Genomic DNA, 72,089 nt, shown 5'->3' with positions numbered 1-72,089 from the left:
GGAATATTTCTGAAGCCACTTTCGAGGAAGCTCGTGTTAAATCACGTGAGGCCCGGCTTGCCTATGGTTATGACCACACGATGCCGGAGGCCGGTGGAGTTGATGAGGCCGAGGATGGGGCTACCTTCGACGATGAACATTCCTATGGAGAGGGTGACAGTGGAGATGAAGATAATGTTGTGTGAGGATTTTATACTCAATTTTTCCTTCTGTATTTAGTTTTTTCTGTACTTAGTTAGTGGGTGGGGGTCCCCTTTTGGCACTTTGTAAGGCATTATTTCTCTTTTGAATGAAACAGTTGATTTGTCCTTAAGTGTATATTTTTAGCCTTTCCTTCTTTTTCGTTCGAATATCTTGGATCTTTCGCAAGGAGTCCCTGACTTTCGGTAGTTAATTCCACCGAGGTCGAATTTTGACCTGCTAATTCGAACTAGGTCGAATTTGACTTACTGTCACAACCCGAACCTGGGGAGGCGTGGTTGGCACTTGGTGTCATGCTGGCCCGAGCGAACCACTCTGTAACTCGTGATCATTCGACCAAAACTAGAACATACATAGGTCGAGTTAGCTGGACTTATTCCTTTTGTAACTATTGTGGGCCAACATGGCCACAACTCGTAATCCATAACTATAAGTGGGCAACACTGTATCAATAAACTATCGTTCTTTAAACATGAATACATATGTTTTGGCAAGGCCTCTGACATACTATACAAAATGAACCTTTGTTTACAAAGCCTCTAAGAGTATTTGACATAAAATAGGACAGGGTATTGTCCTATCCATAAGTCTATAGAAAACTTCTGACACGGTGACTCATAGACTCGGCTACACTTCGGATGAGGTGGAGTCTTACCGATTCTTCACTAAAGCCAATCTCGTCTACTATGAGGGCTCGTCAAACTGATTACCTATACATGAAGGCATGAATGCAGCATCCCCAACAAAAGGATGTCAGTACGAATAATGTACTGAGTATGTAAGGCAGAACTGAAACATAACAGTAAGTCAACATTAATTAAAAACATAAAGTAAAGGGCTCAACCTGTAAGTATGGATAGCTCTGTAAATCATGAAGTATTTATAATGTCATGCATATGCATATAAATGTCATGTAATGCATAGGTCTGTACGTACATAACATCATCAAGCCTCTGAGGGCGTCCCATCATATCATTTCAGCCACTGTGGGCAACATCATGATCATATACCAGCTGATTAGGTGGTGGTATGTATATAACGCCGTAACCTTTTTCCCATAACCCATATACATATACTTACACATATATGCATATATAACGCCATCTGGTGCCACTGTGAGCAAAATCATCAACGTATACTAATTGATCAGGTGGTGGTGTGTATATAACACCATAACATTTTCCCATATTCCATATATATATATATATATATATATACGCGTATATAACATCGTCTGAGTCATGGGTAAATGCACATGCAAATGAGTACAATTAATGAGAAGTACGTTAATAAAACTTCAAAGAACGTTAAATGGCCAATATACCTCTGATTAATATCATTTTATAGGAATAAATAACATAGACATCCTTAACTACTAAGAGTAGAAACACTTATGAAATAACATTACGTTTACGCATAGTTGCCTGGATCATGTCAAAAAAAGGAATAATTAGCCTTAACATACCTTTGTCGCCAAATTTCTACTTGTATCCATGAACAATCTCCTTAAAATGGAGGAAAGATGATGTTGTAATTACTCCATTCGGGGATGTATAATGAGCGTGCTATTTGTAAAAGCAATTCTATTTGCTCTTTTTGAAGTTCAAAAATCTTTCTTCCTTTTTGATAATTACTGCCAAAAGCAGTTCTTGAAATGGCATCACTTGTCAAAGTTTGTAGATATGGCCACACATCTATCTCTGCTCCTTCTGTCGAGAAAAATTTCTCCCATTTTGCTCAACATCTCACTAGCAGTCAATTGGAATGCAGGTAGCATATGCTTCAATTTTTCAAGATGAAAAGAAGGATTGATAAGTCTTCTATGTTTAGTCCATTTATCTGCTTCATAATTAGTAAATGGATTGCCATGTGGCTTTTGAAAAATATAATTTTTCGTTAGCACCTCTCTTATAAGTTCAGGGTCTACGATAGCAATTGTTGGTCTTGGCCCATACCACGCCAAACAATTGTTACCATATAGGGTGATGTTTTGTAGAAGAAGGGCATGACTCTAGGCCAAATATCATGGGAGAAACCAATAGGCTTAGACAAAGCTTCTTTACACATACATCTCCAAACAAGAATCTATAAGAGTTACCTTTGAAACTTGGTTGTCTGAGGCATTTCTCTAATTCTTTTGGTTTGAACCAAACCTAATTAAAGATTTTTCATGCCCATTTTAACACAAATATAACTACAAATGATAAGACTACAATTTTTAAACTGTAATATGGTATCTCCATTGTAGGTTTTTCCCACCGTTCTTATGCAAGAGTAAGAAGGAGATAGTTCACAATATTAATTAAGGGTATTAAATTGTGTTAGTTTATATGAGTCCACCAAACTATAGAGTACCTAGTCCTCTATGAGATGATGCTTAGAATGTAGTAAAGACTGAAAGTAAAGAAAGCAAGAGATTTTCTACGTGGAAAAATCCCACACAAGGGGATCAAAAAACCATGACCTACTCTTGTAGGCTTTTAACTCTACTAACTTGCAATCTCCCTATTACAAGCCACTTTGTAAAAACCCTATTGCAAAGACTTCAAACTAATTTGTGATGCAACCACCACAAGCCACTCTATAACTGTCCTAGTTACAAAGGCTTTAAACTTATGACTATCCCTAGTCACAACATAAACTCAGAAATTTACGAATTTTAGTCTGTTCCTAAGACAACGCTTCTAAGAAAACAAACTAGGAATTACAATGACGAACAAATAACAAGATACAACTCAACTACGGATGTACATAAACTCATTAAGAAATTGTTCCTTAGTGGAGTTGTCTTCTTGTTCTTGACACATGAGTGACTTCAATACCGGATGAATACTTTTATTTCTTGAGAGAATATCACTGAATGCACAAAAAATGGTCTATCTTGCACTAGGTTATTTTATCAAAAAAGATAGCACAATGGATAGTGATGTCAACTCTAAGTGTATGCTTCTTCCCAATGAGAAGTGACTGTTGTACTATCTGCACAGCCACTTCTGGGTAGTTGTGTTCCAGCTAGATAGTGGACTCTGTACTTCTATCAGGACACACCACTGGACCAGGTCCTAGTTGTGTTCCTCTTCTGTGATAGTTGCTAGATGGTCACTTTCTTCTGCTACGTTCCAGCTGTGTATTTGACTTGTACTTATGTCAGAGAACCCTCAGGGAGCAGGTCCCTATTGTGTTTCTCTTTATGTTGATTGCGTACAGTCACTGACTTGTGCTTGTGTTGAAGAACCCTAAGGAACCAAATCACCAGGTCCCTGTTTTGTTCGTCTCTGTGGTCGTTCATCCATTTGCTAATCTTTTCAGACTTCGACCAGGTCACATGAAATGTATACCCTATGGGCCAGGTTCTCTATCTGGTTCTTCACGACAAGTTTGTTAGATCATCAAAACATAAGAAGAATAAGGCTAAGACATTGAAAACCCATTAATTTCCCCCTTTTTAGTGATGACAAACTTAGGCATGGACAGTATTTGTTTAGAGCAGAAATAACCAGATAAGAAAAGAACTACGTGAAGTCCCCCTTAATCTCAGATCTCCCTCCTTTGTGATTTTTCCTCACCTACATACACAAAGCATATTAGCCCTCACCTCTCACTACACATTTAATATTACCCCTTACATCTCACTACATACTTCTTTTCCCCTTTTGGCATCATTAAAAAGAATAGGTAATTAGCATAGAGAAGAGCACGAGAAGGTAATAAGCATAAAGAAGTCTAACACAGCTAGATCATGCCACATATGTGCACACAATCATGACAGAAAAGAGAAGCCAGAGGAACATAGTATTGTACAGGCAAAGAAAGGGGAGCTGTTTTATTAATATTTACATTGGACTGAGCAGGTCAGGAGCAGTAATGGTTAAGTTCAGCATGCCATCACAAAAACAAGCAAACAAAAGTAAAACAACAACCACAGGATTTTGGAGCAAAAATAGCGGGACACTAAGAGGATCCTAGGGGACACTAAGGGAAGGAGGCTTGGAGGAAGAGACAACAATGGTTTTAAGAACCAGGTCTAGTCGGGCATTTGCAGACAGATGTTCTTCAGTAATTGAGTCCAAAGTCTATCATTTTCCTTTGTCAGTCGTGCAACTTCCTCATCGACAAAATCAGGTCCTTTAGCTGCTTGACAGAGCTATGTTTCCAGTATGGCATTTTGAGCCCTCAGCCTTCTTATTTCCTCAGAAGCTATATTTTGAGTGTTGATCAGCTGAGAAATGGTCGAGATGCTTCCACCAACTCTTCTATACATTCACATTCTTCTAGAGTAGTCTTAGAGAAGGTCTGCTTGCGTGTGCCCACTCTGGGATTCCCCAAGGGGACCTTATAGAATCTGAACACCTGAGTGAGGAGAAATCCATAAGGTAACCCATGATTTCCACCCTTAAAGTTTGCCACCTTCTGCATATGATCTATCATGATTGCTAGCAAATTGATTGGGACAAACTCATCAAGCATTCCATTAGGACCATATCCGATTTTGTAGCAATAGATCACCTCTCAGAGCGGGGTAAGAGTACTTTATTGACCAGTTCAAAGAGAAGCTAGTACTCAGGAAGCAATACCTTCTTATGCACATGTTCCCCCTATTGAATAGCTTGCTCTTTCATAATAGCTCTCCGAAAGTTTACTCCATAGACACCCTTAACTGAGGACATACCTTTACACGGAATTCTGAGAACCTTTCTCAATGTTGAAGCGTCGAGTACAATGTCTACTCCATTTACGAGCACACAGATGTGATCCCCCTCAACAGTTAAAAGAGATGCGTAGAAAGTTTGTACTGCATCTTCGTACACCAGAGGCATGCTCCCTTCAAACAAGTGTTCCCATTATTGAAATTCCACAAACTCCAGAATTTGTCTCATACCTGCCATCTCCGAAATTGCTGGATCAAAAGTACGACCCCACAACACTTTTTGAGTTCTTAATCTCTGCTGCCAAAGACCACCATCACAGGTCATGGACCTTATTGAACCAGGTTCTTTAATAGTTCCCCTTTTTCGTTTGCTAGACCCTTTGGCAGACTTTCCTTTCCAGCTTGTTATCCCTACAGTATTATCCTCAGACATGGCTAGCTCAATTTGACTCAATTTAGACTTGCTGTTGTACTTCACGGATGACCCTTTTTATTCCTCAATAGTTTCATCGGAGGCCTTTTCCATAGACTTTTGAACTTTCATAGATTGTTGTACCAAGGAACCAGGTTCCCTAGAAGCATCTTTGTCTATCTGGTTTACTGACACACTCTTATTAGTGACGAAATCCCTTGGATTCATTTTCCTCTTTTTCCTTGTCTTGACACTCCTCTTACTTTTCTGCAATGAGGATTCAAAACTCTCTTGCTGTTGTGACCTGATAATGGGTGATTTGGAGGAAGACTCTAAGAGCTTGGAGTGAACATGGGGTGCAGGAGTGAGTTTGCATGGAAGAGAATCAGGTTCATCAGAAGGCTTTTCTGAGGATATCTCATGAGCCAAGGACTCGAGGAGTGTTGTGGTTCTTACATATCCTAGGAATGGAATATCTTTCCCCTGGTACTCAGACGAGAGATATGCTCCTTCATTCATCAGACTCTCAGCAACTATATCCATAATGTTATGTGATGCTTCCTTTTCTAGTGACTTTTTGAGGGTCACTAAGTCCAACATAGAGGAGTTTAGATACTGGTCAGGATCATCCTCAGGGGCTTCTGACACTTGAGGAGTAAAACCTCCTGAGTGTTCTTTGATGAGATCATAGGAGTGACTAGACATAGGGTTCTCAAAATGATGGTAGACAGGATTTATCAGAAATGGGAAAACTGTAGGAATAGAGGAGGAGCCAGGAGTGGGTAAGGTGGTAGAAGGCGTGAAATAGTGATGCTCTGGGGATAATTTCAAGGATAATAACGAAGTGGGAGCGGTGTTAATGGTGGGAGAATGAGACGATTGTTCGATCGCCATTAGATGAGTACTTGATAGACGAGGAGAGAGAGAGATGAGGAGCAGATCTTGGCTATACAAAGGAGATGAAGGTTCATGACTTGCCGTGAGAGAGAGAGAGAGAAAGTTTTATTGGAAGAAAGGCTAATGATGAGAGGAGAAAGAAACAGGTTCTGAATAGTCTTGAAAACGGTGGTAGGTTTGTGGGAAAGTGTTACCGTGCAGAGGGGATGAAAGGATTTGAAAGACAAAACACGACACGCAGATGTTGAAAAGTCGGATGATGTGGCAGTTGAGTTAATTTTATTAAACACAAATTATTATTATTTTTGTTTTGAGAGGGCATGTAGAATAAGCTCATTACTACTAACCTGAGGTACATGAACCTGATGCCAGAACAATTTTTGAAAAAGGTTTTAGTAGCTCCTCTTTCACAGTTTATAACTGTACCTTTAGTTTCTATGATCGTCGTGCATGTTTACCTACAACGATATTGATGTGAGTTAGGTTTGGTCAAAAAATACTTTATCTACTTTTACCTGACGGTGTCTTACATAGCCAACAGATGGAGGATCAGGTTCTTCATTAGACTCTTGTGACCCTATCTTCACCTTGATTGATCCAGAATTTTCTCTACTTCGAGGCTTTGATGCAGATATCTAGAGTTTGGTGTTCTGTTCTGCAATACTTTTCACCGATCAATCCCTTCTTTATATTGACCCTCAAAAGATGATCTCACCCTTCAATGTGCTTGATCCTCTTGTTTTTGAAATTCCTCTTCAGTTGTTAATGAGGCCATTTTGTTTTGCTTCCTTGTCTCCCAGAGGATGAGGCATGAATCATGACAAGTGAACCATTCCAAAAAGTGCTTTTCTTTTCTATAGAAAAACATGTATAGTTAACATCATCATACCCAACAGGATTAAAAGCATAGTTTCCTGAGGGGTAACACGGGACCAAGTTCTGAGTTCCTTTAAGGTATCTCAAACTTTTTGTGGGCAGCCTTTAAGTAGGATTCCTACGGACTTACACTTTGAATTCATTCTGGAGTGGAGATACAGAAAGGGCAAAAAAATAATTATACGCTTACCTAACTCTAGAATAAAAGAGAGTGATTGACTTGTCACGCAGATGGGAGCCTTTAGTTTTCTAATTTGAGACAGAAGTTTGATTGAAGAGGGAGATTTGGAGGTTAATTTGATTTCCCCACACTTTGTGTTATGTTGCTTGTGAAGTGCCATGAGCTGCATCTCTACTCCTCCTCAGCTTCAGTGGTGGTAGGTGACGTACTAGGTTCTTTGTGAGACGTGGAGGATGATGTTGTGTTATCTTTTGCCAATCTCCTTTATCTTACTCATTTCATCATCCTCCCTATTTGATGCCTCAGATATTTCCCAAAGACCAGAGTTGGTTCATCATATTTATCATCACCGTTTTTTTCTTGGCAAGAGAAGGTGTCTTGTTGAGTACCCCATGAGTACCTCCTACCATTTTGTTTGCCCTTTGTTGGAGACTTTGAGGCCTTATTTTGTGGATTGTACCCCAGAAGGATTCCTTCGCTCATATTTTTTTTGCATTGAGCTTCCCAAGCTGATCCTGTTGTCGAGAACATGGCATTTTCCTTCATGTGATAGCTCCTAATGGGTTTTGATTCAGGAGGGACCTGATCCGACACCTGTTCTCCAAGTAAAAAGCAGTATTTACTACTTTTACCCAGAATTTCTTGGTAATTCCACAGTCGATGAGCACTGTCCATGCAGTATTTTCCAATTCCGTTCTTTCTTTCAGCAATACCATTATGCTGCGGAGTCCTTGAGTGTTGAGAACTTGTGTGTGATCCCTTCTTACCGCTCCTTTTTGTTTTTGCTTAAATCCTTTTGGCAAGAACCACTAACTCTCTAGAGTCTCCTCCTTTGTTTTGTGAACTCGTGTTCAGGTGACGCTTGAGTTTGGCAGATTACAGACCAGATTCTGTTGAGTTAATTTATTCGAAGGTGAGAAGCTTGCATATAACAATCCTTCATTCCAAGGTTCCAACTTCACTCATCTCATATCACCAGCTTGTGGAGATTCATAATCAATTCGGAGTGGATGTTCTTGTTTCCTTTGTCTACTGAGACCACTTGGCCAGTTATCAGATTGGTGACTATACTTTTCAAGCCATTCACATAGTACACATTCCCACTTGAGTGCCAAAAGAACCTTTCCACTTTTTCATTCACAAAGAATGTACCATTTACTTCCTTCTTAAGGATACATTTCCTTCCTACAGGGCTTTCAGTGAAACGAGATTCATGATGTTTTCAACTGTGAGATTTTAAGCATCCACGGTCCATAGTCCATCGCAGTCTGCTTACTCTCACTGTTCCCTACTCATGCAAATCAAGGGTTAGATTTAGGAACTCAAACTAGTTTGGGTCCCTTATTATGATAGAAAGGATGAATGAGAGCTTTCCTAGTCCATGTAGGCAACATCCGCTTTTTGCGAGTGGTACCTGGTCTTTTGTTAGTAGTCACTTCATCAGTAAACACTTTGTTTTTCTGAGCAGACTGAACCTTGGACTGGCAATTTTCTTTAAAATGCATTGTTCCACAGTGGGTACATAGTTAGTTCTCAAGTACAGTGACATACTTGTTGTGCGGGTTGTAGGGAGTCTACTCTCTTTGGAACCTGATGCCTTGCTTGTTCCCACTGTTGTTGAGATACATAGCAGTGACAGCATTCGAGGACCAGGTCCACTTCTATAACGACCCGACCAGTCATTTTGAGCTTTTGCACTTTGCTCGCCAGTTCTCGGGCTAAGAACAGTTCTCAATTTGTAGCTTGAAATTTAAAAGGTTTGACCAAGTTTTGACTTGTTTGTATATGATCTCGGATTGGAATTTTTATGATTTGGTTAGCTCCGTTAGGTGATTGGGACTTAGGAGCGCGATCGGAATCCATTTTGGAGGTCCTGGAAGGTTTAGGCTTGAATTGGCAAAATTGAGATTTTTGTGTTTTCCGGTTGACATGTGAGATTTTGATATAGGGGTTGGAATGGAAATTTGAAAGGTGCAGTAGCTCCAATGTGTCATTTGTGACGCCTGTGCAAAATTTTAGATCATTCAAACGTGGTTTGGTTGGGTTTTTGATCAAAAGCGTGATTCGGAAGAATTTGGAAACTTAGGCTTGAATCCGATGTGTTTTGGTTGATCTGATGTTGTTGGAAGTGTTTTGAAGATTGGTATAAGTTCGAATAAGGTTATGGGATATGGTTGTGCTTTTTGTTGAGGTCCCGGAGACCTCGGGATGGTATCGGATGGTTATTGGGAACCCAGACTTGGAGTTTTGCAGCAGAAAATTTGCTACCTCTGTTGTTTCCGCACCTACGGATTTGGTGACCACAGGTGCTATGCCGCTGGTGCGTAATGGGAACTGCAAAAGCGGTGCTGGCCACAGAAGCAGAGACTTTGACCGCATCTACGAGGCCGCAGGTGCGATACCTGGGTCGCAAATGCGAAATCTGAAGGAGTAAGTGGAATCCGCAGAAGCGGAAGCGCAGGTGCGTTTATGGGATCGCAAGTGCGGAAGTGCTGGACAGAATATATAAAAATGCCCCTTCGCGATTTTCAATCATTTTTGTTCACCATTTTTGTGCGATTTTGGAGCTCCAAGCTATGATTTCAAGTGTTTTCATAGAGATTTGGAGCATCCGGAAGTTGATTCGTGAGGGCAAAGGCATCGCGGGCTAGAGTTTGGACCGGATCGAGGTAAGTAATGATTGTAAATACTGTCCTGAGGGTTTGAAACCCCGGATTACACATCGTTGTGTTACTTTGAGGTGACGAACACGCTAGATGACGAGCGTGGAGTTGTGCACCGTTGGGGATTGTGACTTGGTACGTCCCGTACGATTGTTAAGTCGCGTATTTGATTTGAAATCTTATGATATTCCATGTTCTAGAGATTTATATTATATTTTGGGTTGTATGCCATGTTTGGGGCCTTGTGCTGACCTGCTGAGACCCTTAGGGGCATTTTCACTAATTTTCCTCACTCTATTTGTTTTAAAAGCATATCCTCAGTCATATTTTACCTGTTTATTGTTTAAATCTGGCTTTATCACTTTATTTCTTAAAAATGTGAAAACTATTTGGGTTGAGTTCCTTGTTTTACTGATGGACCGAGTGATCGTGAGGTTGATGACAGAGATAGATCGAGGGTCTGATTGTGAGGTTGATGACTAAGATAGACTGAGAGTCTGATTGTGAGGTTAATGACTAAGAGAGGTCGAGGGCCTGGTTATGAGGATTATATATCTATGGATCGGGCTGCACGCCGTAGCAATATATTTATAGATATGTATATGGATCGGGCTGCACGCCGCAGCGATATATGGATCGGGTTGCATGCCGCAACGGTTACTATATGGTACCTATTGAGCGTGAGTACTGAGTGTGAGAGCTGATTGGTAAGAGTTGAGTCACGAGTGACTGAGAGGCTTGCCCGAGGGGCTATATATATATATATATACATGTACATGAGTGATGCTTTGCCTGAGGAGCTAGTTTATGAACTTACTGTTTTCACTCCTCTTTAAAGTGAGTTTCCATTAAACATGTTGATTTAATTACTGCTTTCACTCATCTTTAGACCGATACTCTATTTAAAATGTTTAACAAATGTTTTAAATAATTTCATTTAAACTGAAGTTTTTAAGTTATGAAAAGGATTGTGAATTTTCTGTTATGCCGAGGGGCTGTATACGAACTATGTTTCGCCCGAGGGGCCGATTATGTCTTTCATCTCTTTTATTATAAATGGTATTGAACCCCTACTGAAACTGTCGTAAAGCATTTCTCAAATGATTATTACCCAAAAAAACTGGATTTTAAATGAGACGATTGACTAATATTCTGATTTGGAAGCCTGTTATGCTTATTGAGTTTATCATAAATGTGGATTCATCGTTTCCTACTGCTTAGTCTTTATTTACTCTTATTACTTACTAGGTTGGATTACTCACATTACTCCTTGCACCTTGTGTGCAGATTCAGGTATTTCTGAGCTTGGTGGCAGTTTCTTCGGAGTTAGCAAGGTAGTTGCCTGGCGATCACAGCTCTGCTTTCTCCCTCTTTGTTCTTCCTTATGTATAATTGTGACTTTTCCCGACCATGTTGGTCTTGATATAGTTAGACAGTTGTAGTAGATGCTCATGACTAGTGACACCCCGATGTCGGGCTTGTATGTTATTTCCGCACTGTTCATTCAGACTTATATTATGGAACATTTGTTTAATTAAGGCTTAAAAATGACTCTTAATGATTAAAGGGTTAAAATGGGTATTGTGTCGGCTGGCCTTATTTTCACGAGAGGCACCATCATGACCAGGCCTGAGTTTGGGTCGTGACAACTTCAGAGATTTCTCAAGATCATTTCTTACTTTCTCCAATTCAGCTTGAAGTTGTTGATTCCTCTCGAGTTCACTACAGAGACTGGTTTTCACAATAATTAACTCCTTTTTAAGCATGATGTGTGTCTCGCTCGTTACTTCCTTTCCTTTCCCAAGACTTACATTCTTATGTTCTCTATTGAGTCCCTCAATTGTTTCCTCTAGATCAGTGCATATTACTAACAGGTCATCCATTTCTTCTTCAGTAGATGCAATTTTTTCTTCTAATGTGTGTTTTTCATTGTTAAGTCCTTCTATTGTTTCTTTTAGATCAACAACTACTACCATCAGATCGTCTCTATCATTTTCTACACTAGTTATTCTTTCATTCAAGGCTTCCTTTTCCTTTTCAAGATTAGCTATTGTCTCATTTAAGTCCACTACACAGACCACTATATCATCTCTAGATTGCTCTGTCTGTCCTAGTTCTATGGTCAGGATCTCCTTATCATTTATAAGGCTATAATAGGCATCAATTAGGACATTAGATAAAGACCTTAGCTTCTTAGAAGAATAGGATTTCAGATTTCTCTGAACATCCTTGAAGTTTACCGCATCTTCTTCATCTTCTTCATCATCATCATCATCTGACTGAGCCATCAACGCGAACAGTGAATCGTACTTCGTTGCTTCAGTTTCCACTGCCAGCATGGAACTTTTTTTTGCATCTGATTCCCTTTCGGATTCACTCGAGGAGTCTCCCCAAGAAGCAAGAGCCTACTTAACAATATTGTCTACAGCACTTCTTCGATTGAATCTTTTATCTGGAACCAGGTTCCTTTTTCCTGCTTTGTCAGGATTTTGCTTGTATTGCTCCTGTTTTGAGAGTGGGTAGTCTTTGATAAAATGCCCTGACTTTCCACATCTGTGACAGAGATCGTTGTTCCTTGTTTTACTTGAACTGCCCCACTTTGGTATACCACCATTTCTTCGAACCATCTTTTGAAATCTCTTAGTAAGATAGGCAATGTCACTATCTTCATCACTTGAATCACTGCTTTCAGCCTTAAGCACCAGGTTCTTTTCCTTCTTGGGCTCTCTTCTTTCACTGTCTTTCTTTCTTTTCATCTCGTATGTCTTCAGATTACCAATCAACTCATACATGGTCATAGTCTGTAGATCTTTAGCTTCAGTGATGGCATTTACCTTACTTTCCTAAGACCCAGGTAGAACATTGAGGATTTTCCTTACAAGCTTGTTTCGGGGAATGACATCTCCAAGTGAGTGAAGCTCATTTATGATGGAGGTGAATTTGGTATGCATATCTTGTATGGACTCATCATCCTTCATCCTGAAGAGCTCATATTCAGTGGTGAGCATGTCGATCTTGGATTGTTTGACCTGAGTAGTTCCTTCGTGTAAGGTTTGTAAAGCTTCCCATATTTCTTTGGCAGTATCACAAGTTGATACTCTGTTGTACTCATCAGGTCCTATGCCACACATCAAGATTTTCTTGGCATGATAGTTCTTTTCTATAGCTTTTCTGTCAATGTCGTTGTACTCTTTTCTCCCTTTGGGCACCATTGGTCCTGTTTCTTCAAGCTTCTTCATGGGAACATGTGGACCATCACAAATGATGTCCCATAGCTCTGAATCTTCTGCTATCATAAAATCATGCATACGAGTCTTCCACCAGCCATAGTATTGACCATTGAATCTGGGAGGTCTATAGGTTGATTGTCCTTCTTCAAAGTTTGGTGGAACAGCGATTGAGGATCTTTCCTAGGTGTTAGCCTGATAGGAGAAACCTGCTCTGATACCAATTGTTAGTTTATATGAGTCTACCAAACTATAGAGTACCTGGTCTTCTATGAGATGATGCTTAGAATGCAGTAAAGACTGAAAGTAAAGAAAGCAAGAGATTTTCTATGTGGAAAAACCCCACACAAGGGGATCAAAAAATCACGACCTACTCTTGTAGGCTTTTAACTCTACTAACTTGCAATCTCCCTATTACAAGCCACTTTGCAAAAACCCTATTGCAAAGACTTCAAACTAACTTGTGATGCAATCACCACAAGCCACTCGATAATTATCCTAGTTACAAAGGCTTTAAACTTATGACTATCCCTAGTCATAACATAAACTCAGAAGTTTATGAATTTTGGTTTGTTCCTAAGACACCGCTTTTATGAAAGCAAACTAGGAATTACAATGACGAATAAATAACAAGATTACAACTCAACTTTAGATGTACATAAACTCATTAAGAAAATGTTCCTTAATGGAGTTATCTTCTTATTCTTGACACACCAGTGACTTCAATGCCGGATGAATACTTTTGTTTCTTGAGAGAATATCACTGAATGCACAATGAATGGTGTGTCTTGCACCAGGTTGTTTTATCACAAAAGATAGCACAATGGATAGTGATGTCAACTCTTGGTGTACGCTTCTTCCCAATGAGAAGTGACTGTTGTACTGTCTGCACAGCCACTTCTGGGCAGTTGCGTTCCAGCTGGATAGTGGACTCTGTACTTCTGTCAGGACACACCAATGGACTAGGTCCTAGTTGTGTTCCTCTTCTGGGACAGTTGCTAGATGGTCACTTTCTTCTGCTACGTTCTAGCTGTGCATTTGACTTGTACTTCTGTCAGAGAACCCTAAGGGAGCAGGTCCCTGTTGTGTTTCTCTTTATGTTGATTACGTACAGTCACTGACTTGTGCTTGCATCGGAGAACCCTAATGAACCAGATCACCAGGTCCTTGTTGTGTTCCTCCATGTGGTTGTTCATCCATTTGCTGATTTTTCAGACTTCGACCAGGTCACATGAAATGTATACCCTGTGGGCCAGGTTCTCTATCTTGTTCTTCAAGACAAGTTTTTTAGATCATCAAAACATAAAAAGCATAAGGCTAAGACATTGAAAACCCATTAAATTGTAAAACCAATTCTTAATGTGGCACATGTAATAAATGACTAATGAGTCATTTTTAAATTAAAAGGGGGTTGCCACGTGGGGGTGGGGTGTTTAATCTTATCCCTTAATTATTAATTAACTAGGTAATGACCTGTTACCCGATAATTAATCAATTACCTGCATAATTAAGAATTATTTCAAATTACTTGGTATATTATTCACTTTTAATACACTTTATATATACCTTACTATCATGTTCGTGTGGTATCATATAAAAAATACATACACTATTATTTCATTAAAATATTCTTGTAAAGATACATATATTTTCTCAATTTCTAATTTTCTTACTCTCATATAAAGAGTAAAAAAATTTGTCACTTAATTTTTAAAATGGTAAAAGATAACCTTATTTTCTTGTGAGAAACTCTTTACAATAAAGAAAATCTCATAAACTTCCTCATATTATATATGTGTATAATTTAAAGCATATTCGAAAGTAGTAATATTGATAACTATATAAAATCATATTTTTTTCAAACTTTTTACAAAAATATTCCACACAAAATATCATATCAAATGTATATTACGGTATCAAAGTTGTTAAACTTACGGGGTGTTACATCCTTCCCTTATTTAGAACATTCGTCCTCGAATGTAAACTCTTAGAGATTTACAAAATTTTCACTAGGCTCTCCTCTGTAACTTAAACTAAACCCAAAATGATTCTTGAAGTCGCGACTATTCACAACCTTTTGTACTTGAGTATCTCGTATCTTCTTCAGATTTACCTTACTTACTTTACAATCTCGCATCGTATATTTTGTTTCTTTCATAACTTTCCTTTCATATAGGCAGAAATTACCATCTACGCCTTAAAGCTCTATTGTGATAGTACTTTTGGTGCATACAACATTCGGTGGAAGCTTTATACTTCTCACGACTTAGCTCTATGGCACGATCTGGAAACAAAAGAAGGGTAACATTTCCTAAATGCCCTATAGCCTCTCAATTATAAATGTGGCGCACAACACACCCATAAGTGAGACTCTACTAGGCACGGCTTTATAGATTCCCTATGACACGACCCGCTCTGATACCACCTTGTCACGCCCCGAACCTAGGGAGGCGTGGCTGGCATCCGGTGCCGTGCTGGCCCGAGCCACTTTGTAACTCATGATCATTTGACCAAAATTAGAACATACATAGGCCAAGTTAGTTGGACTTATTCCTTTTGTAACTATCGTGGGCCAACATGGCCACAACTCGTAATCCATAACTATAAGTGGGCAACACTGTATCAATAAACTATCGTTCTTAAAACATGAATACATATGGGTCGGTAAGGCCTTTGACATACTGTACAAAATGAACCTTTGTTTACAAAGCCTCTAAGAGTATTTGACATAAAATAGGACAGGGTATTGGCCTATCTATAAGTCTATAGAAAACTTCTGACATAGTGACACATAGACTCGGCTACACTCCGGATGAGGTGGAGTCTTACCGATTCTTCATTGAAGCCAATCTCGTCTACTATGAGGGCTCGTCAAACTGATTACCTATACCTGTAGGCATGAATGCAACATCCCCAACAAAAGGATGTCAGTACGAATAATGTACTGAGTATGTAAGGCAGAACTGAAACATAACAGTAAGTCAACATTAATTAAAAACATAGAGTAAAGGGCTCAACCTGTAAGTATGGATAGCTCTGTAAATTATGAAGTATTTATAATGTCATGCATATGCATATAAATGTCATGTAATGCATAGGTTTGTATGTACATAACATCATCAAGCCTCTGAGGGCGTCCCATCATATCATTTCAGCCATTGTGGGCAACATCATCATCATATACCAGCTGATCAGGTGGTAGTGCGTATATAACTTCGTAACCTTTTTTCCATATCCCATATACATATATTTACATATATACGCGTATATAACGCCATCTGGTGCCACTGTGGGCAAAATCATCAATGTATACTAGTTGATCAGGTGGTGGTGCGTATATAATGCCGTAACCTTTTCCCATATCCTATATACATATATATATATATACGCGTATATAATGTCATCTGAGTCATGGGTAAATGCACATGCAAATGAGTGCAATGCATGAGAAGTACATTAATAAAACTTCTCGGAATGTCAAAATGTCAATATACCTCTAATTAATATCATTTTACAGGAATAAATAACATAGACATCCTTAACTGCTAAGAGTAGAAACACTTATGAAATAACATTACGTTTACGTATCGTTGCCTAGATCATGCCAAAAGAAGGAAGGATTAGCCTTAACATACCTTTGTCGCCAAATTTCTACTTGTATCCATGGACAATCTCCTTAAAAATGGAGGAAATGTTTTAATTACTCCATTCGGGGATGTATAATGAGCGTGCTATTTGTAAAAGTAATTCCACTTGCTCCTTTTGAAGTTCAAAAATCTTTCTTCCTTCTTGATAACTACTGCCAAAAGCAGTTCTTGAAATGACATCACTTGTCAAAGTTTGTAGATATGGACGCACATCTATCTTTGTTCCTTCTGTCGAGAAAAATTTCTCCCATTTTGCTCAACATTTCACGCAGTCAATTGGAATGCAGGTAGCATATGCTTCAATTTGTCAAGGTGAACAGCAGGATTAATAGGTCTTCTATGTTTCGTCCATTTATCTGCTTCATAATTAATAAATGGAGTGCCAGGTGGCTTTTAAAAAATGTAATTTTTCGTTAGCACCTCTCTTATAAGTTTAGGGTCTACGATAACAATTGTTGGTCTTGGCCCATACCACGCCAAACAATTCTTACCATATGGGGTGATGGTTTTGTGGAAGAAGGGCATGACTCTAGGCCAAATTCATGGGAGAAATCAATAGGCTTAGACAAAGTTTCTTTACATATACATCTCCAAACAAGAATCTATAAGAGTTTTCTTTGAAACCTTGTTGTCTAAGGCATTTCTCTAATTCTTTTGGTTTGAACCAAACTCAATTAAAGATTTTTCATGCCTGTTTTAATACAAAGATAACTAGAAATGATGAGACTGCAATTTTTAAACTGTAATATGGTATCTCCATTGTAGGCTTTTTCCACTGTTCTTATGCAAGAGTAAGAAGGAGATAGTTCATAACATTAATTAAGGGTATTAAATTGTAAAACCAATTCTTAGTGTGACACATGTAATAAATGACTAATGAGTCACTTTTGAATTAAAAGGGGGCTTCCACGTGGGGGTGAGGTATTTAATCTTATCCCTTAATTATTAATTAACTAGGTAATAACTCGTTACCCGATAATTAACTAATTACCCGCATAATTAAGAATTATTTCAAATTACTTGATATATTATTCACTTTTAGTACACTTTATATATACATTACTATCATGTTCATGTGGTATCATATAAAAAAAATACATACATTATTATTTCATTAAAATATTCATGTAAAGATACATATATTTTCTCAACTTCTAATTTTCCTACTCTCATATAAAGAGTAAAAAAATTTGTACGCTTAATTTATAAAATGGTAAAAGATAACCTTATTTTCTTGTGAGAAACTCTTTACAATAAAGAAAATCTCATAAACTTCCTCATATTATATATGTGTATAATTTAAAACATATTCGAAAGTAGTAATAGTGATAACTATATAAAATCATATTTTTTTCAAACTTTTTACAAAAATATTCCACTCAAAATATCATATCAAATGTATATTGCAGTATCAAGGTTGTTAAACTTACGGGGTGTTACACTTACTAATTCGAGCGGGGTCGAATATGTCTCGCTAATTCGAGCATGGTCGAATTTAGGCTTTGTTAATTCGAGCGATGTCGAATTCAGGCTTTGTTAATTCGAGCGAGGTCGAATTTAGACTTGTTAATTCGAGCGAGGTCAAATTTTGACTTGTTAATTCGAGCAAGGTCGACTTTAGATTGATTCGAACGAGGTCTAATGTAGAATGATTCGAGCAAAGTCGAATGTAAGTTAATTCGAGCGAGGTTGAATATAGAATGATTCGAACGAGGTCAAATGTAAGTTAATTCGAGCGAGGTCGAATGTAGAATGAATCGAGCGAGGTCTAATGTAAGTTAATTCGAGCGAGGTCGAGTGTAGAATGATTCGAATGAGGTCGAATGTAGAATGATTCGAGCGAGGTCGAATGTAGAATGATTTGAACGAGGTCGAATGTATAATGATTCGAGTGAGGTCGAATATAAGTTAATTCGAGTGAGGTCGAATTTAGATTGATTCGGACGAGGTCGAATGTAGAATGATTCGAGCGAGGTCGAATGTAAGTTAATTCGAGCGAGATCGAATGTACCTTTCCTTTGCATTGGCATGATGTGTAATTTTGGTGGAGTTGTGTAAGAATGTCATAGACCGCTTCATTTATTCATTGGAGAGTATTACATATTTTTGTTCGGTTCGTACATACATTCTAGGAGTCCTAGTTTATCTAGTTCATCGATTGTCCTGGAGAGGTTGTTGGTAGGCCAGGCGATGAATGTCTCGCTCAAACTTCGGGTGTCTCAATATATGTAAAAAATTGAATTTTGGCTAGTTGTGTCATCGCATTGTGACTTTGGTGAGTGTGTGGGTGAGTTTCATGCACTTGTGTTCTGTCTGCATGTTGGAGAGATTCGTATATTTTCCGGCCTGATGACTCGGTCCCACTCTATACCGGCTTTTCCTTTATGGCGTTGAGTACCAACTTGTCGGAGGGTTTCGCTTGACCGTTGCTTGCGGGATGATAGGACGCGGAGTGTTTTCTTGGTGTGCTATTTTGATGGCGTTTGTTCCCTGTTCGTGTGTCGGTGGGGGAGCCCCTATTCCTGTCTTACCCTGACAAGAAATAGAAGGTTAAAGCCAAACAAAATTGCATGTTACCTCGACTGATTAGTTGACGGTGGAAGGGAGCGACCATGTTCCCTTCTTTGGCTATGCTTCGTAGTTGCTATCATTGGTTGGGCTAGTATCCACCGAACTTGGATGGCATCTTATGGGTCCTTGGCTTTGTGTTTTTGCTGTCTCTACTACTTGGGTCTGGAAAGTCTCTTCGATCTGATTGGCAACGAACTGAGAGTGCTAGCTTTAGATCTGATCTCAGCCTCGTTCTTAGCTTCAGCGTCAGTTGAATCTGAGCACCTTGTGGGTTGATGATTTACTTCACTCGTTGTGATCTTCCAATTCAAGTCCCTATCTGATCCAGTCCCGAGTGCGTGAAGGCATGGAAACATAGTCTGCACCATGAGCACACAGGCAAGAGGATGAAGTTACAGCGATCGGGAAGTAGAACTAGAACCGAGTTTAGATCTAGAGGAAACTAAAACTTTGGCTAGAAAATCCCCACAGACGATGTCAAATTGTTTGACTAAAACGTATTAGGCCTTTTTTTAAACCAATTAAATAAGAAGATTTGGGGCAAATCCTAGCCAGAGATAATTTACTCTAAATTTGAGATAGAAAATAGGAATAAACAAGTATAACTGAACATAAAATTTGATTACAGTGGTGATTGAGTTTCATGGGAGAAAAAGATTAGTGTTCTAATAATATCAAATGAAGATAAAGAATACATAAATGAAAAGATTCACCATCCTTGAACAAGACCGACCTCCGTATGTTTGATAAAGTTGAATTACAGATGAATATCGAGATTTTAAACTCTTCTCCTTTTCCGGCGAGGAGCCAGAAAGGATGGAACATCTTCTCCTTCAGAGATGTATATGTATATATGTGTTCCTATCAGCCCCCTTTCTGTTACTCTCTCTCATGATATTTATACAAAACGCTTTCCTTTACTCAGCGGTCCTTAACCGGAGTACCTAAGTTCTTGGAATATCTCGTAGAATATTCCTCTAAAATGTCTAAGTGTTGAACTAGCTGTTCAGGCCGAATTGAGTGTTCGACCTCGATCGTAGCTAAATCACTCGCCGATATATTGCTTCCTATACGTGACTTCGGCTTAGTTGCTTCTTGGTCGTTCTTCCTTAAGTAGAATTTCTTTGATCAGATTTTGACTCATACATTGTTGTTGTTGTTTTAGCATATCAAGAGAGACTATTTCTTTTTTCCTGTTATATCACAATATTGATTACTTATTTTAATTTTTTTTAAATCTATTAAATATATGTATCAATTAATATGAATGACATGGTAAATTATGTACTTATTTATTATTTTTTAAGAGCGTACAAAATTTATAATGGACAAATAAAAGTGAGCCTACGGAGTTTATCTCTTTTCGTTTCAAAATGTGATATAAAAATTGGAAAATTGTACGCAAATTTTAAAATTCGACTAAAAGACAAATATAAGACCGGCACACGGACCCCACAAACCGCACGTAGATAATGCGCAATTGCTTTTGAACATTATCTTCAAGTGTTTGTGTTGGGAATGTTCCAAACTTCCAATCATCCTTTGACCATTACAACATCTCCTAAGGACACGTTTGTCTCCTTAAACGACCTCGTTTTCTTCTTCACCTCCTTGCCTCCTCCTCCACGCCCTGCCGCAGTTCAGAGAAGCCATTGATGAAATCCATTTCTAAGGCCAAATCCTCCCCATGTTGTCGCCTTCAATGTATGTATAAAATCCTCTTTTATTTATTTCATAATTAATACTACTATTTAAAGCATCATTTTTTTTTCAAGAGTGCATCTTTTTTTGCGTTTATAATGTTTAGGCTTTGATCTGCTAATCATATAATTCTATACGGTTTTTCTCATACTTTTTTCCTCTTAATGTTTTCCCCCTTTGCGGATTCCTTTTCTATTTCTGTTTGGGGTTTTTAGTGTACTGCAAAATTTATTTTTTGGGGGAGAATGGATAATTTTTTTGGATTATTCGGATTAGAAAAATTTCAAAATGGGAATTGATGTCCAATTTTCATTCCTTTTTGTTTGATAACAAAGAAATGAGTGTATTTAAACTCTAGCTTGTGTAAATGCTTTAAATATAAATTTTATATTCATATTCCAGCTGCAAAGGGACCACTGTTGATTTTCATCCTCTTTGGGGTTTTGCTAAAGCTCCTTTCTCTTGTCATTTTCCATGTCTGTTTTCTGTGTTGCTGAAACGAATCTTCCATGTGATTGAGCCTTGTATATGTATGTACTTTTTCCTGTGTGTGACTGTGTGTATAATTATTTGTATATTGTATTCTTAAAGAAGCACAAGATTGAGTTGGCATTTCAAATCCATTTGAAGTTTTTGGAACATGAGAAAAAGTCGGTATCTTTTTCAGGTTATTGGATAATGTTGTTTATTGGCCTAAAATTTGGATAGCTTTTTTGGCTCAAGTAAATATTTTTAAAATGGCAAAAAGGGAAGTGTTCATTTGAATGTTTTGGTGTTTTGTGTACATGTCTTTTATTTTATTAAAAACCCAGATTAGTGTTTCCTTTTCTTTAGTTGGATGGTTGCATGTATTTTTTTTTTTTTTTTTTTTTTGTGATGTCCATATTTCCAAGATTTGGAAGCAAGAACAAATTCAGTACAATGGCTTAGCTTTCCAGTGAGTTTGTGCCTAACTTATGCTTTTGCTTTCAGCTAAAGGACTAGGAGATAGGTAGACAAAGAAATCTTCGGTTAGCTATGGATCATATACAGTCAAGGGAAAGTGATTTAGAGATAGATCTAGAGAGTGGGGGAACAACTAGTGAGGAAGATGGCAGCAATAACCGTTATCTGACTGAGGAAGCTTCTAATAAAGAGTTGTATAAAGCGGTGAGTGGGTTTTGTGGAGTTCAATCGTCACATGGATTTGCCAGGAAGCAAGACGGTTCAAATACTTATAAGAAGGTGTTAAGTGCTGATGAGCTTTCCATTAGGTGTACAGAAATTTGGTCGAACAAAGTCTCAGAGGAGATGGAAAATACGAGGGACAATAAAATGGATATTGAGAGGACAAGGAAGCCAAAGCCTCCTAAACCACCTAGACCCCCAAAGGGTCCATCACTAAATGCTGCTGACATTAAGTTCGTCAAGGAAATATCTGAGATTGCTATATGGAAGCGTAGAAGGACTGAAAGAATTAAGGCATTGAAGAAAATTAAAAAGGAGAGCGCATCACCTTCGAAGATGAATATATTAGCAACTGTGATCACTGTTCTGTTCTTCTTGATTATTATATTTCAAGGTACTCTCGTATCCTGGGGCATGCGAAATTTTGATGCATCGGCATTATTGAGAGTATGAACTTCTTCATAAATTTTGTTATCTTGGATATCTTTTGAATGTTCTTCTTTCAATATCCTAGGGCGTCTAAACCAAGTATATGTCTTTTTATTGCTGACCTAGTGTTTATTTGAGTGAGATAATGACTTGCATATAAAGTTGTTAGGTATTTTTACTTTTGAAGGTACTACATTTTGTTGTACGTTCAAATTTCTCTTGCTTTTGCCTCCATTAGATATATCTGAAGATTAGTTTTTCTTTTGCTGTTAAACTGCCTGAAAGAAAATGAAGATCACAGCTCTTTACTGCAATACTTTAGCATACAATTCTTATAGGAACATTGAACTTAAAGACACTGGGTGGTTCAAGGCATGGTCCATTTAATTTGGAATAATCCAATTAAGTTTTGATGACTAAACTGTCGCAGAAGGATGGGGAAAAGAAATGACATGTTAGGATGGAGGATTTGCATATTACTTGAAGAAATAATCAGGTGGTTTATCTTGTATGAAGGTTAACATATTTTAGAGTCAGTGCTATGGCTGTACGAGCTTATTGGTTGTCAATTCTTATTATTTCTTCTGTGTTTAACTCTTCTTGTTCCATGTTACTTATGAGAACTGTCTATATGAAATGATAGTGCGCACCCAGAAAAAAGCATGATAACTTGCTGAAGAAATTGAATAAATAAGCAAGAAAGAGAGAGATCAAGGTTCTTGCTTGCAGCAGTTGCCTATATACAAAACTATATTGTTATTCAAAATGCTCTGGAAATTTCATTAGCTAAATGCACCAAAGTCCAATTTATGTCTGTCGTTAATTATTATGAGCCAAATCCTCGTGCTTTGCAAGTTAAAGATTTCCTTTTCCTCTGGTTGAATCATACAATATCAGAAGCTTACTGAAACTTGTTTTCTTCATTTTCCTTATAATTATTGCATGAAAATCTTAAGCTGGTCGACGTTGGCACGCTTCTAGTGTTTCAACTGAAGCTGCATACATTTGATGGAATTAAGTAGGTTGTTTCTGGTTATCCAGTTAGGCATTAACAAGGTGACTGAATTGTGCTTAATGAAGCATGGCGTAGCACTCAGTCAAATTTTTGAAATGCCATTTTATAATGTCTGTTCAAAGATTTTCCTAATACGTAGCTGAACTTTCTTAGGTATGTGAATGTCACAGTTTGTAGTAATTATAGCTTTCTGGAAATACTATTTGACTGTATATGCACAAATGAGTGTGAAGTAAAATTATTGCCTCATTTGGAGCTAAAACATTGATCATTATATGTTAAAAAACTGAGTAAACTTCATCTGGTTTAGGAAAACTACTATTTGCTCTTTGGTGGAAATACAGCTGTGTTTTATATAACAACGGAAGAAAATACCATAACACGGAAGAACAAAATCCTAAGCACATAAGCTAATTTCTATAAATATAGGGAGAAAACTCAGTGTATTAGAGGAGTTACGATGAACTTAGCTTAGCATTGATAGGGGGAGAATCAAAATACTCTTGCACTCATGGCTTCAAATCATACAATCTTGTCTTTATGTTATTGTTCCACTTTTTGATTGTTCTCAATGAAGTAAATCATGATAATGTTTTCTTAATTTACAGGTGTTCTGGGCTCTCTTGTGTGACAGCACTTAGTATGCCGCCTTTCAAGTTCAGAGTGGTAGGTTTTGCATCCATTTTCTTTTTGACTTATATCTGTTTCACTGGTTTATGATTTGGTATCAGAATATGTTCTCGCTTACCAAGTCACCATTCACCTTAGATACTCCCATCCGCTCAACAATCAGTCAGGTCAGCTTTAGAGAGGAGCAAGTGGGGACTTCCATCTCGTAACTTTTCAAAATCAAATTTTAACTCTTCCCCTTCTATTTTTTGTACAAAAGTGTTGATCGCTGTCACAAATGTCTGAAAAGAAATATGGTTTATTAAGCACTCAAACAACTACCAGATCATGACATGATCTATCTTGCTGGATGAGAATTGCTCGCCTCCTGATAGATATTGGTAATTTACCATGCAAAACCAACTGCTTCACTGCAAGTCAAGAGGGCTACTGCAGTTACTTATCACTTTCGACAAGAAGCCCACTATATCATTTTACTGTATATTTTCTGCATTGTTCGGTTTCACTGAAAAATGTCTATTCAAATGTCTTGCCTGTATATTTAGTCTGAATCGACAAGGCTAGATGAGTCAAGAGAAAAACATTGTGATGTGCATTATGGAAGCAGGATTCAGTTTTCTGGATATTCCATCATTAGTAACTGTTTACTTGTTGCAACAATGCAGATCAGGGGTTGTGGATGTGGAATCTCAGCGGAACTGCCTCAAACAATTAAAATTATTTCAAAATGGGTAAATTGTGGCTGCTCTTGTACAGAAATGTAACAACGATTTTGGATTTTGGTAAAGAGCTCCTGATATTTGTAGGTGTGCTAGAAAAAGGGATTTCAACTACATGCCCCTTGATCCAGGCATGATTTTGATGTTGTACATTTGAACGTTAAGAATGTAGAAGGGGCCATTGCAGAGCTTGACTTGCGGAATAGAATTACTAATCTTGACTTGAGATATCCACGCATGAATGTTTTGGTTATTAACTCTTACGGGAAGTATACTCCTTGTCTATGAGATACAATTGACGTTTAGTGGTCAAGCATCACACTTTTAACATTATATAACAGGACTTCCAAAAGAAGAGATTGTGGCGTCTGTTACCAAATAAGTTAAATAATTTCCGGAAAATTTTTCAACCAAACTCCATTGGAAGAAGTTTTCAGTTTTTGCAATTCTTACGAAAAACAAAAGCTATATATGACCATCAACATCTACTCCCTCTGTCCGCAATCCACAGTAATTGTCGATCTTCCAATTTATATGTCATTGTAATCACTTTTTTTTTTTAGGCAAAATACATAATTTACCCATTAATCTTGCAGCGAAATCCCCGTTATATATCTCTCATTTACGGAAATTTTTTTACACATTCAACCTTTCAAAAGTGTGTCTAAGACGCACTACTTTGTCCAAGTAGCACTCGCGTGTTTACAATCAAAAAATGCGCGTGAATCCTGAAGAAAATCTCATATTTTGTCTCCCCTCCCCCTCCCCCTGGTCTTCTTCCTCAGACCACCCTCCCCCTCATCTTTTTCCCCACATAGAATTATTGAAAGAACATTTGAAATTGAGAGACTTTTGTTGGTTTATTATCCAAATATTGTGGAACCATTTATTTGTGATAGATTTAAAAGCTTTAATGGTAGTATTGAAGGTTTGGTGAAAAAAAATCTAGAATTCACCATTGTTGGGGTATTGAAAAAGCTTGAAAATTCAATTGGGTCTTGTTAATTATTGGGTTGTTGAACTCAATTTGTTGATCAATTTTTTTCGGCTTGTTTAGAGATAGTGTGGTTGAATTTTAGTGTTGTCAAAAACTTTCTCACAAACAACCATTTTTTCGGCTTGTTGTTTAGAAAATGTGGTTGAACACTTGAATTTTTGTGTTGTTGAAAACTTTCTCACAAACAACCATGGTGGCAGCAACAATGATGCTTAAGATAGAAAATGGGAAGATGAAGATGTTTAATTGTAATTTCTAATGTTTCTTTACCCTTTTTAAAGTCAATGACCCGTGTTATGCCCCTATTAGGGCGTGACTTTTACGTTATCTGAAAAATTGATCAAGTATAAAAGTGGTATGTATAGACACACTTTTGAAAGGTTCAGTGCGTAAAAGAAATTCCGTTAACTTGTTGCACGATCGATGGGTAAACTATGTATTTTGCCCTTTTTTAAATATGACTACTTCTATTCTAAAGGTACCCCCTCACATATCGACCTTACATATAAAACATGAATGTCTGATACTGATTACTTGTAAAAGAACAGTGCTAAAGAATAAAATGTTCCAGTTTTCTTGAATTATGTGAAAAGCAAACATGATGATAGGGGACGAATGCAATAGTTAATTAACAAGTCTTGATAGAAGTAAAATAAAGAGGGCATTTGTTATTAGTGTATGTTTATAATGCAAATCCCAAATTCTCACTTCACTGATCAAAAACAGTCCCTAACATGGGCCCCCTGATGCAGTTGGCTGCCTTGTGACCAATTTCCATCCAAGAAGTTCAAAACATGAACATAAGAGCAGAATGTTTTTCTTCACTAAAAGGACCAAAACCAAATGATTTATTAGGCTTTCACAGGCTCAGCTCTGGGCCTCCAAAGTCCCAGCCTATATTTGTGGGTGTACTTCAATATCAGCTTCCTCTGCAACATCACAAGCAATATGTCAAGAAGGGCTCGTGGATGCGAAAACACAGCAGAAGGGATTGATGGCTGTCGTTTAAAACACAGTGCCATGATTAATCAATGCAGCATACCAATATGGCATGCTACTTATTGTATAAAAGCTACCGCTATGGTATGCTTATCTCCAAATCTTAGAAAGTGCCTACAGGAACTAGTTCTAAGCATTAGTTCGCTCAGTTTCTCAGGGTTATCAAATTGGCAAGAACTTAGGAACTGTTAACTGTCGAACCTCATAAGAAAAGATTACTCTACTAAGACTAGAAAGCCTTAAGTTTGGCCACCACTAAATAGCAGACTTGATATGATCGGCAAAATTGATATCATTCGCTCCACCTTCATATTCATGCATGACAATTACAACCAAAAGTTAATCTTCACTAATTCTTCCAGTGGTTGGGCAGTCCAAACGTGAACACATGCAATCCCTTCTCCTTTTTGATAACCATGCTTTTTACAATTTTCTTGATAAAAGTGTTTTGGAATATCCAAAGATGAATAAAAAACAGACAAACCCATACTTCTCTTTCCCCACCCTATTTTACAGTGCAACTCCACCTAATTTCACGCAGCTTCTAATATTTGGCATCCCATTTCAGCTGTCCTTGCCAGAACCCTGAATCCAAGACTACCCTACAAACCTCTAAAGTACAGAAAGCAAGCAAACTGCGCATAATGTAACAGAGCAAAATTTCTTACAACTTCGCAGTTTGGAGGGTAAACTTCCAGACATACCGAACTAACACAAGTAACAAACTAATCAATCATCTCAATAGGATAACTTGCACAAGACATCAATTTCAGACATATTACATCATTTTATAATACATGTTCAAACACACCACTATCGCAAATTATGCTCTTCGACAGTAACGGTCAATCCTCAGCTATGATGGACAGTCAACTACATAAAAAAAAGTTGTTTTACAGATACAGCTACGAGACATTATTCAAATGGAGAGCTCAACTAACCACTAAATCAGATGGACGTCATTAAAGCATATATAAAAAATTATGTTGAATAGCATTTGAATGCAAAAATTTAAGAACCAAATTTGGATCTCTTACTGCTTAAATGCATATCAGAGAACTAAATTGGCTCCTAACGGTGGTCATACTTATAAACTTGTCAAGAACAACTTTGTCGGAAAGATGTCTAGTCTCAAAAGTTACATCTTGATCACGATCTTTCAACCAACTGATCTAATTAACCTTTTTTAATGAAATAAGATTCTTCATTGCAGGCATCCAGATGCAAAGTTACAAGAAGGAATTGAATAAGCTCCATTACAACAAAAGACTTAATCTGCTTAGGGAGATAACCGCAAAAAACAAAAGTAACTGATCTAATTAACCTACATCTTCCAAAGACTCTCAACCCTATATTGTTGATGCAAAATACTGCAGGATATCCATTTCAGCGGACTTGCAAAAACATGTAGGGCTATTGACACTGTTGAAGTAAAACTTCAAAGCCAAGACATATTATGACACTTCTACATAATCTCATAGCAAAGATGGTATCGAATTGGATATCATATCAAAGCAAATGGACATAGACAGGTGGATATGGAGAGGGCAGAAGGATAACATCACAGATTGTTGAAAAGGGAGTGCAAGGAATTTACTCCTCAATATGGATCCCTAGAGTGCCAACTAAAGCTTCCTTTTTTACCTGGACAAGAGCACGTGAAGCCATCTTAACAGCGGAAAACTTTACGGGAGGAGGACAATCCAAGTTTGTTGGTGCGTCACGTGAAAGCAGGAGGGAACCATAACAATCACTTATTACTTCACTGTCCTATTTCATACAGATTATGGTATATTGTGTGGAGCATATCGGGAGGTGGTATCGATGATTCCAGTAACTGAGAAAGGTGCTTCTAGGTTAGTCTGTAATTCAGCAGGAAGAGATGGAGGCACATGAGAAGTAGCTCTTCTAGCGTTCAAGTGGACAATAGGAAAGACAGAAATATGCGAGCGTTGGAAAGGCTAGAAAACTTGCTCCTATTGGTCGGTGGAGCATTTTGTTGTTTTTTTATATATATCTGGAGCACCTTTGATATTCCGATTAGTATTGACGACTGTATAGGATCATGCCTTCTAGTAAGATTCTCCGCGTTTTATATACATTTTCATTTATGGGATTTTCCCTTCTCGATAATAAAATTAATAACTTCATTTAAAAAAAAAAAAAAAGGAATATCATCTCAACCACAAGCTTAACTATTAGAATAACTTTAACAATCATACAACTTGAAATATCAAATACCTAAAACGAACTGAAAAACAAAATACTCCACTATTAACTCTCTCATAGCCTTAATCCATGATTCTTTCCACTACTATTTATTGCATCTAGTGCGATTTTTCCAGGACAGTGCAACTAGACAACTAACAACAATTAATGAACTACAGAAAATTAAAATCTTTTGCAAGAATGCATTCTATCAGCCTGACAGAGGAATCAACTATACAGATCAAAGCCCTTTAGTTCTGAAGAATTACTTTAAAGCTGGAAAACAATTTCCTTTTTTAGTGCAATGAAACATAATATCCGAGCTACCCAATAACACAATCTTCCATCTCACATTTGTAAAAACAATAACATATTTACTAAAAAGCATTGGACAAATGAAACAAATTAAAAGGAAAGGGGATAAATACTGACATGTTTACAAGGGATGCCAAGTTTCTTGAGCTTAAGGGTGCGAGTAAGAAGAAGCTTCGAGAAATCTCCAATCTCAGACTCTAGCTTCTCAACGTGGGTCTCTACTCCCTTTCCCACTCCATTCAAGAACTCTGGTATCCCTACCTTTACTGCACCCACGATAGTTTGTGTTAAATTTTCACAAAGATTACAGCTATATTAAATTCTCAAGGATGAAACTGAAATACCTATGTAAGGATTGGATTTGGACGAAAAGCTAGCGAACCCAGTTGGCACCGACGAGTTTGAAGGTGCTGAGATTAATCTTCTGTTGAAAAATAGAATTTGCCTCCACGCCATTTTTGTGACTTCCTGTGGATTAAGCTTTTATTTGTAAGTGCATTCAGATGCAGCAAACTTTTTCCTCACCCGGCTGGTGTTTGAGGTTTATGTTCAAAACCCTCACACCAGTGTGCAAAGATAGTAGAACCTGAAACGGCACCGTCTTAACCTATTTTTTTCCATGAAAATTATCAAATGTATAAGAGGGAGAAAATAACAAAAATAGTCTCTTATGTTTGGGGGTAATTTTAAAGTAGTCCTTTAGGTGTAATTTGAGCAGTTTTGATCCTTAAGTTATCAAAATTGAGCACTTTTGGTTATCCTTCAATACTTAACAAATTTTGGATAGTTTATTCAAGGGGAATTGTGGGGGAAAATTTTTTAACCAAAAGCAGCAGAAAATTCTTTTCAAATCTCATATTGCCATAAAAAATGGCACCAAATACTAAAATAGATCAAAAATAGCAGAAATTGCACCTCAAAAAACTGCACAAACATCAGAAATGGACAAGGGTAACAGAATGCAGAAATTGCACCTCATAATGTGATTCCCTGCTAAATCTTTTTTTTCAAGTTCATGCTAATTTAACAGTCAAAGTTTTGTTAAATATATGACATGAATAAGAAAATGTTCACTTTTTACAAACTTAAAGAACCAAAACGAAAAATGTTAATCCGCTTCTGATTAAAAGAGAGTAAAAGAACCAAAGGCAAGCTGATGAGATTTTTACCTAGCTATACTATAATAGAAATCTATTTACCTCCTTTATTTAGGTTCCTTATTAGTTACTTTGTATATTTATATTTACAAGTTATATACAAAACCATAAAAAAGAAGAAAATTCAAGATCCCTTAAATTTAGCCTATCAGTTACATGATACCCACCCCATTTCCAATAACCGCTATTTAAGATTTTGTTCCTTTTCCAAAGGATTTCGAAAATATTTTCTCTCTTGATAATCACCCAAAGCTCTCTTAATTTTTATACCCATTGTTGTCCCCCCAAAACTATTGATTCTTTTCTTTTTCCAAAGCTTTTCATTTCCTCTTTCTTACTACTCACCCAAAATCTCTCTTTCTTATTGATACACTGCATACGAAATTTGGAATATTACTTTAGAATCAAGTTGTGGGTAAATTTTAAATCTTGTTTACTTTCTTTCTAAAAAAATTAATGCATGTGTCACACCTCCTTTTTCTGAAGACTAAGGAGTTTTTCCAATTTAAGTGACATTAATCGAAATGAGATTATTTATTTAATTTAGAGTCGCTACTAGAGATAATTATTATGGTGTCCCAAGTCACCGATTTATTTTAAAATCCCAAATCGAGGAAATTGACTCTATTTATGGTCCGCGAACATAGAAGACCTGGTAAGGAATTCTGTTAACCTGGGAGAAGGTGTGAGGCACTCCCGAGTTCCGTGGTTTTAGCATGGTCACTTAACAATTAATCCTTGGCTAAATTATCTGACTTAATACATGTTTAAAACCTATTGTGCCTTTTATCTTTTACCGCTTTTAATTAAATATTTAACTGCTTTTTAGCATTGATGGAGTTATTTCTTGAACAAGTTACGATGTCGTACACTTGTCATTTTGGTACACATTGCAAACCACGCCACGTGAAACGCACACGCGATTTACAACATGTTTATTGTTATTTGAAGTTATGGTCGGGACGCGTGAAACATGCACTCAAATTGGGGATCATGTATCATACTATGCCACAGGAACCGTACCCATAGTCACAATGTTTTATTATTAATCGCGCCTAAAGCAAGCTACGGTGTTTCAAAATTGTTTAGTCCTAAACTAATTTGAGATTTTGTTGTGGGGGCTACGAATTACGGAAATCACTTGTGAATAAGTGTACAAGTATTAATTGATTCTAATTCTTTGGACCTTTGCTGCATTGGAGTTCATTTGAAAGTCAGATTCACAATGCAAAAAACGACCTAACTTAATGAAAGAAACTGAGCTCCACACAAATCCCTTCTAGGCAAGCGGGGCTTAAATATTTCTGAAGACAGAAGCCCAATAACTCTGTTAACACCTCTCTTTAATTTATTTTTTTGCACTTCAGCATCAAATACAAAATCAGCAACAGTCACATAAAGTTCTAAATATCAACATACGAATAAACGATTATATGGCTAGTTCGCTAACTCAAACTCAATTTCGCAGAAAACAGTACACTATCAGCCATCGACGGAGGTTACTTCTTTCAATTGTTCTTAACATGAAACAAAGAACCTATATAATTGCTCGAGTAATTCACATCACGAATACAAGCTATACATATTGCAAATGATTAGGTCTACATTATCATGTCATTATAAGATAAAAATCCAGAAATTCAGCAACTTATACAGTACCACAGGGACTAAACTGAGTGGTTCAAACGACTTGAATGAAATTTAAATCTGTGAGACATATCCTCTAACAACAAACAGCCACATGAGTTCAAACGAATTGCAATCAAATCTCATAAATTCCTAAATATCAAATAGAGTTTCAATTCCTTCAATTCTAATAAATAACTTGAACAATTAATGTAAGCATATTCAGCATTAAGTATTGAACAAAAAAGGGAAGACAAATAGAATTTGAGGCTTAGGCGAGCCAGATCTAAATCTGCATGAACTTGTAGTGATTTAGCTAAGAAAGAACAGAAAAGGAAAATTTGCAGAATTTAAGTAAAAAGATTAAATAAGATTTTTCATTCTTCAATGGATCTTTACAAGGATGCTGCTGGGATAAATAAGGTAAGAGTCCTACAGCTGTGACCACCTGGATAACCAATGAGAAATGAATAGAGGTGGTAATATGCTAACGGATACAAAGGGATAAGAATGGACACATGTCTTTTAAAGATGAAAGCTACACTATTAGGATAAAACTCTAAACAAATAAAACTTAAGGGACTTAAGTGCTAATATACTAGAATATTTTGCAATTAGCATCTTTTCCAATCAGTAACCAAGTTTTCCAATTTCATTTTCTGAACTATCCCGTTCCACAACATCCCACCTTCCTTCAAGAACCTTGATCTTCAAGGTTGAAATTCAGGGAATTGGGAAGTGATAAATGAATAATCCTCCCAAGTTGCATCCTCTGGAGCCAGATTGGCCCATTGCACCAAGATTTGTGTAACAACTTGATTGTTCCTCTTCACCATTCTCCAGTTAAGTATAGCCACTGGTTCTGCCATTAACTGGCCTTCAGGTGTGCTCAAAGGTTGTTCCTTTATGGAAAAATCTTTTGGACCCAATTTCTTCTTCAGTTGAAAAACATGAAAAACTGGGTGGATTCGAGACTCGACAGGTAATTGGAGCTCATACGCCACAGAACTAATCTTTTTGATAATCGGATAGGGACAAAAAAACTTGGAGGACAACTTTAGGTTCTTTCTCACAGCCACTGAAGATTGGCGATAAGGCTGTAATTTGATGAAGACTAAATCGCTTACTTCAAAGGTGCGCTCACTTCTTTTGCTATCAGCGTATTGCTTCATTCGTTCCTGAGCCTTAATTAGATTTTCCTTCAGTTGTTTGCTTATTATCTGCCTTTCTTTCAACAATTGATCCACGGATTCAACCTTGGATTGTGCAATCAGCTCGAAGGTTGGCTGGGGTGGATCATACCTGTATAGAGCCTTGAAAGGAGTCATATTGATTGCGGACTCTATTACTCGTGTTGTACCAAAATTCTGCAAGAGATAACCATTTGCCCCATTCCTTAGGCCTTTGCCCAGTCATGCATCGGAGGTAAGACTCCAAACATCGATTCAACCTTTCTGTCTGACCGTCGGTTTGGGGATGATATGCCGAGCTCAATTTCAACTGAACCTGTAGGTTTTTGAAAAGTTCTTGCCAAAATAGGCTCACAAAAATTGGGTCTCTATCAGAAACAATTGAGGACGAAACTCCATGTAATTTGCAAACATGGTCAAGGAATAATTGAGCAACTTGAGTAGCATTATACGGATGAGCTAATGCAATGAAATGCACATATTTTATAAACCTATCAATCACCACTAGAATGACTTCCTTTCCTTGTGATTTATGTAATCCCTCAATGAAATCCATGGAAATATGTTCCCAAGCTCTTTCCGGAATAGGTAAAGAGTGTAGCAATCTAGGGTAGGCTACACTCTCATCTTTGTTCCTTTGGCAGACTTCACATTCCTGTACCATCATTTTCACATCTTTAATCATCTTTGGCCAGTAAAAAAGTGCCTTAGGTCTTTGATATGTGGCATGAATTCCATAGTGCCCTCCCCATGAGGTTGAATGCATATCATGAATCAATTTTGCCCTGAGGCCTAACTGTTTTCCCACCCATAATTTCTTTGGAACCTTAGCCGTCATAACTGTAGTGACACATCTTGTACTGCCTTGGAGTCTAAGCTGAGCTTTGTGATTAGTTCTTGAGCCTCTTGATCACCTTCATAGCTTTCTATCACTTCTTGTACCCATTGGGTTGAATCACACTTAGGCCCAAACACAAAGCTTCTGCTTCTTGGTTAACCCATTTGGTTTCCTCTTCCCTTCGAGACAACGCATCTGCTACTAAATTCTCTTTCCCTTGCCTGTAGTATATTTCATAGCTTAGGCCCATCAATTTTTTCACTCCTTTGTGTTGTAATGACGTAGTGATGCGTTGATCTTTGAGGAATTTTAAACTAAAATGGTCAGTCCGGATGATAAAGTGACTGGGTTGAAGGTAATGTTTCCATTTTTCAATTGTTAAAAGAAGGGCAATTAATTCCTTCTCATATGTTGAAAATCCCAGGTGTTTTTGACACAAAGCCTGACTCATGAAAGCAATTGGTTTGTTGTTTTGAGACAGAACAACTCTTACTCCCAGATCAGTAGCATCTACTTCGACCACAAATGGTAACTTAAAGTCGGGTAATGCTAATATTGGTGCTTGGGTCATAGCTAACTTCAAAGCCTCAAACGCATGTGTTGCTCCCACATTCCACACAAAACCCCCTTTCTTTAGTAACATGGTTAATGGTTTACTGATTACTGCATAGTTCTGAATGAACTTGCGGTAATAACCCGTTAATCCCAAAAAACCTCGCAGCCCTTTGATGCAATTGGGCTTAGGCCAATTCACCATGGCCTCTATTTTTGCACTGTCAATTCTGACCCCATCCTTTGTGATGACTGTCACACCTCCTTTTTCACCCGCGCCACCCGCAAAGGGGCGCAGAAGGGAGTTTTTTCCAATTAAAGGACAATCGAAATGGTGGTGTCCCAAGTCACCGATTGAATCCTGAATCGAGGAAAATATTCGACTTTCCAAATGAAGTTTGCGAAACAGAAATTCTAAGTAAGGAATTATGTTGACCCGAGGGAAGGTGTTAGGCACCCCCGAATCCCGTGGTTCTAGCACGGTCGCTTAAACTGTTGTAATGGCTAGATATCTGATTTTAATACATATTATAATTTATGTACTTTTATCAACTTTAAACCGCTTTTATTATAATAGAATTGTAACGTCGTGAAAATGCGTTTCGAACCACGTCGCAATTAATGCACCCGTGGTTGTTGACACATTTTTGACTCTGTTGAGATTTGGATTTGGGTCGCATAAATGCGCATCCGAGTTTAGGGATGTAATATTATTAAAATCGTGCCTAAAGAGTCTAATGCTTTATTACTTTGGGGAAGGCCGTGAAATTTGCTAAACGACCCATCTCGAAGTCTAAGTATTCAATTAAACATTTATCGAGGGCCCCGCAATTTGTGCGTTTTATTGGGCGAGGCTCATCTCATTTATTTTAAAAGGATAATCCTAAAGTGCCTACATTTTTTCCTATTAAATTTGTCTCTAAAAAATAAAAGAGAAAAAATCCTAATTAATTACATACTTAAAAATAACATATTAAATGCTAGGTTAAGACAAATGTTAACGGAAAGGAATATTACTAAAATTGTAATTATAAATACAATATGGAATTGTCAAATAATATATATTTAAAAGAAACTAATTATCCCATAACCAGATTAAACTCGCATTGTTAGATGACTTGAACTGTTGAAATTAATTATTTACAACTACTGAAAATTAGAATCAATCTTAATTACTAATGCATATTTCTAAAATTTATTAAATTTAACATTAACTCGCCTTGTTTGAACTCAAATCATGCCATAATGCCTAATTCGCGAAATTAATTTAAATTCATGCTTTAACTAAATTTAGCTACATGTTTTCGATTAACTTAATGTTGACAATATTAAAACCTTCATAACTAGTGAACTTAATCAGTTTTGCCAAGCCGATTTAGTAAAGACCGACTTATGTTATTTTCCTCTTATTCCAATTATTAAACAGTTTGACAGTAATGAGCATGCTTAAATATATTGTAACGACTCGACCGGTCGTTTTGAGCTCCGGCATGTCATTCAGCAGCTTGAGGCCATGAGCGGCTTCATCTCAGGTATATTGACTTGTGTGTATGGTCAGAATTAAAATTCAGGAAGTTTGGAGTCAAATCTAAATGGAAATTCTCATTTTGAAAGCTTAAAATTGAAGAAATGAACTAGGATTGAAATTTTGAGTAAACGACCTCAGAATTGGGATCTGAAGGTTCCAGCAGGTTCGTATGATGATTTCGGACTTGGGCATATGCCTAGATCGGGTTTTGGATAACCCGGGAGCGTTTTGGCGCCTATTGTGGAAGATAGCATTTTAGAAGAAATTGCATCAGTTTGGTTTAAAATGCATTTCAGTGTTATTGATGTCCGTTTGGGATTCTGAGACTGGGATTAGCTCCGTATGGTGATTCTGGATTTGAGAGCGCGATCGAAAGTGAATTCAGAGGTCCGTAGGTCATTTTGGAGCTGTTCGGCTAAAGATGGAAAATTGAAGGTTTTTGAGAAAATTTGGCGAGAAGTGGAAATTTTGATATCGGATTCGAAATGTGAATTTTATGGTTTGGATAGCTTTGTTAGGTTATTTGGGACTTAGGAGTGTGTCCGAAATATCTTTGTGTTGAAATATATGAATTATGGGAAAAGTTTGAAATTTTTTGATATTTAATATTGTTAAAGTTGACTTTGGTCAACATTTTTGGTAAACGGATCCGGACCCGTGAATTTTCGGTCTCAAAAGGTCCATAGAAAAATATGGGAGTTGAACATGTTTCCGGAATCGAATTCCGAGGTCCCAGGCCCGAGAAATGAATTTTTTCGTGAAATTGTTTTCTGAAAATGTTTAAGGAAAATGAAAATGAAATTTGATCAGAAAGTAATGGTATCGGGCTCGTATTTTGGTTCCGACGCCCGGTACAGGTCATATATGTTGGTTAAGCGTTTCCTGTAAAGTTTGGTTACAAACGGACGTTGTTTGACGGGTTTCGGCCTTAAATTGGAAAATTTGAAAGTTTATGAAATTTGAAAGAATTCTTGGATTTAAGGCTCAAATCATTGATTTTGATGTTATTTTGGCGATTTGATCGCTCGAGCAAGTTCGTGTGATGTTTTAGAGTCAGTGTTCATATTTGGTTTGGAGCCCCGAGGGCTTGGGAGTGTTTCGGAGGTGTCTCGGAGTGATTTCGGACTTAGGAAAAATTGCAGAAAATTGCAGAAAATTCTGCTGTGCCCAGAAAATTTTAGGTACGAGTAGTCCAGTTTGGAAGCTCATATCTTGTAATCTATAAGAAATCAGAAAAAGTGCAAAACACAAAAGTTGTAGCCCATACATTCTTGTTTTCGGAAAGTTAAACCATTCACGATTTGGATATCATCTCGGAAAGTTACGATGGATCGAAAAGGGCTGCGGGAGCAATTTCGGCAGAATTTACGATGCACTTTAGAAGCTCATATCTCGGGATATATAAAGAGTGATATGGTGTACAACCTATCAAATTAAAGATCTTTGAGTCTAGTTTCTAAATCTTCAATCCGTTTGTCATTTGGATATTTATACAAGACGTTATGGGTGTTTAAACAGAAGGTGTCCGACAAGGAACAATTTTAATATGATGTACAACTTGTATAGCACAAGTGCAAGGTACAATTCGACGAAGCACATGCAGATTCTTTTATACACAGATTTAGCTCACTTTTCTTCATTTCTTCAAAGTATGGACGATTTTTGGGGAGCTTCAAGAGGGGATTTTCATCATCAATGTGAAGGTAAGTTATCCCCACCTATTTTGAGTTAAGTACTAAGTATGGATTTAAGCATGAAAATTGTAGAAAAATTGAGGATTTAGGTCTAGGGATTTGAAAATAAGATTTGGTGATTTGAGGGGTCAAATGAACTCCGATTTTGGTAAATTTTATATGTACGGACTCGTGGCGAGACGAGGAATCCGGTGATGTGACTTTCATAATTTTTCGAGAAGTGGGCCCGGGACTCGGGTTTTGCAAATTTCGTGATTTTCGATATTTTTCGAGTCTTTTCGATTGGGTTATATTCCCTTAGCGTATTGTAATATATTCCTTTTGGTTTTGGCAAGATTCGACGCGCGGGGAGGTCGATTCGAAAGGAAAGGGCATCACGGAGTAGACTTTTGGCCATCTTGAGGTGAGTAATAGATGTAAATGCTGTTCTGAGGGTTTGAAACCCCGGACTTTCACATCGTAACGCTATATTGAGGCGTGACACGCACTCCATGACGAGTGCGGGGTCAGATACTATTGGAGATTGTGACTTGGTCCATCCCTTGTGATGTTTATACTATACTGGTGATTGATACACATACTTCATTGATATTACTGGGCTTGATGCCATGTTTAGGGCCTTGTGCCAATTTGTAAAATCCTTCGAGGATTGATATTACTGCTTAGCATGATTTGCATATCATTTAATTTCACTCCAAGGTTTTAAATGTTGTTTTGCAAACTCAACCACAATTCTAAGTGTTGAAAACTTAAATGATATTTTTAAATGTATTCCGGGCTGGGAACTTCTGTTTTGTAAATGTCCAAGGGGATTATTATATTATTTTCTAGACTGATTATAAAGTGACTTGAAACAGTGGTAACAATGACACTGTGTGATATACTTGAAACAGTGGTAACAATGACACTATGTGATATACTTGAAACAGTGGTAACAATGACACTGTGTGATATACTTGAAACAGTGGTAACAATGACACTGTGTGATATACTTGAAATAGTGGTAACAATGACACTGGATGATATACTTGAACAGTGGTAACAATGGCACTGTATGATATAAATTGGTCAGGTAACAATGGCTGACCGGTCAGGTAACAATGACTGACCAAGATATTGCGTTTGGGCTGTAGGAGCCCCTCCGGAGTCTGTACACACCCCCAGTGAGCGTCGTCGATGATAAATAAATATTGATGGCTCAGGCTGCATGCCGCAGTGGGTACTGGAATGTACCATCATATGCATTGCATTGCATTCATGTATTTGTATTTATACTAGTGTTTAGCTGCTCAGTTCCATATGTTGTTGTATATTCGGATTGTAGCTTACTTTGTGTATTTACTGGATTTTCTTATCTTTGGACTGTAGTTACTTTTATTACTCACTGTGTCGGAGTACTCACTTTACTCCCTGCACCTTGTGTGCAGATCCAGGGCAGTCTCAGGCTCAGTAGATCCAGTTGATCAGCAGATCCAGCCTCTGGGAGTATCGAGGTAGCTGCACGGCATTCGCAGCCATTGATCTTCTCCCTCCTATCCTATCTCTTTATTTCCGCATTATCGGACTTTGGATATACCGTGTATTAGGATGATATTCTGTATTCTAGAGGCTCAGATTCGTGACACCGGGTCCTAGTGAGATTATATTGTGTATTTTGTTAAAATCCTCAGTATTTTAATCTTTCTTAATTGATATTTCTTTCCGCTATTTTTGATAAATTGGGTTAAGTGTTGAATAATGATCGGGCTTGTCTAGTAGTGTGTTGGACGCCATCACGACCGGGATTTGGGTCGCGACATATATACTACCTAATAATCAAGTTAAAGCAAAGTATTATTTAATACATCAATACCAGATGCCTAGTTATGCAGAGCGACAGAAATTTACAGAATAATAATACATGAAATAGCCTAAATACAATTAGTAAAAGAAACAAAGAAAAAGCTAAATTAAAACTTTAAAATTCCATTCTTCATATGTATTCATACTTTCACATTTCAACTTACAAAATGCCAAAATTACAGTTGTGTACCTGGTATTGCCAATACAAGAAGAAGAAAGTCAGCAAAGTAGTATGTAACACAGCAACAACAACAACAAATAACCAGCAATATCCAACAAACGGAACACCCAGTGACAGATTTGAAAACCGAATAAAATCCAGCAATAACCAGTGAAGTAGTAGAAAATAACCAATTAAACTCGAGAAACAAACCACATAAAAATCCAGAAACACCAATAATAATCAACGGGCAATAACAAAGTGAACTTCTTTTTTTTTTATTGAAAGACCAGTTAATGTTTAACCCTTAATTCTCTCTTAATGTTCAGAAAATTCTTTCTTTTAAACTCTCTTCAAATTCGAATCCCTAAAAATCTTTTAATATTTTTCGAATTTTTTCTCTCTATTTTCAGCTCATTCTCCTACTTTTCATTCTGTCCAAGTCTGCTCTATTTATGTCTCATATCAGACCCCTTAATCAATTAATCAAATAATAAAATCATCCACTTTCTCTTACCAAACCCACTACTACATAAAAAATACAATTATTATTTATTTAATCAACTTTTCTTGAGCCCCATAATCCTACTATGTCTTGTTCCCCATGATTGATTAAACAAATGCATTATTCCCCACCATTATGTCTTATCCCCCATTATTGATTAAACAAATGCATTATTCTCCACCATTATGTCTTGTCCCCCACTACATGTTATTTAATATATTATTTTAATATTATTAGCTTGGTGGACAGAGCACTCAAAATAAATAATTGTTAAAATTTTCAATTCCAAAAATATCCCTCGAAAATTACTGAAATTACCATTCTACCCCTGAAAATATTGCAATTTACCATTCTACCCCATCAGGTATAACCAATTCAACTAATCAATTCTAACCAAAATACAGCAGCTATAACCAATTCTTAATCAAATTCAATCAACAAATTCAAACTAAATGATGAACAACAAAAAAACAACTGGAATTATTTTGACTGAACAATATTTTTAAACAACAAATCTACTTTCAGATTCAACAACAATAACAAACAAGTATATTCAAATCATTGAGCTCAAATTCAAATTAAACTTAAACAGAACAATTAAACGGATTCAAATCACTAGACTCAATAATCAATTGATCTTCAAATTAAATCCAACAACATTACAACAAAGATGAATGATTCAAACTAAATCAAAAAATTTAAAACCAAAACATAAGTTCACATTAAACCACTGGATTAAAAACGAACTTCAAACAAAAAATGAACACAAATTAAATCTATATTAAACAACAAAGATGACGGATTCAAGCGATTAAACTAACACTCTTCTATATTAAAACTAAACAGGAACATAAAACAAACTGAAGAAATAATCAAGAAATGATAACAACGAATAAGAAAAGAATCAAAGATATACTGATTTCAAATCCGAGAATATCAAACAAAATACGAACAGAAATGAAACTTAAACCAACTAACCAGAAATGAACAACAACGAGCTCGAACGGAAACGGACAACTCGAACAAACAACCTCGACGTACCGGATCTCGATGAACAACGAAAACCCCACCTTCCCTTTAACCTTGACGAACTCAAACTGGACCTTGACGAGGCAGTCATGGCGAAAAAAGAAGACGAAGAAGCAACAACAACAACAGTCATGCTGCTGGTCGCGGAACGGGGGGGGGGGGGGGATGATTTTTCTCTTCGTTTTTTTATTTCCGGCGAGTTGGGGTTTCTTTGGGTGGTCGACTGAAGAAGGAAGCAGCAGGTGCAGCTGGTTTGGACGTGAAGCAGATGCTCGTCGAGGCAGCTGGGAGGTGAAGCAGAAGAAGCAGCAACGCAGCAGCCATGCTGCTCGTTAATGGCGGACGGGGTGGTCGTTTAGACGCAGACGAAGGAGGCAGCCATGGATGTTGGTCGTTCATGGTGGAGCTGGTTTTGGTGGTCAGCTGGTGGAGTTGTTAGACGATGGGGTGATGGAAATGGCGGAGGGCAGCCATGGTCGAAGCTGAACGAAGCAGCAGCAACAATGTCACGACCCAAACCGAAGGGCCGCGACGGGCACCCGGTGCCTTACTCAACCGAGTACCAATGAAACATATCTTTCTTATCATGTTATCATGAGTAAATGAGCCAGAAACCCATCATGAGATAACAAGAATAAAACATAAGGGAATAGTCAACATATGAAGACCCAACATGATATACAAACTAATATATGTGACATACGGGCCTATAAGGCCGACATGACCATTAGTAAACTCGAAACATAGGCCGACAAGGCCATACAATTATCCATACACCTGACATATGTCTACAAGCCTCTAAGAGTACATAAAATCATAAAGGCCGGTACAAGGTCCCGCCATATCAATCAATACATATCCAAAGCATACTAACCAAATAGGCAACTCCGGAGCAAGTGGAGTGCACCAACACCTTCGCTGAGCTAACAGCCTACTAGGAGGACTGTCAACCTATCAATCGGGACCTGCGGGCATGAAATGAAGCGTCCCCAGGCAAAAGGAACGTCAGTACGAATAAAGTACCGAGTATGTTAGGTAGGAAAGCATAAACAAGAACAGTAATGTAAAGAGAGAGAGATAGAGGAGATACAACCTGTAACATCAGAGTGCCTCTGGGGGTTACTGATATGAAATGCATAATACATATATATACATAAACTTTTTAAAACATTCGCCTATGTGGGCATCATCATCATCATCATATCGTACCCGGCCTCAAAGAGGACTCGGTAAAAGCGTACCCGACCATCATAAGGTTTGGTAGAATCGTACCCGGCCACGTGGAGCTCGGTAAACCCAACTGATCAGTGGTTGCACAATAGGTGCCATACCCGGCCGACTATAGCGCGGCTCGGTAGAGTAAAATAGATACATATATATAATGCATGCTAGACTCATAGAATCACATTCTAAACCTTTTGGAGTGACTTAAGAACATTATGGACATCCATACCCTCAATATGAACCTTAGTAGGATTCAAGGATCATACACACTTGCTTAGAATAATTTTACAAGGAAAGAACAACATGAACAACCTTAGTTGCTAGGAGTAGATCCGTTGTGAAGTAGCGTATTCATTTCACTTTAGATCATGCCAAAAGAAAGAAGAAAGTGCCTTAACATACCTTAAACCCGTTGAGTCCTTAATCACGTCCAAGCAACTCTTCAAACAAGTCAACACAATCTATCATAGTATAAGGAGATTCAAAATCAGTGCTGAGCAAAGGCTAAGTCTATAACTTAAGCTAGTAGCTCGTTTACATAAATTTGGGCAGCATCTCCCTTATAACAAAGGCCTCCTCCAATATCATATACCAATAACAATTACCAGAGCAATCCATCAATACATAATTATCAATATCAAGACACCATATAATAACAAGAAGTCACAACTACATTACGACGAGCGGCAAGCTCCGATTGGAATCCGTATACCCCTTATCAATCCTTATAGACTTCTTACTTCAACATAAAAGTATCATTAACATGATAATGAAGTCATTAATCAATGATTCCAGCCTTAAACCATATATTTATAACAACGAAAATAATCCACAACTTCAACTATCCTCAATTAGCAACTTTATTCACTAGTTCATGTCTAGCCCATCCATTTAACTTAATCAACATCAAGATAACCTTAGGTACAAACAAGATCACAATATACATACCTTATACAATAACTTCAAGTCAAAATCCAAGTTATATTCAGTTTACAATTACCCTTAATAGCAATACAACACCATAGAAGTGACTTAAGCTAATCCAAGTATTATCTTGTAGTTTATCATCCTAACAACTTAACCAACATACAAGCAAGATTAAGCACAATTAGTACGCTGTTATACTCACCTTAGACAGCAGCAAAAACTTGGAATTTTATCCAAATACAGCCCACAACAATCCTCAATGACAACACAACCTCAAAGAGGTGTTGTTCTTCACTAGAACTAAGTTTTGATGTTGAAATATGGTGTAATCACTTTGGAATCACTTCAAAACCTTGTGGTATATGTTTAGGAGGGTTAGGGGAAGTTTGGAGACGAATTGTAGTTGAAAAATGAGCAAAAATAGGCGTCCAAATCGTTTATAAATTGAAGTAGGTCAACCACCGCCTAAGTGGGTCCCATTGGGAGCTGCTTGCACGGTCTCACAAAAATGCGAATATCTCTCTACTCCGATGTCGTATTGACAAACGGTTTAATGCGTTAGAGACTAGACTCGTAGACCTTCAATTTGGTTGGTAGAACACCCCATGATTCCAAGTAGATTTGGAGAAATTCTCAGATACATTTGACCTAAATTTCAGCAAATTTATGAATGTAACTTGTGATGACCTTTGCCAACTCTTGTTCCACAACTTGCTTGCCTTCAAAATGTAGAAAATGAATATCATACGACTAAAATAACTCATAGAATAACCTCCTTATCATGTTAATAACCCTAGTCTCACCCCAAAGTACATGTTATAACATTCGAAACTTGTCGACTTTCGACGAAACTTATTTTCTTCAATTGGTTTAGCTTCTAAGATTTCCAACCCTCTTGGTACTCGTTATTCATGATCTTAAATATTTGTAACCTCCAAGGTAACATGATTAACTTACTTTTTTTGCTTCCAAATATAATCTCATTTCCAAGCTTACATCAATGACTTACGACGTACTCTCACGTATAAAAACTTGGGGTGTAACATCATTCCCCCCTTTGGAACATTCGTCCTAGAATGTTGACTGATGCGCTTATCAGTTTCATAAACTATGGCTCTTATGAATACTTTAATGTTCATCTTGCCATCTAAGCAACTGTTTTGTGAATAAATCCAAACGCTTGGGCATTCCCCCCTTTTAGGCCTCTTTGTCACGCCATGACATGTGGTCGGAATTTTTCCAACATCGTAACATTTGCTACCTTATATCATGCAGTATGTACGACTGTGTCCTTATATGAGTGCCTAGTGACTCGTCTTCTCTTTTTCCTCCATCTTTTAGCCAATCTCTAAGCCTCAATTTAAGAACATGTACATAATTATGACAAGCTGTCCCTCTAGGCATCTATAGGTGTACTGATGTCTTTCGCTTGGTACTTTATCGAACCTAAGACTATTTCTATCTCTTGTTTCATAGCCTTGTATATCTATCCTTATGGATTTACTACATCTAGGTTGATTATACTATACCATAAAACTTACTTCGTTTTATAATTACCGAGGCTTGCTACCCAACTCCAGGTTACTCTCTCGCTGCTTATCCTATATGTATAAATCTAAGTCCTTTAGTGCTTCCTCAGTTTTATTCATCTTAAGAATAACAAACAAATCTCATCTCATACTTTGGAACTTGTACCCATCTATTGTTTATTCACCTTAATGTTGATCTATAATCTATCACTGATAACTTGCAACCTCTTACGTAATACACTGTCACTAGGGCTCACATCTTATTGGGGAACATCTGAAGTGATTTTCCTGATCCACCTAGGGATAATACTATACTTCAATATCCGTATTTCATTGCATCCCAACGCGATTCATCTTATGGGGGTATTCTAATCCCGTGCAATTAATGAAATCCCTTTCTCATTAAATCATTACTCAATCAAAGGCCTAAGAATCATCCTCTTATCTATCACAATTACACCCTTATTCTACCGCCAGGGCAGCATTCCATCTCTTCTAAATGCACCTAGTCTTAGACTCCTCTATGTTCATTCAGGTTGTACAGAGTTTTTTATTCATATGGAAATCATCAACTCCCTTGTTTTGATGGGTTTAATCACGAGGACATACATATTCTCGTCAACTTCTCACTCACCTTTTCCTATCCTTACTCCTATCAACCTAAAACCTTGTTGCTCTACAATACTTTACCTTAGGACCTACACCGATCTATTTATACTACTCGCAACCTTCCTTTAACTTGCTAGCACCATAAATTTCCTTTCGTGTCTTCTCAGTTGTCCTTAAATGTAAGCAATTACTTTTGCTGGTCGTTCTATCAGTTGTTGCATGAATACTTGGCTTGTCATTTTGCCCACGAATACTATAATTTCCTGTACCTCATATGATCTCAAACATCACCTTTGATGGCTTTTTTTACCATTCATTAGCCATGATAGGTGCCACTTTCTTATGGAGTGTATACAATATTGTAGTGAGACTGTTGTTACAGGATAATTTACTCTTTAGCTCACTATGCTTAGGTGGAAACCTTCTTCCTTATTTCCTCAGCTAGTCTTTCATTGTAGTACTTAGGGAGACCTTCTGGCTCTTGTAAAGTTGCGAGCTTGATATATCGTACACCCGAAGGTAATTTTCGTTATTCTTACTCGCCTATAATAATCCTTAGTTACATAAATTTATGCCTTTGTGCTCGTAGGGTTACTTCTAAGCTCAAATTTTTATTGTCTCCTTAGTGGCACTCTCTCTTATTTTTATAAACTTTAAAAATGGTACCTTTAATTGCCTCAACTCCTATCTGAAATTTTTTCAAATGATTGCGATCTCGTATCTGCGAGACTGAATTCACTATGCTGTGGTTCACTACATTTATCTTGCATGATCTATTGATTTATCCGTGACCTCTTGTCTAGCCATAACTGGGCTCTTCCTGAATCAACTACTAATTACTCGTTGGTCCATTCTCATATATATATATATATATATTCTGCATAATCCCTCTCATATATATATATATATATATATATTCTGCATAATCCCTCTTGGGATATATCCTTTGTCTTAACTTATCTCTCGCCACTAGCTCCTGATGTATCAAGTGTCCATTCACACTTATTTATCAATAACATCCTGGCCGAAAACTTTTACTGCCTCTCTCCGGTGTCGTGCTTGTATAAGGTTCTGGAGTCGCAACATATCTGCAGGAACTGAATAAATGCAACATCATCCCTTTCTCCTTTTTACCACATTCTTTGTTTACCATTCTATAGTTAACTGAACCGCTTAACTCCGACTTAATATTATATCACACCATATTCCCCTCTTTAGGGGAGTACTATGATTTAGTACTACGACAATCTACCTATTGTTGTTTTACCTTTTCATATTCGGTGTCTTTTCACATTATCAATGAACCTTAATCACCTTATGGTAACCTTCTGTACCAGGGATAACTAAATTTCTTACGCACAAAGGTGACACCTACGGTAACTGGCACACTTAGTCCCTTAAGATTAACTCTGCTCAGAGTGCTTGCTTTAGGTAAGCGACTTCCTAAATGTCCTTTAAAGGTTATTCGTCTATTCTCTATTCTATTATTATTGGAGCACGATCTTTGAAATTCTCACGATGTCGACCATTATCAAATCTTCCGGTCCCTAATTCATGTTCGGTTTTATCTTATTCACCAGCCCATACTGATTTTTATTACTCTGGGGTCCTACCTTTCCTCCTGGTAATCACGTTGAAGTCACCAACTCATTTCTTGAAATAAGAATATGACTTTATGGCTTATACTCTTTTATTGCCTTAAGGCTTGTCACCTCTTATATTTTCCTTCACTTGACTATAGACTCTATCATCGTGTCATATTTTGATTTATTGTTATTACCCATATATCACATCTTACTCATGATGCTTCATTTATTTTCTTCTTATTCTCCAGATAATATTTCTTTTGTCTATCACTTTATTCTGAAAACTTCAACAAATGTTCTTTCCCTATAAGCTCCCTAGCTTCATCTCACTGGCTCTTGGGAATGCCTAACATTCTTTTTTTTTACTCGGGGCTAGAGTCATACTAAGGTAAATATTTGTCCCTTATAGGATCTCACTGCCTATCTTCTGAAATTTTTGAATATTCCAGTATTCGTATCTGATTGTACTACTCTAGAGTTCACCATCTGAGTATCTTAGAAGGAGATCTATTACCACATTTGCACCATCTTTCGGAAACGTTAGTTATGATAACAACCTATCCATAATTTTTGGGTTACTCTAACTCCAACTGGATCCTGATATCCCATCTTTCTCTTAAATAATATCTGTTAGCTCCCATAGAACATAACTGAGATGGGTGTGGCCAATTGTACTTACCTCTGTCATTGATGAAGGTACCAAAATGCTTATATTTCTCTGGCTGATTTGAAAATATTGATAATCTTCATTATCTGGGTGCCTCGTACCCCTCTTCACCTCACTTCTTTTACTTGTTAAAACTTGTATCTAGCTTCTGAATTCCTCATAGATTTTCACCATATTCGTGAATAGATATCCGTGCCTTAAGGCTCCTTATTAAGAAGCATACACATCTTAGTACACACTTGATCTGTTGAAGATCTCATATTTACTCATTATAAGCATGATGTGAAATCGAGTTCCTCTGACTCAACTCTTTCACGTCCACATGCAATCTCTTACCAACTATCTTTGTGGAAGTAGGTATCGTTGTATTACGACTAAAGTCGAATTTAGGAATTTGAATTCTTACAACTGAGCTCTACTGCACGATCTAGAGTAAGAAGAAAGAGTGACAGACCTAAATGCCCTGTAGCCTCCTGCTTATAAGTGTGGTGAACAACACACCCATAAACAAGACTCTACTAGACACGGCTTGTAGACTCCCTAGGATAGAACTGCTCTGATACCACTTCTGTCACGACCCAAACCGAAGGGCCGCGACGGGCACCCGGTGCCTTACTCAACCGAGTACCAACGAAACATATCTTTCTTATCATGTTATCATGAGTAAATGAGCCAGAAATCCATCATGAGATAACAAAAATAAAACATAAGGGAATAGTCAACATATGAAGACCCAACATGATATACAAACTAATATATGTGACATACGGGCCTATAAGGCCGACATGACCATTAGTAAACTCGAAACATAGGCCGACAAGGCCATACAATTATCCATACACCTGACAAATGTCTACAATCCTCTAAGAGTACATAAAATCATAAAGGCCGGGACAAGGCCCCGCCATATCAATCAATACATATCCAAAGCATACTGACCAAATAGGCAACTCCGGAGCAAGTGGAGTTACCAACACCTCCGCTGAGCTAATATCCTACTAGGAGGACTGTCAACCTATCAATCGGGACCTGCGGGCATGAAATGCAGCGTCCCCAGGCAAAAGGGACGTCAGTACGAATAAAGTACCGAGTATGTTAGGCAGGAAAGCATAAACAAGAACAGTAATATAAAGAGAGAGATAGAGGAGATACAACCTGTAACATCAGAGTGCCTCTGGGAGTTACTGATATGAAATGCATAATACATATATATACATAAACTTTTTAAAACATTCGCCTATGTGGGCATCATCATCATCATATCGTACCCGGCCTCAAAGAGGACTCGGTAAAAGCGTACCCGACCATCATAAGGTTTGGTAGAATCGTACCCGGCCACGTGGAGCTCGGTAAACCCAACTGATCAGTGGTTGCACAATATGTGCCATACCCGGCCGACTATAGCGCTGCTCGGTAGAGTAAAATAGATACATATATATAATGCATGCTAGACTCATAGAATCACATTCTAAACCTTTTGGAGTGACTTAAGAACATTATGGACATCCATACCCTCAATATGAACCTTAGTAGGATTCAAGGATCATACACACTTGCTTAGAATAATTTTACAAGGAAAGAACAACATGAACAACCTTAGTTGCTAGGAGTAGATCCGTTGTGAAGTAGCGTATTCATTTCACTTTAGATCATGCCAAAAGAAAGAAGAAAGTGCCTTAACATACCTTAAACCCGTTGAGTCCTTAATCACTTCCAAGCAACTCTTCAAACAAGTCAACACAATCTATCATAGTATAAGGAGATTCAAAATCAGTGCTGAGCAAAGGCTAAGTCTATAACTTAAGCTAGTAGCTCGTTTACGTAAATTTGGGCAGCATCTCCCTTGTAACAAGGGCCTCCTCCAATACCATATACCAACAACAATTACCAGAGCAATCCATCAATACATAATTATCAATATCAAGACACCATATAATAACAAGAAGTCACAACTACATTACGACCAGCGACAAGCTCCGATTGGAATCCGTATACCCCTTATCAATCCTTATAGACTTCTTACTTCAACATAAAAGTATCATTAACATGATAATGAAGTCATTAATCAATGATTCCATCCTTAAACCATATATTTATAACAACGAAAATAATCTACAACTTCAACTATCCTCAATTAGCAACTTTATTCACTAGTTCATGTCTAGCCCATCCATTTAACTTAATCAACATCAAGATAACCTTAGGCACAAGCAAGATCACAATATACATACCTTATACAATAACTTAAAGTCAAAATCCAAGTTATATTCAGTTTATAACAACCCTTAATAGCAATACAACACCATAGAAGTGACTTAAGCTAATCCAAGTATTATCTTGTAGTTTATCATCCTAACAACTTAAACAACATACAATCAAGATTAAGCACAATTAGTATGCTGTTATACTCACCTTAGACAGCAGCAAAAACTTGGAATTTTATCCAAATACAGCCCACAACAATCCTCAATGACAACACAACCTCAAAGAGGTGTTGTTCTTCACTAGAACTAAGTTTTGATGTTGAAATATGGTGTAATCACTTTGGAATCACTTCAAAGCCTTGTGGTATATGTTTAGGAGGGTTAGGGGAAGTTTGGAGACGAATTGTAGTTGAAAAATGAGCAAAAATAGGCGTCCAAAACGTTTATAAATTGAAGTAGGTCAACCACCGCCTAAGTGGGTCCCATTGGGAGCTGCTTGCACGGTCTCACAAAAATGCGAATATCTCTCTACTCCGATGTCGTATTGACGAACGGTTTAATGAGTTAGAGACTAGACTCGTAGACCTTCAATTTGGTAGGTAGAACACCCCATGATTCCAAGTAGATTTGGAGAAATTCTCAGATACATTTGACCTAAATTTCAGCAAATTTATGAATGTAACTTGTGATGACCTTTGCCAACTCTTGTTCCACAACTTGCTTGCCTTTAAAATGTAGAAAATGAATATCATACGACTAAAATAACTCATAGAATAACCTCCTTATCATGTTTATAACCCTAGTCTCACCCCAAAGTACATGTTATAACATTCGAAACTTGTCGACTTTCGACGAAACTTATTTTCTTCAATTGGTTTAGCTTCTAAGATTTCCAACCCTCTTGGTACTCGTTATTCATGATCTTAAATATTTGTAACCTCCAAGGTAACATGATTAACTTACTTTTTTTGCTTCCAAATATAATCTCATTTCCAAGCTTACATCAATGACTTACGACGTACTCTCACGTATAAAAACTTGGGGTGTAACAAACAACAGCCATGGCGACTGTGTGTGTGTGTGTGTGTGTGTGTTCGTCACTGCTGTTATAGTAGCTGGTGGAAATGGGAAGCAACACTGGTTTTTCCGGCATGGCTGAGGGTCGTTTGGACGTGAGGGAGCAGACGTAGCGATGGTGGTTGTTGAGGTGTTCATGGTTGTTCGTTGCAGGAGAAAGGGCAGCCATGGCAGGGGTCGTTGATGGGTTCGTTTGGACGGAGAAGAAGATGAAGCAGCGGCAGCAGCTGGTCGTGAGGAGGAGGCTGGTGGACTGGAGGGTGGTTGACGGGCAGACATGGGAGGGCAACCATTGGAGGGGAGTTCGGAGGTCGTTGGGGTGAGTCGAGGAAGAAGAAGAAAAGAAGGGGGGCGTGTAGTTTTTCAACAATTAGGTTTAGGGTTTTGTTTTGAAATGAAAGATAGGGAAATAGGGGTGTTGGGTCTTTGGGGTTATGGACTGGGTCGACCCGGGTCGAAATGGACCGGGTCGTAGGGAAAGGTTGGGTATCTTTGGGCCTGTAGTTTAAAATTGAAGAAAAGGCCCAATCCGGTCTTCTTCTATTTTTTTTCTTTTCTATTTATTCAATTTCCTAATTAATAAAGGTAAAATGTTAAGATTAAATTATAAATCCCAAAATTATCTAAAAATACTAATTAGCTCCTAATAACAATTAACACACACTTAAATAGCAATTAACAATAAAATCACACAATTTGGACGTTAAATGCTAAAAATGCAAAATACATATTTTTATGATTTTTTCATTTTGTAAAACAAACTTAATTAATCCTAACTGTAGAATTAAATATTAAATGCAAATGCGACATATTTTTATATATTTTTTATTAATATAATAAATAAACATGCACTAACAAAAATACAAATAATTATCCAAAAAAAATGCCACGAAAATTCAAAAATTGCATACAAAGGAAAATTGTTTTATTTTTTAATTTCTTTTTGGAGTAATTCTCATATAGGGCAAAAATCACGTGCTCACAGCTGCCCCTCTTTGTCCAAAAACGCGAAGGGTTTTCGTGCAAAGATAAAATGAGCGGATATGAGCGATTTTTGCCCGTTGGACTACTCCGTGTGAAGCATTTTTTTGAAATATTTAACCGAACCTTTGCTTCAAAGGTTTCCTACATATCTCTGGCTAAAAGGGAATCAGGTTAATTTAGTTCGGGAAGTTTTGGTAGCTGAGACTACCATGGGACTGCTGTTTGCTGTTACTGCTGTCGCATGTTGTTACTACTGCTTACTGATCTCCTTATTACATTGTGCTCAAAAGAAAACTAAAAGCTAGACTGAACTAGGAATTATAAAATCGTATCTATCTTCCACGCGCTCTGGTTGCTTTGCTTTCTTGTCGGCTTGTGTTTCCTTTGGTGTCTTTCTTTCAAAACTGCTGGGGATGACACTGGCCTTTTGTTTTTCTGAACACAAGTTTTATTATTCCGCTCTGTCTGCTGGGGACACTGCTTTCTACATTAAAGCTTGCTATGCTGGGTATTTTTGTTGTAACCCTCCTTATTACTGACTTCTGTTTGATCTTGAAATGTATTCCTCTATTCTGCAGGCGGGGACGCTCCTGACACCAACTTGATTTTTGAAAGGTGACGCAACCTCCATTCTCCAGGGGGGGTCCTGACTTCTTTAACTTAAAATATAACAATCTCCATTTTATAGGCGGGCTCCTGACTTCAACAACAACTTAAAATAATTCAGCCTCCATTCTCTAGGCGGGCTCCTGACTTCTTCAACTTAAAATTTAACAACATCCATTCTACAGGTGGGCTTCTGACTTCTTCAACTTAAAATTTAACAACCTCCGTTCTACAGGCGGGCTCCTGACTTCTTCAACTTAAAATTTAACAACCTTCGTTCTACAGGCAGGCTCCTGACTTCTTCAACTTAAAATTTAACAACCTCCGTTCTACAGGCGGGCTCCTGACTTCTTCAACTTAAAATTTAACAACCTCCGTTCTACAGGCGGGCTCCTGACTTCTTCAACTTAAAATTATAACAACCTCCGTTCTACAGGCGGGCTACTGACTTCTTCAACAACTTAAAATAATTCAGCCTCCATTCTCCAGGCGGGATCCTAACTTCAACAACTTTCTCAAAATGATTCAGCCTCCATTCTCCAGGCGGGATCCTGACTTCAACAACAACTTAAATGTAACACCTCCATTCTCCAGGTGGGCTCCTGACTTCAACAACTTTCTCAAAATAATTCAGCCTCCATTCTCCAGGCAGGCTCCTGACTTGTCTAACTTTGAAAAATAAATCAGCCTTCATTCTCCAGGCGGGCTCCTGACTTCTCCAACTTTGAAAAATAAATCAGCCTCCATTCTCCAGGCGGGCTCCTGACTTCAATAACTTTCTCAAAATAATTCAGCCTCCATTCTCCAGGCGGGCTCCTGACTTCAACAACTTTCTCAAAATAATCCAGCCTCCATTCTCCAGGCGGGCTCCTGACTTCAACAACTTCTTCCTTCAAAAATGGTGTTTTATTCCTCTGAAAACTGTTGTGGATAACACCGATATTTTATTTCACCAATATGTCATTTTCTTTCTTCAAAGACTATTTCCTTTAAAGCTGGTGCTTTCACTTCCCTGAAACCTGCCGGGAATAACACTGCTCGGGAATTATCTTCCTCCTTTTAACAATGGTGGGGATGATATTGATTCAAAGGTCATTGTTTTTACAACTTTGGGTTATCTTGTTTCTTCCAAGATTGCTTTTCTTTTAAACTTGTATCTCCCTTCTTGTATACTGTTGAGGATTTTGCTTTCTTCAAAACTTGTGTTATCTTCTCTCTTTCCCAAATGACTATCTGATTTCAAGAAAATCTTCGTAATGAGAGAAAATTTTCTACCCCAGTTTAATAATCCTCTTTGCGACCCTGTCTTCCTGTGGTCAATAATATTTCCTTTTCCTGCCTTAAATCAAAGAAAAATTTTGTTAGTTTAAAACATTGTCAGTGGTTGTGCCACTTCTGCTGGGGATGGTTTTTCCCTTTTTTTTCCCTGCTTTGCTACAAAACTTGTTGGGGATGATATTCCTGGTGGGGATGGTTTTTTTCTTTTCTCTTCCTTCCCCGCTCTGTGTTGTCCGATCATTTGGTCTTGCGACCAACTTCTTTTTTCTTTGTCGCCTTATCTTTGGCATGTCCTATTCGTATTTTGCTTTGCACCATTTTGGCAACTGGTAGTAAGATCTAAAAATCCTTTTCAAAAACAAATTGTTGGGGAGGTAAAGTTTTTAAACCAAGAAATGAAAAAATGATGATTTCAAAAAATAGAAAAAGAAGAAGTCTTTCTGAACAAATGCTGGGGGAAAAGAAAGAAAAGAACTTATCTGAATGATATAATCGATCCCAATGATCATGTCGTGCATTCCGGATTGATCAACCCAGTCTATTTGTATTAATCAATCTTTCGGATGGCCTCATTTTGTTGGGGATAAACAGACATTCAACTCTTTGCCAAATGCGGATCCTTTCCGCCAATCTTGTCTTGTCGCCTCATAGTGCCCTTCGAGGGGTTTTCACTAATAAGACTCTCTCGTTTCTCTCAACTCCCGTCACCTTATGGTGCCTGTGAAGGTTTTCACCGATAAGACTCTCTCATTTTATTTTATTTTTCAGCTGGGGATTGGAGTGCTGCTGATATGACTCTCTCTGTTGGGGATTCTTTTGGCTATCAATTCATTTCCGGTTTACGATCCTCTTCTTTGCTGGGGATCAGAGTGTTGTTCCCGACTTCCATTTGCATGACTTGGCACTTCTCAGATACTGATCGGGAGGTCTTTTTTGGACATCAATATGGGTTTTCGTGTCTGGCTAAAAGAAAAGGCTATCAAAAACTCAAAAATAACTTTGATGAGTGAAACATTACAACTCTTGGAATCAAACCTCTTTTGAAACTTTAAAACATAACTTCTGCCCCAGTTTTCTTGCTTGGGGGGATTTTTATTTTTATTGTTACACTATGACCGAGCCGTGAGGCGCCTAAGTATCCTTCTTTGAGGAATCAGGTCAAACGTAGTTCCTACTTCCTTTGTTTTTCTTGTGACTTGCCTTTTGTCTTTATTATCATCATTTTTCTCTTTTTTCTTTTTCTTTTATTTTAATTACTGATTCCAAAAGAGGGATATGAAAGAATGAATAAGGCTCAAAAAGGGAAGCAAAGGATAAAGTGTTTGGATATAAGAAAGAATTGCCTCCGTCATTTCATTCTCCGATAAATGCCAACCACAAACAAATAACAATTACAATCAAAAGAAATCATACATAATATCTCTTAACTGCATCGGAATTGATGGCCATGTTGATGCATTTCCCGTCAATATCTGTTAAACATAAAGCGTCATTGGACAATACTCTGGTTATAATGAACGGTCCTTGCCAATTCGGGGCGAACTTGCCTTTTGCTTCGGCTTGATGTGACAGGATTCGTTTCAACACCTGCTGCCCTACCTCAAATTTTCTGGGGCGCACTTTCTTGTTGTAGGCTCTCGCCATTCTCTTTTGATATAACTGGCCATGACATACAACTGCCAATCTTTTTTCATCAATCAGGTTCAACTACTCCAACCGGGCTTTGACCCACTCGTCATCATCAATCTCAGCTTCAGCGACAATCCAAAGGGATAGAATTTCAACTTCCGCAGGTATCACTGCTTCGGTTCCATATACCAACAAATAAGGGGTTGCACCTACTGAAGTCCGGACGGTAGTGCGATAACCCAACATCACAAATGGTAATTTTTCATGCCATTGTCTGAACCCTTCTACCATCTTCCTCAGTATCTTTTTGATGTTCTTGTTGGCTGCTTCAACTTCTCCATTCGCCTTGGGACGATATGGGGTGGAATTACGGTGTGTAATCTTAAACTGTTGACATACTTCTTTCATCAAATTGTTGTTAAGATTAGCACCATTATCCGTGATGATCACTTTTGGGACCCCAAATCTACAGATGATATGGGAGTGAACAAAATCCACCACTGCCTTCTTGGTTACTGATTTGAAAGTTTTAGCTTCAACCCACTTAGTAAAATAGTCGATGGCCACCAGAATGAACATATGACCGTTGGTAGCTGCCGGCTCAATAGGTCTAATGACATACATGCCCCATGCAACAAATGGTCATGGCGCTGACATTGTATGCAATTCTGTCGACGGAGAATGAATCAAATCTCCGTGTATCTGACATTGATGGCATTTCCGCACGAAACTGATACAATCACGCTCCATAGTGAGCCAATAATACCCCGCTCGAAGAATCTTCTTCGCCAATACATATCCGCTCATATGTGGCCCACAAACTCCAGCATGTACCTCTGTCATAACTGTCATAGCTTGACTGGCATCTATACATCTCAGCAATCCCAAATATGGGGTTCTTTTGTACAACACTCCTCCACTAAGGAAGAATCCATTTGACAATCGCCGAATGGCTCTTTTTTGATCTCCAATGGCTTGCTCCGGGTATATCCCCATCCTGAGGTACTCTTTGACGTCATAAAACCATGGCTCGCCATCCACTTCTTCTTCTATCATGTTGCAATAGGCATGCTGATCACGAACCTGGATGTGCAATGGGTCAATATGAATTTTGTCTGGGTGGTGCAACATCGATGCTAAAGTGGCTAAAGCATTGGCAACCTCATTGTGAACTCTCGGGATGTGTCTGAACTCCACTGATCGAAATCGCTTGCTCAGATCATGCAAACATTGTCGATATGGTATGAGCTTCAAATCCCGTGTTTCCCATTCACCCTGAATCTGATGCACCAGGAGGTCTGAGTCTCCCAAGACCAAAACGTCCTAGACATCCATGTTTGCAGCTAGTCGCAGACCCAAAATGCATGCCTCATACTCAGCCATGTTGTTGGTACAATAGAAATGCAGTTGAGCTGTAACAGGATAATGACGTCATGTTTCAGAAATAAGTACCGCTCCTATTCCAACTCCTTTCGCATTTGCGGCTCCATCAAAGAAAAGCTTCCAACCTGGTTCCTCAGGTAATTCCAACTCATCTATATGCATTACTTCCTCGTTAGGAAAATACGTCCTCAATGGCTCGTACTCTTCATCAACAGGATTCTCAGTCAAGTGATCAGCCAGCGCTTGGGCTTTCATGGCCGTCCTCGTCACATAGACAATGTCAAACTCCGTGAGTAATATTTTCCATTTTTCTAACCTCCCTGTGGGCATAGGCTTTTGGAAAATATACTTTAATGGATCCAGGCGTGAAATGAGATAAGTAGTATATGAGGACAAATAATGCTTCAATTTCTGGGCAACCCAAGTTAGGGCGTAACATGTCTTCTTGAGTTGAGTGTACTTAACCTCATATAAAGTAAACTTCTTGCTGAGATAATAGATGGCTTGCTCCTTTCTTCCTGTAATGTCGTGTTGCCCCAACACGTAGCTAAACGAATTCTCCAAGACCGTTAGATAAAGAATTAACGGTCTCCTTGGCTCAGGTGGAACCAATACAGGTGGATTTGATAAATACCCTTTGATCTGGTCAAATGCCTCCTAACATTCCACCGTCCATTCTACCGTGGCATCCTTGTTCAATAGCCGAAAGATGGGTTCACAGGTTGCTGTGAGTTGTGCAATAAATCTGCTGATGTAATTCAACCTTCCCAACAGACTCATTACTTCTGTCTTGTTCTTCGGCGGTGGCTAATCTTGGATAGACTTGATCTTTGACGGGTCCAGTTCAATACCTCGCCGACTGACGATGAATCCCAATAGCTTTCCAGATGGAACACCAAATGCACATTTGGCCAGGTTGAGCTTAATATCATACCTTCGAATTTTTTTGGAAAAACTTCCTTATGTCTGCTACGTGGTCTTCCTGATGCTTGGATTTTATGATCACATCGTCCACGTATACCTCAATTTCTTTGTGAATCATATTATGAAACACAATGGTCATCGCTCTCATGTACGTTTCTTTAGCATTTTTCAAACCAAATGGCATTACCCGGTAGCAATAAGTTCCCCACGGCATAATGAAGGTTGTCTTTTCCGCATCTCCCTCATCCATCAGAATCTGATGATACCCAGCATAGCAATCTACAAAAGATTCGATATCACGTACGACACAGTTGTCGATCAAGATATGGATGTTGGGTAAAGGAAAGTTGTCCTTTGGGCTTGTCCTGTTCAGATTACGGAAATCGACACACATCCTGATCTTCCCATCTTTCTTTGGCACCGACACCACATTATCCAACCAATCAGGATATCGAGTAACACGAATAACCTTTGCTTGTAGCTGCTTGGTTACTTCCTCTTTAATCTTCACACTCATATCCATTTTGAACTTCCTCAATTTCTGCTTGATGGGAGGGCATGCCGGGTCGGTAGGCAATTTATGGACTACTAAATCCGTGCTTAACCCCGACATGTCATCATATGACCATGCAAAAACATCTTTGAACTCAATAAGTGTTTTGATCAATTCTTCCCTGATATTTGGTGCAATGTGGATGCTTATTTTAGTTTCTCTGATATCGCCTGCATCCCCTAGATTGATGGCTTCTGTGTCATTTAAGTTGGGCCTGGATTTTTCTTCAAACTGGCTTAACTCTCTGTTTATCTCCTCGAAGGCTTCATCCTCATCGTATTTCGATTCATTATCATAATCGACCTCTTGTATAGTCAGTTCGGAATCAGATTGATCTTTTAGACTAGGTTGAAGATCCGTTGTGCATGCCATGTCGTTAGAACCAGTATGAAAAGAACTGTTCAGAAAAAGAAACGAAGGAAACAAAATTAAAAATAACATATAAAATAAGAAATAAAGAAGAAAATTTTCGTTTTATTGAATTATGGGATAACAAGGTTTCACACTTTATTGAACACCATAAAAAGGAATCTGGATTACAACCCTGGAATAATCCAGAAAACAAGAAGGAAAATCAGAGCCAACTACCAAGACTCCCTCCGAGTAGGAAGAGGAGTAGCTATCCAATTGTTGACATTGGCCTTAGGACCCACAAACTGTATGTCTGCCTTACTAGAATCCTCTCCAGCTTCTATCATGTTGACATCTGCGAACATTCTTTCAAAGCCCTCATTCAAATCTCCATTCGGCCCGATCAAGGGTCCAAGAACTTCCAGGACTGGCAACTTTCTGCACCCTGCTTTGACAAATGATCTGGACAGGCGTGGGATTGGATTAGGAAGGACCCAGACTCTTTTCTTCAACTTGCGGTCCTGCTTTACATCCGTTGCGGTAGGTTTGAATCCCAACCCAAAAGTATCCAAGTTCTTAGGCAAGGAAATTGGTTGGATCATTCCCTGAAGATCAATCCCTAGACCTTTTCCTGGTACAAACCCGCTGTTCAACATCTCTGAGGCTATCATGAAGGTTGCAGCTGTGATTCTGGGAAGTGGAAGGCCCCCACCCTCAGGAATTTTGTCTACTGAGACTGCGTCGAAAACCTGATAAACCCATGGGCCCTTGTCATCGCCAGTTTCTATGAAGGGCACAATAGCATCACTAACGGCATGTGTGCCGTCATCCCCGTGTACCACAATCTCTTGTCTATCCAATTTAAATTTGACCATTTGATGCAGTCTAGAAGGCACTGCTTTAGCTGCGTGGATCCAGGGTCGTCCCAATAAAAGATTGTACGACATCGCCACATCTATCACTTGAAATTCCATGGTGAACTCGACTGGACCAATGGTTCATTCCAGTACAATATCACCCACTGTGTCAATACCGCCCCCATCAAAACCTCGGACGTAGACGCTGTTTTTGTGGATCCTATCATCAACAACCTTTAGTTTGTTCAGAGTGGTCAAAGGACAGATATTGGCACTTGACCCATTATTAACTAGTGCTCGGGTGACCATCGATTCTTCTCATTTTACCGTCAGGTAGAGTGCTCTGTTGTGTTCAGTACCCTCTACCGGTAACTCATCGTCAGAGAATGTTACTTGGTTTACTTAGAAGATTTTGTGCGCTATTATCTCCAAATGGTTCACTGAGAGCTTGTCCGGGACATAGGCTTCGTTCAGAATCTTCATTAAGGCCTGACAATGATCACTTGAATGGATTAACAAAGATAGCAATGAAATCTGGGTCGGGGTCTTCCTCAACTACTCTATAATTGAGTAGTCCTGTGCCTTCATCTTATTTAAAAACTTCTCTGCTTCTTTCTCCGTTACTGGCTTCTTTATTGTTACAGGATTGACCCTTCTCAATTCTGCGGGAACAAAACACCTTCCCCAACGAGTTAGTCCCTGAGTTTCGCATACTTCTTCCACTACATCCTTCCCCTTATGCATCACTGTCACTTGACTATAGCTCCATGGCACAACTTTCTCACTTGTTATCGGCAACTGCATGACTGGCCTGATAACAACTAGTTCCACGTGGACCCCCTTTACTACCAACATTGGTGTGCTTGATACTCCCTGCAGCACTGCCTTGGCTGTCTCTGGCTTCTTTGCAGCAACATACGAACCTTTCCCCATTACCACAAATGGCTTGTTATTTGTTTTTCCCAATTGTACCACTGCCTTTTCACTGGTCGAATTTTCGTTCGGACTGGCACGAATCATCATGACCGTTTGTGAGTGTGTTTTAAGTTTCCCTCCTTTATGCACTATCTCGATCATGTGGGCTTCATGGTGCACCGGTAACGGGTTTTCATTGATGTTGGGTGCCTCTGGTGCCTGAACCTCGATCTTATTTGTGTCAATAAGATCTTGTATGGCAGTCTTCAACTTCCAACACTTCTCAGTATCATGCCCAAGAGCTCCTGAACAATATTCACAGCTTACTGAATGGTCCAGATTTCTGGGAAGGGGATTTGGCAATTTGGGTTCAACAGGACTTAATAATCCTATCTGCCTCAACTTGTGAAATAGAGTAGTATAGGTTTCTCCCAACGGAGTGAATGTTCTCGGCTTCTGCATCCTTTCGTTTCTGAAAGCCTGATTTCCGCGGAAGCTTGGCCCTAGAGGATTCCTGTAGGCCCTCGGTGGTGGATATGTGTTTTGTGGAGGAGGATATGTGTGTTGGTGAGCCGGCGCTCGCCATTGTGGACGAGCCAGAGGCTGGGTGTAAGTTTGGGCGTGATGGATAGAGAAATGGGGTTCTTGTGGTAGATAATAGGGTTGTGGAGGGTTGTATGGATTGTGTGGATAATTTGGGTAATGGGATCTGGTTTGGTAGCGAGGGGAAGGACCTCTCGATCTGGACCAGTTGCCTGCCTCTATTGTCGCGACCTCTTCTCTCTTTTTCTTTCCAAGCGCACCTCTCGTGCCGCTTTGAATGGCCTGAGTCGTTGCCTTGATTGCCGAGTAACTCGGGATCTTATTGGACTTAAGTCCCTCTTCTATCATAACTCCCATTTTCACTACTTCATTGAAGGATTTTCCAACTGACGTCACCAAGTGACCAAAGTACGTTGGCTCTAGAGTTTGCAGAAAATAGTCCACCATTTCGTTTTCCCTCATTGGAGGATCAACTCTGGCTGCCTGTTCTCTCCACCGGAACCCAAATTCCCGAAAGCTCTCCCCGGGCTTCTTCTCAAACTTTAGCAATGTGAGACGGTCAGGGACTATCTCAAGGTTGTACTGGAAGTGACCTGCGAAAGCCTGTGCTATATCGTCCCAGGTGTACCACCTGCTCGGATCTTGTCTTGTATACCATTCCAGTGCTGACCCATTTAGGCTTTGGCCAAAGTAAGCTATCAGCAGCTCGTCTTTGCCACCAGCTCCTCTCATCTTGCTACAAAAACCCCGTAGATGTGCCACAGGATCTCCATGCCCTTCGTATAAATCGAACTTGGGCATCTTGAACCCTGCCGGCAATTGGACGTCAGGGAAAGGGCATAGATCCTTGTAGGTCACGCTGACCTGGTGGTCTAACCCATGCATGTTCCTGAAGGATTGCTCCAGGCTTTTGACCTTTCGAATCGCCTCCTCATGTTCTGTGTTCTTAACCAGTTTCTCAGCTTCCTCTGGGATCCCAAATTGGGGTGTATATGTGTATGGCTCAGGAGCTTTAAAAGTGGGTTCAGGAGGAAAATATTGGGTGTCATGAACTTGGAACAGTGGTTCACTAGACGATCTTTGTAATGTGGCTGGGAGAGGTTCCACAAAGACAGGAACATTTGGTGGTGGAGGGTTCTGATTGGGTGGCGGAGCTTGGGGGTCATAGGAATCTCTCCCCTGATAGTAGTGGTAGCTTGGGAAGCTTGTTGAAGGGTCAGGGGAAGGGTATTCCGGCGTGTGTCCTGGTGGGGGAGTAGGAGTGACGAGTGGTTCGGGCCCCTTTTGCACCTTAGCCATGGCTAGCTGCATTTCATTCATTTCCAATCTCATTTTTTCTATATTGGCCATCGCCTCCTTCAACATCTGATGTGCCGTCCTTTCCGACTCAACACTATTTTCTGAGCCACTCATGCTTTCTGGTATAGGCCCTTTTGATCTTGTTTGATAATTGTATGGTGCCTGTACGCTTTAACAACCAACTGTTTGGAATTGGACAAACAACAAACCTGTTAGCGTTAGAGTTTTAACAAATATTGCAATTGCACGTTGGGGGATGCAATGTTCTTAGGCAGTTAACCATTTCTAACATGTTTTTGCTCCTACCGCATGCATCCTCCCGACTTGTTTTATTTGTGCCTTTTTCAAGTGTTTCGGAAACCCTCCATTCCCTCTTTTTTTCTTTTTTTCTTAAACCCTCCATTCCCTCTTTTTTTATTCACTTTTTTTTTTCTTTTTAGCGGTGGTCGAACCTTATGTAGATTGCCTACGTATCATGTCCCCGCATGAATCAGACCGAGCGTAGTTCTGCCCAATAAAAGATGAATAATAATAAAACATTTTTTTGGAATTTTCAATTTTCATAATAAAACAAACTTGATTACAAAAGTTTAAAAACTGACCATACTAACAGACTTTGACAAAAGACAACAAACGGTCTCGAAAATCAAATAACCCGCATACTCTAATCAAAGAATTACAAACTCAAAAACAAACAGCCAGATTCCCTCCCCTATATGCCAATTTTAACCAAATGGTTGTTTTTCAGACGTGGCCCCTTCTCATTTTCACATGAATTTTAAGGCCGGAAAGGATTATTTTACGACCTTTCACAAACTTGTTCGTTCTTTTACGAAAATAGCCCTTCGAGAACTAAAAGATACTCTAAGGCTATCACGGCAAGAATGGTTTTAAGACATCACCAAAGCCGGGCCGACTTATTTTAACTAAAAACCAAACGGTATTCACTTGACCACTCACTATTTTCTTGTTTTTCAAATAATAAAAGACCTGGTTTTGCAAACACGACCTTTCAGCACTTCGGAGACGAAGATTTTAAGGCTATGCGGGATAACTGGTCACAACCCAAAAGAATGACCAAAGATGATCGTTTATGCAAAGTCAGTCTTCCGGCGTCCCTTTGGGGACACTTGGCTATATTTGACATGAGCGGCATTACCGACTTATTTATGACAAAGATTCGACATTTTTTTGGCTATTTTTGCAAAGGAGAGGTTGGACATCATCCGACTTATTTATGACAAAAATTAAAATTTTGACATTTTTTTTGTGGCTATTTTAGCAAAAGGGGAGGTTGGACCCGATTAGGGCTGCCTACATATCTCACATCCGGTGAGAATCAAATCAGCGTAGTTCGCCACATATAAACTAAACTTTGTAAAAAATACTCCTTTTTTTCCAATAAATCAAACTAAAAAAAAAATCAAAGTTTCGGCAGGGTTTTGACACTACTTGGACATTGGTTTTATTTTTCTAAAAAAATAAGCAGTTATCTCCCTACACTTCTATATTTTTTTCTCTCTTTTTTTTTTTCAAAATTCTTGATTTCAGAAGCCGGTCAGCATGCAGATCTAAAGCAAATAAATGTGCAAAACAAACAAGATGCAACAAGATGGTCTTTTCATTTCAGGTTGCTTGTCCTAGACGGACCCAACCCCTGTGTTGAGTCCCCTAAGCCAAATGCAACATGATGCAAATAAACATTCCTACTAGGGATCCGGCATGAAGTCAAGTTATTCTAGGTTCAACCTGGGTATATGTTCTAGACAGTGTACCCGAGCGGACAACTCGAGTTGAGGAAGGAGCTCCTTCCCGGGAACCAAAAGGCCAGCCGGCTTAGAAACTTTCCGAGTCTCTTTTATTTAGGGTATGACACTAACAGAATAGGGAGTCTCAACCAGTAAGCACATCCCCAGAGGTAAGAAGAGAAGGTTTCGGTACAGTTTATATGTACAGTTCAAATAATATCAAAGTAGTAAAAAACATCATTTTGCACACTTTAGGCTAAAATATGTAATAAGATCAAATGATAAATAAAGCCAAATATAACAATTCATCTAAGCTCGAATTTTGAACTAGAGATTCTGGGTTCGGTCCCCAGCAGAGTCGCCAGAGCTGTCACACCTCCTTTTTCACCCGCGCCACCCGCAAAGGGGCGCGGAAGGGAGTTTTTTCCAATTAAAGGACAATCGAAACGGGATTTATTTATTTATTTCAGAGTCGCCACTTGGGAGATTTATGGTATCCCAAGTCACCGATTGAATCCCGAATCGAGGAAAATATTCGACTTTCCAAATGAAGTCTGCGAATCAAAAATTCTATGTAAGGAATTCTGTTGACCCGAGGGAAGGTGTTAGGCACCCCCGAATCCCGTGATTCTAGCATGGTCGCTTAAACTGTTGTAATGGCTAGATATCTGATTTTAATACATATTATAATTTAGGTGCTTTTATCAACTTTAAACCGCTTTTATTATTATAGAATTGCAACGTCGTGAAAATGTGTTTCGAACCACGTCGTAATCAATGCACCAGTGGTTGTTGACACATTTTGACTCCGTTGAGATTTGGATTTGGGTCGCATAAATGCGCACCCGAGTTTAGGGATGTAATATTACTAAAATCGTGCCTAAAGAGTCTAACGCTTTATTACTTTGGGGAAGGCCGTGAAATTTGCTAAACGGCCCATCCCGAAGTCTAAGTATTCAATTAAACATTTATCGAGGGCCCCGCAATTTGTGCATTTTATTGGGCGAGGCTCATCTCATTTATTTTAAAAGGATAATCCTAAAGTGCCTACATTTTTTCCTATTAAATTTGTCTCTAAAAAATAAAAGAGAAAAAATCCTAATTAATTACATACTTAAAAATAACATATTAAATGCTATGTTAAGACAAATGTTAACGGAAATGAATATTACTAAAATTGTAATCATAAATACATTATGGAATTGTCAAATAATATATATTTAAAAGAAACTAATTATCCCATAACCAGATTAAACTCGCATTGTTAGATGACTTGAACTGTTGAAATTAATTATTTACAACTACTGAAAATTAGAATCAATCTTAATTACTAATGCATATTTCTAAAATTTATTAAATTTAACATTAACTCGCCTTGTTTGAACTCAAATCATGTCATAATGCCTAATTCGCGAAATTAATTTAAATTCATGTTTTAACTAAATTTAGCTACATGTTTTCGATTAACTTAATGTTGACAATATTAAAACCTTCATAACTAGTGAACTTAATCAGTTTTGCCAAGCTGATTTAGTAAAGACCGACTTATGTTATTTTCCTCTTATTCCAATTATTAAACAGTTTGACAGTAATAAGCATGCTTAAATATATACTACCTAATAATCAAGTTAAAGCAAAGTATTATTTAATACATCACTACCAGATGCCTAGTTATGCAGAGCGACAGAAATTTACAGAATAATAATACATGAAATAGCCTAAATACAATTAGTAAAAGAAACAAAGAAAAAGCTAAATTAAAACTTTAAAATTCCATTCTTCATATGTATTCATACTTTCACATTTCAGCTTACAAAATGTCAAAATTACAGTTGTGTACCTGGTATTGCCAATACAAGAAGAAGAAAGTCAGCAAAGTAGTATGTAACTCAGCAACAACAATAAATAACCAGCAATATCCAACAAACGGAACACCCAGTGACAGATTTGAAAACCGAATAAAATCCAGCAATAACCAGTGAAGTAGTAGCAAATAACCAATTAAACTCGAGAAACAAACCACATGAAAATCCAGAAACACCAATAATAATCAACGGGCAATAACAAAGTGAACTTCTTCTTTTTTTATTGAAAAACCAGTTAATGTTTAACCCTTAATTCTCTCTTAATGTTCACAAAATTCTTTCTTTTAAACTCTCTTCAAATTCGAATCCCTAAAAATCTTTTAATATTTTTCGAATTTTTTCTCTCTATTTTCAGCTCATTCTCCTCCTTTTCATTCTGTCCAAGTCTGCTCTATTTATGTCTCATATCAGACCCCTTAATCAATTAATCAAATAATAAAACCATCCACTTTCTCTTACCAAACCCACTACTATATAAAAAATGCAATTATTATTTATTTAATCAACTTTTCTTGAGCCTCGTAATCCTACTATGTCTTGTTCCCCATGTTGATTAAACAAATGCATTATTCCCCACTATTATGTCTTGTTCCCCATGATTGATTAAACAAATGCATTATTCCCCACTATTATGTCTTGTCCCCCATTATTGATTAAACAAATGCATTATTCTCCACCATTATGTCTTGTCCCCCACTACATATTATTTTATACATTAATTTAATATTATTAGCTTGGTAGACAAAGCACTCAAAATAAATAATTGTTCAGATTTTCAATTCCAAAAATATCCCTCTGAAAATACTGAAATTACTATTCTACCCCTGACAATACTGCAATTTACCATTCTACCCTATCAGGTATAACCAATTCAACTAATCAATTCTAACCAAAATACAACAGCTATAACCAATTCTTAATCAAATTCAATCAACAAATTCAAACTAAATGATGAACAGCAAAGAAACAACTGGAATTATTTTGACTGAACTATATTTTTAAACAACAAATCTACTTTCAGATTCAACAACAATAACAAACAAGTATATTCAAATCATTGAGCTCAAATTCAAATTAAACTTAAACAGAACAAATAAACGGATTCAAATCACTAAACTCAATAATCAATTGATCTTCAAATTAAATCCAACAACATTACAATAAAGATGAATGATTCAAACTAAACCAAAAAATTAAAAACCAAAACATAAGCTCACATTAAATCACTGGATTAAAAACGAATTTCAAACAAAAAATGAACACGAATTAAATCTATATTAAACAACAAAGATGACGGATTCAAGCGATTAAACTAACACTCTTCTATAATAAAACTAAACAGGAACATAAAACAAACTGAAAAAATAATCAAGAAATGATAACAACGAACAAGAAAAGAATCAAAGATATACTGATTACAAATCTGAGAATATCAAACAAAATACGGACAGAAATCAAACTTAAACCAACTAATCAGAAATGAACAACGACGAGCTCGAACAGAAATGGACAACTCGAACAAACAACCTCGACGTACCGGATCTCGATGAACAACGAAAACCCCCACCTTCCCTTTAAACTTGACGAACTCAAACTGGACCTCGACGAGGCAGTCATGGCGAAAAAAGAAGACGAAGAAGCGACAGCAACATCAGCCATGCTCCTGGTCGCGACGAGGGGGGAAGTTGATGATTTTTCTCTTCTTCTTTTTTTCCGGCGAGTTGGGGTTTCTTTGGGTGGTCGACTGAAGAAGGAAGCAGCTGGTTTGGACGTGAAGAAGATGCTCGTCGAGGCAGCTGGGAGGTGAAGCAGAAGAAGCAGCAACGCAGCAGCCATGCTGCTCGTTAATGGCGGACGGGGTGGTCGTTTGGACGCAGACGAAGGAGGCAGCCAGGGATGTTGGTCGTTCATGGTGGAGATGGTTTTGGTGGTCAGCTGGTGGAGTTGTTAGACGATGGGGTGATGGAAATGGCGGAGGGCAGCCATGGTCGAAGCTGGACAAAGCAGCAGTAGCAACAGCCATGGCGACTGAGTGTGTGTGTGTGTTTGTCACTGCTGTTATAGCAGCTGGTGGAAACGGGCAGCAACACTGGTTTTTTTGGCGTGGCTGAGGGTCGTTTGGACGTGAGGGAGCAGACGCAGCGATGGTGGTTGTTGAGGTGTTCATGGTTGTTCGTTGCAGGAGAAAGGGCAGCCATGGCAGGGGTCGTTGATGGGGTTCATTTGGACGGAGAAGAAGACGAAGCAACGGCAACAGCTGGTCGTGAGGAGGAGGCTGGTGGACTGGAGGGTGGTCGACGGGCAGACATGGGAGGGAAGCCATTGGAGGGGAGTTCGGAGGTCGTTGGGGTGAGTCGAGGAAGAAGAAGAAAAGAAGGGGGCGGGTAGTTTTTCAACAGTTAGGTTTAGGGTTTTGTTTTGAAATGAAAGATAGGGAAATAGGGGTGTTGGGTCTTTGGGGTTATGGACTGGGTCGACCCGGGTCGAAATGGACCGGGTCGTAGGGGAAGGTTGGGTATCTTTGGGCCTGTGGTTTAAAAATTGAAGAAAAGGCCCAATCCGGTCTTCTTCTATTTTTTTCTTTTCTATTTATTCAATTTCCTAATTAATAAAGCTAAAATGTTAAGATTAAATTATAAAACCCAAAATTATCTAAAAATACTAATTAGCTCCTAATAACAATTAACACACAATTAAATGGCAATTAACGATAAAATCACACAATTTGGACGTTAAATGCTAAAAATGCAAAATACATATTTTTATGATTTTTTTATTTTGTAAAACAAACTTAATTAATCCTACTGTAGAATTAAATATTAAATGCAAATGCGACATATTTTTATATATTTTTATTAATATAATAAATAAACATGCACAAACAAAAATACAAATAATTATCCAAAAAAAAATACCACGAAAATTCAAAAATTGCACACAAAGGAAAATTGTTTTATTTTGAATTTTTTTATTGGGAGTAATTCTTATATAGGGCAAAAATCACGTGCTCACAATGACATGACCCAAGTATTCCACTCGAGTTTGGGCAAAACTGCATTTAGACCGTTTGGCAAAAATGTTTAGCTAACAGTCCAAAAACCTCTCTTAGATGGTCCAAGTGCTCTTTGAACGACGCACTATAAACCAAAATATCATCAAAGAAAACCAAGACGAACTTCCTTAAGTGAGGCCCAAAAATTTGGTGCATGAGTGCTTAAAAGGTCGCCGACGCATTTGTAAGCCCAAACGGCATCACGGTAAATTCCCACAGCCCATGATGAGTTTTGAATGTCGTCTTGTGTTCATGACCCGCTTTCATGCGTATCTGATGGTAACCTGAACGTAGATCCAACTTAGAAAAATAATGAGCGCCATTAAGCTCATCAAGTAAATCCTCTACTACAGGAATGGGATACTTACTTTTAATGGTAATGTCGTTAAGCCTCCGATAATCTACATATAATCTCCATGTTGAATCTTTCTTCTTGACAAGAATCACAGGTGAACAAAAAGGAGAAGTACTGCTAGTTACTATTTTTGCCTCCAACATTTCTAGGATGATTTTCTCAATGACGTCTTTCTGCTCATGTGAATAACTGTAGGGTCTCTGATTAACAGGCCTTGCACCAGGAACTAACTCAATGGCATGGTCACACGATCGAGCCGGAGGTAATGCAGTAGGATCATTAAAAACATCAGTATACTTAGACAAAATGTCTTTCACAAGAGCTGGAACCAATTTTTCATTTGGTTCTACTGATTCCAAGTAACATGTTTGAGCCACCCAATTACAACCAGCTCTGTTAAGCAGCCCATAAACTAACCTTGAATCCATTTTAGCCATGGATTGTGAATCTGGATATCCAACCAATGTCACCATTCGACTACCTTTCATGAAAGACACACTATGAGGCTTAGTATTTATAACCATGGGTGCTATCATGTCGATCCAATCCATTCCTAACACCATATCACAACCTCCAACCTTCATTAATAGTAAATCAAATTTGAAGAATTCACCTTGCATTTGCCAGATTACGTTGGGGCAAGAAATCTTACTCCACATAATCCCTCCATTGGCTACCCTAACCTTAATGGGCCTAACCATTAGATGCATGACTAGTTTCAATTTTTCTGCCAGTTGGGGGTTCAAGAAACTATGTGTTGCCCCCGAGTCCACCAACAGAATATGGGTTCATTTTGCAGTATTCCTGGAATCTTTATGGTGTTTGGGCTTCTATCTGGGCCATCCAACATGTTAATCCAAGCTTCTTCTTCTTCTTCGCATTCCTCCATTGCATTTACCATAGCCTCTTCATCATTTACTTCAGATTTTTGTTCCTCCGTTACATCAGAACTTTCCCCTTCCTCAAATATTGTTGTTGCTTCAGTACCCTCTATAGAATTAAGGGCTTTCACTTTGCATTGATGCCCAGGAAAATATTTGTCGTGACACTTGCAACACAACTTCTTTTCACGTAATGTTTCCAAGGAAGGGTTATTTTGTGAAGTTGCTGGATTACGGGTTACAATGAGTGGTAAGTTTTTTGGGCTTGGGCCAATGATTGCTTTGGGGCTTGGGGGAAAAGTTATTTTGGGCTGAGTGATGGAAATCTTTGGTGGTTGAATATTTTTATAGATGACTGCCAAGGTCTTTTCATGTAATTTGGCCACTTCTAAAGCATCTATCATTGTCTAAGGATTAGATGCTCTTACCATAGACTCCAAATCAGGTTTTAATCCTCTAATAAAACAATACACAAAATAGGCTTCATTAAAGATAGGATTAATTAATAACAAGTAAAAACGTAGGTCTTCAAACTTGTTAAAATAGCTTTCAACATCTGTCAGTTGTTGTAGCCTATTAAATTCAACCACAATGTCCAAAGGTCTAATGTTACCATACCTTCGGCAAACATCCAAACAAAAAGTTTCTCATGTTACAACCCCCCATGTTCCATCATATACACATCAAACCACGTATCCATATTTTCTTTGACATGGAAAGCCACATAACTCATTTTTTCAGTAGCCTCAATTTGATACAATTCAAAGTACTTCTCACATCGTCTTATCCAACCTCGCAGGTAGTCACAGTCAAAATCAGGAAAACTTAGCTTAACTTTTAGGCCTTTAAAAGGGCTGAAAATTTGGGTAGTGGGCTGTAAATTATGTTGACTATTGGGTTGCACCAATGAACTATTCATAATAGCCTGATAAGCTAGAGGTGGTAGGAGGGTAGTGGTGACAGGTATTTGGGTTAAGGAGGAGTTAACTTGAGTGGTGTTCATTGGAATACTTGTGTTAAAAACAGGGTTAGCCAAAGAAATTGGTATAGATGAAAAATTGGTAGTTCTTGGTGGTTGAGTGAGTGAAAGTGGTGTTGGAGGGTACAAAGAAGGTCCTGAACTGTAAAATGTTGAAGGCCCAAATTGTGTAATGGGTGTCGTAGCAGAAACCATAGGATTGAAGGGAGCGGTAGCTAGAGACAAATTCCTTCCCGTTTGTGAAAATTTTGGTGTCACTGGTAAAAGAGAGGGTCTGCGCATTCCAGTTACCAAAGTTTCTCCTCTTTCTATTGTTGAATCACCCATGGCCAAAGTTGCAACGGATCTCCCTGAAGCCATTGATTCCGATCTTTGTTCTATCTCTAGACGGCCCAACAAAGTGTCAAGTCTACGATTGTTCTCTACTTGTCTTTGTGTGG

The 72,089-nt window shown here is 38.2% G+C and overlaps 2 protein-coding genes across 3 annotated transcripts; one reads left to right on the top strand and one right to left on the bottom strand.

Annotated features, from left to right (window-relative positions):
* Positions 1-20,856: 20,856 nt before the first annotated feature.
* On the top strand, positions 20,857-25,212 carry LOC107778520 (uncharacterized). Of its 2 annotated transcripts, none has more exons than XM_016598796.2 (4): positions 20,857-21,027; positions 21,997-22,585; positions 24,244-24,301; positions 24,931-25,212. In XM_016598796.2, the coding sequence occupies exons 2-3, from the start codon at positions 22,042-22,044 to the stop codon at positions 24,264-24,266; spliced, it is 567 nt and encodes a 188-aa protein (XP_016454282.1). In that variant the 5' UTR covers positions 20,857-21,027; positions 21,997-22,041; the 3' UTR covers positions 24,267-24,301; positions 24,931-25,212. The 2 variants fall into 2 exon arrangements, with proteins under 2 accessions (XP_016454282.1, XP_016454281.1); XM_016598795.2 differs by having other exon boundaries at positions 21,997-22,638.
* A 1,411-nt stretch (positions 25,213-26,623) lies between these two features.
* On the bottom strand, positions 26,624-30,072 carry LOC107778518 (uncharacterized). The gene is made up of 3 exons (XM_016598793.2): positions 29,848-30,072; positions 29,621-29,769; positions 26,624-26,910 (listed from the first exon to the last, which is right to left on the bottom strand). The coding sequence occupies exons 1-3, from the start codon at positions 29,957-29,959 to the stop codon at positions 26,833-26,835; spliced, it is 339 nt and encodes a 112-aa protein (XP_016454279.1). The 5' UTR covers positions 29,960-30,072; the 3' UTR covers positions 26,624-26,832.
* Positions 30,073-72,089: the final 42,017 nt, after the last annotated feature.

Source organism: Nicotiana tabacum, chromosome 7 (genome assembly GCF_000715075.1).
Source record: "Nicotiana tabacum cultivar K326 chromosome 7, ASM71507v2, whole genome shotgun sequence".
Classification (NCBI taxonomy): domain Eukaryota; kingdom Viridiplantae; phylum Streptophyta; class Magnoliopsida; order Solanales; family Solanaceae; genus Nicotiana; species Nicotiana tabacum.
The sequence above is the reverse complement of the archived record's forward strand: the minus strand, read 5'-3'. Positions and strand labels throughout refer to the sequence as shown.

Bases quoted from the DNA above. Each gene is read 5' to 3' on its own strand.
- LOC107778520 (XM_016598795.2), top strand. From the start codon at position 22,042: ATGGATCATATACAGTCAAGGGAAAGTGATTTAGAGATAGATCTAGAG. The intron at 22,639-24,243 runs GTATGAACTTCT...CTTAATTTACAG, and splicing joins ATGCATCGGCATTATTGAGA to GTGTTCTGGGCTCTCTTGTG.
- LOC107778518 (XM_016598793.2), bottom strand. From the start codon at position 29,959: ATGGCGTGGAGGCAAATTCTATTTTTCAACAGAAGATTAATCTCAGCA. The intron at 29,770-29,847 runs GTATTTCAGTTT...TCGTGGGTGCAG, and splicing joins CAAATCCAATCCTTACATAG to TAAAGGTAGGGATACCAGAG. The intron at 26,911-29,620 runs GTCAGTATTTAT...GTGATGTTGCAG, and splicing joins TTGGCATCCCTTGTAAACAT to AGGAAGCTGATATTGAAGTA.